Consider the following 72,089-nt stretch of genomic DNA (forward strand, 5'->3'; position numbering starts at 1 on the left):
ACATATCAATACTAACCTGGAATGTAAATGGGCTAAATGCCCCAGCTAAAAGACAGACTGGCAAACTGAATAGAGCCCAGATCCATTGTTGTGCTGTCCTTAACAGACCCATCTAATATGCAATGACATAGGGAGACTCAAAATAAAGATATGAAGAAAAATCTACCAAGAAATTTTTAAAAAGCAGAGATTGTAATTCTAGTTTATGACAAAATGGATTTTAAACCAACAAGGATCAAGAAAGACAGAGAAGGGTATTACATAATGGTAAAGCGTTCAGTTCAACAAGTTCTAACTCTCCTAAATATATATGCACCCAACACAGGAGCACCTAGTTTCATAAAGCAAGTTCGTAAACATCTTCGAAGAGAAATAGACTCCCACAAAATTGTAGTGGGAGACTTTAACACTCCACTGACTATACTAGACAGATCATCAAGCAGACAATTAACAGATATTCAGGACCTGAAGTGAGCAATAAATCAAAAGGACCTGACAGACATCTACACAACTTTCAACACAAAAACAACAGAATACATATTATTTTCATTGCCACATGGCACAAATTCTAAAACCAATCAGATAATCAGAAGTAAAACACTCCTCAGAAAATGCAGAATAATTCAAATTATAACAATCTCTTGGACAAGAATGCAATCAAATTAGAAATCAAGGCAAATAAATTCACTCAAAGCCATACAATTAAATGGAAATTAAATAACCTGCTCCTAGATAACTTATAGATAAATAATAAAATTAAGGCAGAGATGAAGATTATTATTATTATTACTATTTGAGATGGAATTTTTCTCTTGTTGCCCAGGCTGGAGTGCAATGGTGCGATCTCGGCTCACTGAAACCTCCGCCTCCCAGGTTCAAGCAATTCTCCTGTCTTACCCTTCCGGGTAGCTGGGATTACAAGCATGCGCCACCATGCCCGGCTAATTTTGTATTTTTAGTAGAGACGAGGTTTTTCCATGTCGGTCAGGCTGGTCTCGAATTCCCAACCTCAGGTGATCCGCCCACCTCGGCCTCCCAAAATGCTGGGATTACAGGCGTGAGACCACGCCCAGGCAAAGATTTTTTTTTTGTCAGTAAAACAAAATTTATTTATTTATTTATTATTTCAATAGTTTCGGGGAACAGGTGGTTTTGGTTACATGGATACGTTCTTTGGTGGTAGTTTCTGAGATTTTATTACACCCATCACCCAAGTAGTGTACACTGTACCCAATGTGTGATCTTTTATCCCTCACTCCTCTCTCAACCTTTCCCTTGAGTCCCCAAAGTCCATTATACTTTTCTTATGCCATTGTGTCCTCCTACTTATAAGTGAGAACATACAGTATTTCATTTTCCAATCCTGAGTTACTTCACTTGGAATAATGGTCTCCAACTCTGTCCAAGTTGCTGTGAATGCCATTATTTCATTCCTTTTTATGATTGAGTAGTATTCCGTGGTGTGTGTATACCATATTTTATTTATCTACTCATTGGCTGGTCAGCATTTAATCTGGTTCAATATTTTTGCAATTGAGAATTGTGCTGCTATAAACATGTATGTGCAAGTGTCTTTTTTCATAAAATGATTTCTAATCTTTTAGGTAGACACCCAGTAGTTTTACCGATTTACATTCCCCCCAGCAGTCTTAAAATATTCTCATTTCACCACATCCACACAAACATCTATTATTTTTTAATTATGGCCATTCTTGCAGAAGACATGGTAGATCATGGTAAGGTGTATCTCACTGTAGTTTTGATTTACATTTCCCAGATAATTAGTGATGGTGAGTATTTTTTTCAAATGTTTGTTGGTCATTTGTACATCTTCTTTTCAGAATTGTTTATTTATGAACTTTGCCCATTTTTTGATGGGATTATTTGTTTTTAGTGCTGATTTGTTTGAGTTCCTTGTAGATTCTGGGTATTAGTCCTTTGTTGGATGTAGAGCATGCAAATATTTTCTCCCATTCTATGGGTTGTCTGTTACTCTGATGATTATTTTTTCTCTTTATTTCTTCCTTAAAAAATGAGATACGTGTGCTGATTATTTCTTTTGCTGTGCAGAAACATTTAATTTAATTAAGTACCATCTATTTATTTGTGGTTTTTGTCACATTTGTTTTTGAGTTGTTGGTCATGAACTCTGCCTAATCCAATGTATAGAAGAGTTTCTTCAATGTTATATTCTTGAGTTTTTATGGTTTCAGTTCTTAGATTTAAGTATTTAATCTATCTTGAGTTGAGTTTTGTATAAAGTTACAGATGAAGATCCAGTTTCATTCTTCTACACGTGGCTTGCCAATTATTGCAGCACCATTTGCCGAATAGAGTGTCCTTTCCCCACTTTATGTTTTTGTTTGCTTTGTCAAAGATCAGTTGGCTGTAAGTATTTGGCTTTATTTCTGGGTTCTCTATCCTGTTTTGTTGGTATACGTGCCTATTTTTATACCAGTATGTGCTGTTTTTATAACTGCAGTCTCGTAGTATAGTTAGAAGTCAGGCAATGTGATGCTTCCAGATTTGCTCTTTCTGCTTAGTCTTACTTTGGTTATGAGGGCTCTTTTTGGTTTCATATGAATTTTAGGATTTTTTTTTCTAGTTCTGTGAAGAATGATGATAGTACTTTTATGGGAATTGAATTGAATCTATAGGAAGAAATCAGTAAGTTTTTTGAAACTATTGACAACAAAGACGCAACATTTCAGAATCTTTGGGACACAGGTAAGGTAACGTTAATAGGAAAATTTATAACACTGTATGCCCAGATCAAAAAGTTAGAAAGGTCTCAAGTTAACAAGCTAACATCGCAACTGAAAGAACTAGAGAACCAAGATAAAACAAATCCAAAAGGTAGCAGAAGACAATAAATAATCAAAATTAGAGAAAAACAGAACAAGATAGAGACAAGAAAATCCATTCGGGGGGGTGGAGCAAGATGGCCGAATAGGAACAGCTCCAGTCTCCAACTCCCAGCATGAGTGACACAGAAGATCGGTGATTTCTGCATTTTCAACTGAGGTACTGGGTTCATCTCACTAGGGAGTACGGGACAATCGGTGCTGGTCAGCTGCTGCGGCCCGACCAGCGAGAGCTGAAGCAGGGCGAGGCATCACCTCACCTGGGAAGCACAAGGGGGAAGGGAATCCCTTTTCCTAGCCAGGGGAACTCAGACACACAAAACCTGGAAAATCAGGTAACTCTCACCCCAATACTGCGCTTAAAGCAAACGGGCACACCAGGAGATTATATCCCACAACTGGCTGGGAGGGTCCCACGCCCACAGAGCCTCCCTCATTGCTAGCACAGCAGTCTACGATCTAACCACAAGGCAGCAGTGAGGCTGGGGGAGTGGCGCCCACCATTGCTGAGGCTTAAGTAGCTAAACAAAGCCGCTGGGAAGCTGGAACTGGGTGGAGCTCACAGCAGCTCAAGGAAACCTGCCTGTCTCTGTAGATTCCACCTCTGGGGACAAGGCACAGCTAAACAACAAAAGAAGCAGAAAACTCTGCAGACGCAAATGACTCTGTCTGACAGTTTGAAGCGAGCAGTGTATCTCCCAACACGGAGGTTGAGATCTGAGAATGGACAGACTGCCTGCTCAAGTGGGTCTCTGACCCCTGAGTAGCCTAACTGGGATACATCCCCTACTAGGGGCAGTCTGATACCCCACACCTCACAGGGTGGAGTACACCCCTGAGAGGAAGCTTCCAAAGAAAGAATGAGACAGGTACACTCGCTGTTCAGCAATATTCTATCTTCTGCAGCCTCTGCTGCTGATACCCAGGCAAATAGGGTCTGGAGTGGACCTCAAGCAATCTCCAACAAACCTACAGCTGAGGGCCCTGACTGTTAGAAGGAAAACTATCAAACAGGAAGGACACCTACACCAAAACCCCATCAATACGTCACCACCATCAAAGACCAGGGGCAGATAAAACCACAAAGATGGGGAAAAAGCAGGGCAGAAAAGCTGGAAATTCAAAAACTAAGAGCGCATCTCCCCCGGCAAAGGAGCGCAGCTCATCGCCAGCATCGGATCAAAGCTGGATGGAGAATGACTTTGTCGAGAGAAGAAGGCTTCAGTCCATCAAACTTCCTTGTGAGCTAAAGGAGGAATTACTGCAGACCTAGCAATACAAAGAAATCCAAAATCGAAAAAACAGTGGAAGAATTGATAGCCAGAGTAATTAATGGTGAGAAGGTCATAAACTACAAGCTTCAGTAACCACCTGACAACTGGAAGAAAGAGTATCATCAGCCATTGAGATCAAAATGAACGTAAAATGAAGGGAGAATAGACACCAAAAGAAAAAAGAAGAAAAGAAAATGAACAAAGCCTGCAAGTAGCGCATGGGATTATGTAAAAAGACCACCTCTACTGCCTGTTTGGGGTGCCTGAAAGTGAGGGGGGAAAATGGAACCAAGTTGGAAAAACACTTCAGGATATCATCCAGGAGAACTTCCCAACCTAGTAGGGCAGGCCAACATTCAAATTCAGGAAATAATACAGAGAACACTACAAAGATACTGCTCTCGAGAAGAGCAACTCCAAGACACATAATTGCCAGGATTCACCCAAAGGAAATGAAGGAAAAAACTTAAGGGCAAGCCAGAGAGAAAGTCGGGCTACATCACAAAGGGGAAGCCCATCAGATCAACAGCAGATCTCCTCGGATACAGCAAACCCCAAGGCCAGAAGAGAGTGGGGGCTAATAGTCAAATATCTCCTTAAAGAAAAGAATTTTCTAACTCCAGAATTCTACACCCAGTCTAACTAAGCTCATAAGTGAAGGAGAAATAAAATCCTTTACAGATAAGCAAATGCTTGAGATTTTGTCACCACTTTCAGGCCTGGCCTTACAAGACACCCTGAAGGAAGTACTCAAACATGGAAAGGAACAACTACAGTACCAGCCATTGCAAAAACATGCCAAAATGTAAAGACCATCGAGGCTAGGAAGAAACTACACTAACTAATAAGAAATAACCAGTTAATACTCATAATTTGGCAGGATCAAGTTCCTGGCTTACATCACACATTAACTTTAAATGTAAAATGGAAATGTTAAATGTCTAAATTAAAAGACATGATCAAGTAAACTGGATAAAGAGTCAAGACCCACAGTCTGCTGCATTCAGGAGACCCATCTCTGGCCACGCAGAGACATACATAGGCTCAAAATAAAGGGATGGAGAAAGATTTACTGCCAAATGGAGAAACAAAAAAGCAGGGTTGCAATAATTAGTCTCTGATAAAACACTTTAAACCATCAAAGATCAAAAGAGATAAAGGCAGCCATTACATACTGTAAAGGGATCAATTCAATAAGAGCTTAATTCATCTCTAAATATATATGCACCCAATACAGGAGCACCTAGATTCATAAAGCAAGTCCTTAGAGACTTCATAAAGAGACTTAGACTCCCATACAATAATAATGGAGACTTCCACTGTCAACACTCCACTGTCAACATTAGACAGACTAATGGAGACAGAAAGCACAAGTATATCCAGAATTATACTCATCTCTGCAAGCAGACCTAATAGACATCTATAGAACTCTCCACCCCAAATCAAATGAATATATGACTTTCCCCAGCACCACACTGACTTACTCCAAAATCTGACTAAGCATAATTGGGAAGGAAGCACTCCTCAGCAAAATGTGCAAGAACAGAAATCTCAAACAAACTGTCTCTCAGACCACAGTGCAATCAAACTAGGAACTCAGGACAAACAACCCTCAATCCAAACAGCTCAAGTACATGGAACTGAACAACCTTGCCCTGAATGACTTAATGGGTACATAAATAAAATGAAGGCAGAGAAATAAAGATGTTCTTTGAAACCAATGAGAACAAAGATACAAATATACCAGAATCCTGGGACACATTTAAAGCAGTGTGCAGAGGGAAAACTGAGCACCATACAGCCCACAAGAGAAAGCAGGAGGATCTTAAAATTGACACTCTAACATCAAGCAATTAAAAGAACTTAGAGAAGCAAGAGTAAACACATTCAAAAGCTAGCAGAAGGCAGAGAAATAACTAAGACTGTGAGCAGAACTGAAGGAGATAGAGACACAAAAACCCTCCAAAAAATCATCAATGAATCCAGGGAGTTGGTTTTTTGGAAAAGATCAACAAAATTGACAGACTGCTAGGCAAGACTAATAAAGAAGAAAAGAGAGAAGAATCAAACATCTACTAAAATGATAAAGGATATCACCACTGATCCCACAGAAATACAATCTACCATCAGGAATACTATAAACACTTCTATGCAAATAAACTAGAAAATCTTAGAAGAAATGGATAATTTCCTGGACACTTTACACTTTCCAAGACTAAACCAGGAAGAAGCTGAACTCTGAATAGACCAATAGCAGCCTCTGAAATTCGAGGTACAATTAATAGCCTACCAATGGTAGTAAAAGTCCAGGACCAGATGGATCTATTAGGCCAGTTCTTACCAGAGCAAGGAGGAGCTGGTACCATCTCTTCCTGAAACTGATTCAATCAATAGGAAAAAGAGGGAATCCCTCCTCACTCATTTTAAGGAGGCCAACATCATCCTGATACCAAAGCCTGGCAGAGACACAACAAAAAGAGTAACTCTTAGACCAATATCCCTAATTAACATCGATGCAAAATCCTCACAAAATACTGGCAAACCAGGATTCAGTATACATCAAAAAGCTTATCCACCATGATCAAGAGGGCTTCCACCCCTGGGATGCAAGGCTGGTCTAACATACGCAAAACAATAAACATAATCCAGCATATAAACAGAACCAAAGACAAGAACCATATGATTATCCTTAATATCAGATGCAGAAAAAGGCTTTTGACAAATTCAATAGCCCTTCATGCTAAAAACGCCTGTTGAATTCAGTATTGATGGAACTGCAGCCCCAAAACACAAGAGCTATTTATGACAAACCCCATGTTCCAATATCATATTGAATGGGTAAAACTGAAAAAATTCCCTTTGAAAACTGGTGCATTAAGATAGGATGCTCCCTCTCACCACCCCATTCAAATATAGTGTTGGAAGTTCCACTAGGCAATCTGTAAGCAAGAGAAAGAAATCATGCTGGGCATTCAGTTAGGAAAAGAAGAAGTCAAATTGTCCTCTTTTCAGATGACATGATTGTATATTTGAAACTCCCATTTATTCCAGCCCAAAATCTCAAGTTTGATAAGAAACTTCAGCAAAGCCCCAGGATACAAAATTAACAAAAATCAAGGCTGACTTTATACACCAGCAATAGACAAACAGAGAGCCAAATCAGGGAATGAATCGCATTCATAATTGTTTCCAAAGAGAATAAAATGCCTAGGAATACAACTTGTATGAATGGAAGCACCTCTTCTAAGGAGAACTACAAACCACTGCCTAAAGTAGTTTAAAAAGAGGACACAAAACAAATGAAGAATATACCATGCTCAAGTGGATAGGAAGAATCCGAGCATCGCGAAAATGCCATACCGCCTAAGGTAATTTATAGATTCAATGCCATCCCCATCAAGCTACCAATGAGTTTCTTCACAGAATTGGAAAACTGCTTTAAAGTTCAAGGAATCCAAAGAGCCCGCATTGTCAAGACAATCCTAAGTCAAAAGAACAAAGCTGGACGATCACGCTTCACCTGACTCTAAAACTACACTCACAAGGCTACAGTAACTAATCAGCATGGTACTGGCGTACCAAACAGAGATATAGACTCAATGAAACAGAACAGAGTCCTCGTGAAATAATACCACATCTAAGCAGCTACCCATTCCTGGATAAACCTGAGAGAAATAAGAAATGGGGAAAGGATTCCCATTTCAATAAATGGTGCTGGGAAAATCGCCCAGCCAAGCGCGGTGCCGTCGGACCCTCTACCCCAGGCTTAAAACAATCATGATGAGACTTAAATGTTAGGACTCCAAAATCCATGAAAACCCAGAAGAAAACCAGGGAATACCTTATCCAGGACATAGGCATGGGCAAAGACTTCCATGTCTAAAACACCAAAAGCAATGGCGGCGTGCCAGAACTCCATTAAATGGGATCCACTAAACTAAAGAGCTTCTGCAATGCCAAAAGAAACTACCATCAGAGCTGAACAGGCAACCTACAGAATGGGAGAAAAATTTTGCAATCTACCTATCTGACAAAAGGCTAATATCCAGAACTCCAAAAGAACCTAAACAAATTTACAAGAAAAAAAACAAACAACCCCATAAAAAGTGGGCAAAGGAGAAATAGATAATTCTCGAAAAAGAAGACATTCATACAGCCAGCAGACCACATGAAAACATGCTCATCATCACTGGCCATCAGAGAAAATGCAAATCAAACGGCGAATATGTCCATCCCACACCAGCTAGAATAGCCATCATTAAAAGTCAGGAAACAACAGGCGCTGAGAGGATGTGAGAAATAGGAATTTAATTTTACACTAAGCAGTGGGATTGTAAACTAGTTCCAGCCACATGGAAAACAGGCGACGATTCCTCAAGGATTCAGGAACTAGATGTACCATATGACCCAGCCATCCCATTACTGCATATACCCAAAGGATTATAAATCATGCTGCTATAAAGACACATGCACAATGCATGTTTATCGCAGTATCTACAATAGCAAAGACTTGGAATCAACCTTAGCGCGTCCATCAGTGATAGACTGGATTAAGAAAATGTGTACATATACAATCTGGCGGCCATGCCGCTAAGCAAAGAAGGATGAGCTTCCATCTTAGGACATGGATGCAGCTGGAAACCACTATTCTAGCAAACTATCAAGCAAGAACAGGAAAACCAAACACCGTGAGATATTCTCAATGGCAGGGTGGGAATCCAACAGATCACTTGGACTGTGGAAGGTGGACATCACACACCGGGGCCTACTTCATGGGGAGGGGAGGGAGGGAGGGATTGCATTGGAGTTATACCTGATGCAAACATGAGTTGATGGGTGTGCTGATTGAGCTGATGCCGGGTGCAAAGAAGCACCAAATACGGCGCTACATGTAACAAACCCGCACATTATTATGCACATGTACCCTAGAACTTTACAATAATAAATAAATAAATAAATAAATAAATAAATAACTGCTAAATTCTAGTAAAACAAAAACAAAAAAAAAAAGAAAATCCATTCCAAAAATTAAATCCAGGAACTGGTTATTTATTTATTTATTTATTTATTTATTTATTTATCTTTGAAAAAAATATAGTAAAATAGATAGACCTCTAGCTAGACTAATAAGCAAGAAAAGAGAACATTAAAGTAATCACAATCAGAAATGACAAGGAGGATATTACTACTGACTACATGGAAATACCAACAGATGTCAGAGAATATTATGAATACCTTAATGCATATAAACTAGAAAATCTAGAAAAATAGATAAATTCCTGGGCACATTCACCCTCTCTAGACTGTATCAGGAAGGAACTGAATCCCTGAAAAGACTAATAACAAGCTATGAAATTGAATCAGAAATAAATAACCTACCACCATCAACAAAAAAAGCCTCAGGACAGATAAATTTACAGCTGAATTCTACCAGATGTCCAAAGAAGAGCTGGAACCATTCCTGCTGAATCTATTCAAAAAAACTGAGAAGAAAGGACTCCTCTCTAACTCATTCTCAGAGTCTCTTAATACCGGAATCAATCAAATGGAAAAAAAAAATTGAAGAGAGGCTATTTGAAAATATACAATAAAAAGAGACAAAAAAAAAAGAAAAACAATAAAGCACATTTACAAGATCTATATAAATAGCCTCAAAAGGGCAAATTTAAGATTTATTAGTTTTAAAGAGGAGGTAGAGAAAAAGATTGGGGTAGAAAGTTTATTCACAGGGATAATAACAGAGTACTTCCCAAAGCTAGAGAAACATAACATTCATGTACAAGAAGGTTATAGAACACCAAGCGGTTTTGACCCAAAGACGTTTATTTTAAGGTATAAAATTAAACTTTCAAATGTCAAGGATAAAGAAAGTTTCCTAAAAGCAGAAAGAGAATTGAAATATATATATACCACGGAGCTCCAATATGACTGGCAGCAGACGTTTCAGTGGAAACCTTACAGGCCAGAAGAGAAAGGCGTGACATATTTAAAGTGCTGACAGAAACAAGATTTCACCGTAGAATAGCATACCTAGGGAAAATATCCTTTTACTCATATAAGACACTAAAGATATTCCCAGACAAACAGAAGCTGAGGAATTTCATCAACACCAAACACGTCCTACAATAAATGCTAAGGGAATTCTTCAATCTGAAAGAAAAGGATGTTAATGAGCAACAATAAATCATCTGAAGGTTTAAAACTCACTGTTAATAGTAAGCATAGAGAAAAACACAGAACATTATAACACTGTAATTGCAGTATGTCAACTCCTGTTATCTTTAGTTGAAAGAAAAATGATGAAGCAATCAAAAATAACTATGACAACTTTTCAAGACACAAAAATTATAATACGACATAAAAAGAAACAACAAAAAGTTGAAAAGCAGGGGATGAAGTTGAAGTGTAGAGTTTTTATTAGTTTTATTTTGCATGATTATTTATGTGTTTTGCAATTGGTCCTAAGTTGTCATGAATTTAAAATAACGGGTCTTAAAATGGTATCTGTAAGCCTCATGGTAACCTCAAGTGAAAAAACATACAATGAATACACACACACAAAAAGCAAGAACTTAAACCATACAACCAGAGAGAATTACTTTCACTGAAAGGAACACAGGATGAAAGGAAAGAAGGAAGAGAAGGCCACAAAATAGCCAGAAAACAGATAACAAAATAGCAAGAGTAAGTCCCTACTTCTCAATAATAGCATGGAATCTAAATGTACTAAACTTTCCAATGAAAAGTCATAGACTGGCTGAATGAATAAAAAAATGAGATCCAATTGGACATGAGATTTGGGCAGGGACACAAATCCAAACCATATCAGACATATACTCATTAATGGGATTCCTGGGTTGATCAGTAGTTTCTATTTTTAGTTCTTCAAGAAATCTCCAAACTGCTTTCCATAGGGGTGAACTAACTTACATTCCCACCACCAACATATAAAAGTGTTCCCTTTTTTTCTGTAGATTCACCACAATCTGTTATTTTTTGACTGTGAAGCCAAAAATCGTAAAGCTCAATTTTAAAATTGGCAACGTATTTGAATACATATTTTGCCCAAGAAGATACTGGAAAGACACTCAATGCCATTAGAGAAATGCAAATTGAAAACACAATGGGATACCACTTGAAATCCACTAGGATGACTAAAGTTTTTTTTTTTTTAAATCTCAAATATTGTTGAGAATGTAGAGAAATTAATCCCTCATACATTGCTATTGGGAATGTAAAATGATAAAGTTCCCATAAAAAATACTTTTAATCCATACACCATGGAATACTATGCAGCCATAAAAAAGGATGAGTTTGCGTCCTTTGTAGGGACATGGATGCAGCTGGAAACCATCATTCTTAGCAAACTATCACAAGAACAGAAAACCAAACACCACATGTTCTCACTCATAGGTGGGAACTGAACAATGAGATCACTTGGACTCGGGAAGGGGAACATCACACATCGGGGCCTATCATGGGGAGGGGGGAGGGGGGAGGGATTGCATTGGGAGTTATACCTGATGTAAATGACGGGTTGATGGGTGCTGACGAGTTGATGGGTGCAGCACACCAACATGGCACAAGTATACATATGTAACAAACCTGCACGTTATGCACATGTACCCTAGAACTTAAAGTATAATAATAATAATTTTAAAAAAATACTTTTATAGTTTCTAAAAACGTTAGAAATAGAGTTACTGTCAGGCCTCTGAGCCAAAGTTAAGCCATCATATCCCCTGTGGCCTGCAGGCGCACATCCAGATGGCCTATTCCTGCCTTAACTGGTGACATTATCTTGTGAAATTCCTTTTCCTGGCTCATCCTAGCTCAAAAGCTCCCCTATTGAGCACCTTGTGACCTCCAGCCTTGTCTGCCAGAGAACAACCCCCTTCGACTGTAATTTTCCTATACCTACCCAAATCCTATAAAACAGCCCCACCCCTTCGCTGACTCTCTTTTCGGACTCAGCCTGCCTGCACCCAGGTGAAATAAACAGCCTTGTTGCTCACACAAAGTCTGTTTGCTGATCTTTTCATATGGACGTGCATGAAATTTGGTTCCGTGATGGATCGGGGACCTCCCTTAGGAGATCAATCCCCTGTCCTTCTGCTCTTTGCTCCATGAGAAAGATCCACCTACATTCTCAGGTCCTCAGACCCACTAGCCCAAGGAACATCTCACAAATTTTAAATCCGGTAAGTGGCCTCTTTTTACTCTCTTCTCCAACCTCTCTCACTATCCCTCAACCTCTTTCTCCTTTCAATCTTGGCGCCACACTTTAATCTCTCCCTTCTCATAATTTCAATTCCTTTCATTTTCTGGTAGAGACAAAGGAGAAACATTTTATCCGTGGACCCAGAACTCCAGTACCGGTCACGGACTCGGGAAGGCAGCCTTCCCTTGGTACTTAATCATTGCGGGGATGCCTCTCTGATTATTCACCCACGTGCCATTGGTGTCTGATCTCTGCAGGGACACCTGCCTTGGTCATTCACCCACGTTAACTTGGTGGCAAGTCAACTGAGGGGACACCTGCTTTGGCTGTTCACCCATGTTGCAGCCCAGGGCTGCTCCCCACCCCTCTTCTCCATGTCTCTACCCTTCTCTTTAAACTTGCCTCCTTCACTATAGGCAAACTTCCACCCTCCATTCCTCTCTCTTCTCCCTTAGCCTGTGTTCTCAAGAACTTAAAATTTCTTCAACTCTCGCCTTACCTAAAATCTAAGTGTCTTATTTTCTTCTGCAACACCACTTGACCCCAATATAAACTCGACAGTGGTTCCAAATAGCCAGAAAATGGCACTTTTGATTTTTCCATCCTAGAAGATCTAGATAATTCTTGTCCTAAAATAGGCAAACGTTCTGAGGTGACTGATGTCCAGAAATTCTTTTACACATTGTTCCCTCCCTAGTCTCTGTTCCCAATGCGACTCATCCCAAATCCTCCTTCTTTCCCTCCCACCTGTCCCCTCTGTTCCAACCCCAAGCATCGCTGAGTCTAACCTTAATTTTCTACAGACCTGTCTGATCTCTCCCCTTCTCCCCAGGCTGCTGCTTGCCAGGCCCCAATTCTTCCTCAGCCTCTGCTCCCCCACCCTATAATCTTTCTATCACCTCCTCTCCTCACACCGGGTCTGGTTTACAGTTTCGTTCCCTGACTAGCCCTCCCACACCTGCCCAACAATTTCCTCTTAAAGAGGTGGCTGGAGCTAAAAGTATAGTTAAGGTCAATGCTACTTTTTTCTTTATCCTACCTCTCCCAAATCAGTTAGCATTTAGGCTCTTTTTCATCAAATATAAAAACCCAGCCCAATTCATTGCCTGCTTAGCAGGAACCCTTAGATGCTTTACCGCCCTAGACCAAGAGGGGCCAGAAGGCTACCTTATTCTTAATATGCATTTTATCACCCAGTCAGCTCGTGACATTAGAAAAAGCTCCAAAAATTAGATTCGGGCCCTCAAACCCCACAACAGGACTTAATTAACCATGCCTTCAAAGTGTACAGTTATAGAGTAGAGGCAGCCAAGTAGCAATGTATTTCTGAGTTGCAATTCCTTGCCTCCACTGTGAGACAAACCCCAGCCACATCTCCAGCACACAAGAACTTCCAAACACCTGAACCGCAGCTGCCAGGGGTTCCTCCAGGACTTCCTCCCCAGGATCTTGCTTCAAGTGCCAGAAATCTGGCCACTAGGCCAAGGAATGCCCGCAGCCCAGGATTCCTCTTAAGCCATGTCCCATCTGTGCAGGACCCCACTGGAAACTGGACTGTCCAACTGGCTCAAGGCTCTGACTGACTCCTTCCCAGATCTTCTTGGCTTAGCAGCTGAAGACTGACACTGCCTGATCGCCTTGGAAGCCTCCTAGACTATCACAGATGCTTTAGGTAACTCTTAACAGTGGAGGGTAAGTCCGTTCCTTTCTTAATTAATACAGAGGCTATCAATTCCACATTACCTTATTTTCAAAGGCCTTTTTCCTTTGCCTCCATAACTGTTGTGGGTATTGATGGCCAGGCTTCTAAACCTCTTAAAACTCCTCAACTCTGGTGCCAACTTAGACAACATTCTTTTATGCACTCCTTTTTAGTTATCCCCACCTGCCCAGTTCCCTTATTAGGCCAAGACATTTTAACTAAATTATCTGCTTCCCTCACTATTCCTAGGCTATAGCTACACCTCATTGCTGCCTTTTCCCCCAGTTCAAAGCCTCCTTCACTTCCTCCCCTTGTATCTCCCCACCTTAAACCACAAGTATAGGACACCTCTACTCCCTCCTTAGCGACCGATCATGTACCCCTTACCATTTCATTAAAACCTAATCACCCTTACCCTGCTCAATGCCAATATCCCATCCCACAGCACGCTTTAAAAGGATTAAAGCCTGTTATCACTCACCTGTTACAACATGGCCTTTTAAAGCCTATAAACTGTCCTTATAATTGCCCCATTTTACCTGTCCTAAAACCAGACAAGCCTTGCAAGTTAGTTCAGGATCTGTGCCTTATCAACCAAATTGTTTTGCCCATCCACCCCGTGGTGCCAAACTCATATGCTCTCCTATCCTCAATACCTCCCTCCACAACCCATTATTCTGTTCTAGATCTCAAACACGCTTTCTTTACTATTCTTTTGCAACCTTCATCCCAGTCTCTCTTCACTTTCACTTGGACTGACCCTGACACCCAACAGGCTCAGCAAATTACCTGGGCTGTACTGCCACAAGGCTTCACAGACAGCCCCCATTACTTCAGTCAAGCCCAAATTTCTTCCTCATCTGTTACCTATCTTGGCATAATTCTCATAAAAACACATGTGCTCTCCCTGCTGATCGTGTCCGTCTAATCTCCAAAACCCCAATCCCTTCTACAAAGCAACAACTCCTTTCCTTCCTAGGCATAGTTAGTAGGGTCAGAATTCTTACACAAGGACCACATCCTGTAGCCTTTCTGTCCAAACAACTTGACCTTACTGTTTTAGCCTAGCCCTCATGTCTGCGTGCAGCAGCTGCCACTGTCTTAATGCTTTTAGAGGCCATAAAAATCACAAACTATGCTCAACGCACTCTCTACAGTTCTCGTAACTTCCAAAATCTATTTTCTTTCTCCCACCTGATGCATATACTTTCTGCTCCTTGGCTCCTTCAGCTATACTCACTCTTTGTTAAGTCTCCCACAATTACCATTGTTCCTGGCCCGGACTTCAATCCGGCCTCCCACACTATTCCTGATACCACACCTGAACCCCATGACTGTATCTCTCTGATCCACCTGACATTCACTCCATTTCCCCATATTCTTTCATGTTCCTTAACCTGAACACACTTAGTTTATTGACGGCAGTTCCACCAGGCCTAATTGCCACTCACCAGCAAAGGCAGACTATTCTATGATATCTTCCACACCTATCATTGAGGCTACCACTCTGCCACCCTCCACTACCTCTCAGCAAGCCGAACTAGTTGCCTTAACTCAGGCCCTCACTCTTGCAAAAGTCAATATTCATACTGACTCTAAATATTCCTTCCATATTCTGCACCACTAAGCTGTTATATAGGCTGAAAGAGATTTCCTCACTATGCAAAGGTCCTCCATCATTAATGCCTCTTTAATAAAAATGCTTCTCAAAGCCACTTTACTTCCAAAGGAAGCTGGGGTCATTCACTGCAAAGACCATCAAAAGGCATCAGATCCCATCTCTCAAGACAACACTTATGCTGATAAGGTAGCTAAAAAAGCAGCTAGTATTCCAACCTCTGTCCCTCATGGCAGTTTTTCTCCTTCTCATCTGGCCACTCCCGCCTACTCCCCTACTGAAACTTCCACCTACCAATCTCTTCCCACACAAGGCAAATGGTTCTTAGACCAAGGAAAATATCTCCTTCCAGCCTCATAGGCCCATTCTATTCTGTCGTCATTTCATAACCTCATCCATGTAAGTTACAAGCCACTAGCCCGTCTCTTAGAACCTCTCATTTCCTTTCCATCATGGAAATGTATCCCCAAGGAAATCACTTCTCAGTGTTCCATCTGCTATTCTGCTACCCCTCAGGGATTGTTCAGGCCCCCTCCCTTTCCTACACATAAAGCTCGAGGATTTGCCCCCTGCCCAGGACTGGCAAATTGACTTTACTCACATGCTCCAAGTCAGAAAACTAAAATACCTTTTAGTCTAGGTAGACACTTTCACTTCTGAGAAGGTCACCGCCATCATTTCTTCCCTTCTGTCAGACATAGTTCCTCAGTTTGGCCTTCCCACCTTTATACAGTCTGATAACGGACCAGCCTTTACTAGTCAAATCACCCAAGCAGTTTCTCAGGCTCTTAGTATTCAGTAAAACCTTCATATCCCTTACGGCCCTCAATCTTCAAGAAAAGTAGAATAGACTAATAGTCTTTTAAAAACACGCCTCACCAAGTTCAGCCACCAATTTAAAAAGGACTGGACGATACTTTTACCACTTTCCTTCTCAGAATTCAGGCCTGTCTGCAGAATGCTACAGGGTACAGCCCATTTAAGCTCCTACATAGATGCTCCTTTTTATTAAGCACCAGTCTCATTCCAGACACCAGACCAACTTGGACTGTGCCCCCAAAAACGTCGTCCCTACTATCTTCTGTCTAGTCATACTCCTATTCACTGTTGTCAACTACTCATAAATGCTCTGCTCTTGTTTATACTGCCGGTTTACACTGTTTCTCCAAGCCATCAGAGCTGATATCTCCCGGTGCTATCCCCAAACCTCCACTCTTAACTCCCTCTTAAAGTAAATAATCTTTGCTGGCAAGACTATGCTGAACCTCCTTAGGCACTCTCTAATTGGATGTCCTAGGTCCTCCTAATTCTTCGTACTTTAATACCTGTTTTTCTCCTTCTCTTACTCAGACCTTGTGTCTTCTGTTTAGTTTTTCAATTCATACAAAACCGCATCCAGGCCATCACCAATCATTCTATAAGACAAACGCTCCTTCTAAAAACTCCACAATATCGCCTCTTACCACAAAATCTTCCATCAGCTTAATCTCTCCCACTCTAGGTTTCCACACTCTCTCTAATCCCGCTGGAAGCAGCCCTGAGAAACATCGCCCATTATCTCTCCATATCACCCCCCTAAAAATTTTCACCACCCCAACACATCAAAACTATTTTCTTTTATTTTTCTTATTAATATAAGAAGACAGTTACCATTTAACTCAACAACTGCACTGCTAGGTATAAATCCAAGAGAATTAAAAACACATGTTCATGTGTGTAATGTTTTCATCACAAAAAAATAAGCATGTAAGGTAATAAATTTGTTAATTAGCCTGATTGAAATATTCCACATTGTAAACATTTATCAAAACTTCACATTGTACTCAATAAAGTTGTTATTTGCCACTCAAAAATAAAATTTAAAATAAACAAATCAACCAAAAAATTTATTCATGAATGTTAATAGAAGCATATTCACAATAATAAAAAGTGAAAACAGCTGAAATGTTCACAAATTGATGAATCCATAAACAAAATATCGTATATCTCTACAATGAAATGTTACATGGCCATAAAAAGAAATGAAGCACTGATACATGCTGCAACACAAACGAACATTGAAAACATTACTCTAAGTGAAATAATTTAGTCACAAAACATCACATATTATATAATTCAGTTATGCAAAATGTCTGTAATAATCAAATGTAGAGATACAAAATTAGTCAAATCTATAGATGCTACTGGGACAGATGCATAGATGAGTGTGATTACTAAAGGGCACAGAATTTTTTTAAGTTAATGAAAATGACCATAGTGATAGTTACACATGTCTATGAATACTGTAAAATCATTAAAATGAGCACTTTAAGTGGATGATTATGTGTCATGTGAACTACATTTCAATAAAGTTGTTTAAAAAGATGGGTACAAGATAAACATAGTAGTAATGTAAATAAGCTATAAACAGTATAATGAAAGATGATGCAATCACTAATTTTCATGAATTTTTTTATTATACTTTAAGTTCTAGTGTACATGTGCACAATGTGCAGGTTTGTTACATATGTATACAGGTGCCATGTTGGTGTACTGCACCCGTTAACTCGTCATCTACATTAGGTATATCTCCTAATATTATCCATCCCCCCTCCCCCTCCCCACGATAGGCCCTGGTGTGTCATGTTCCCCTTCCTGTGTCCAAGTGTTCTCATTGTTCAATTCCCACCTATGAGTGAGAACATACGGTGTTTGGTTTGCTGTCCTTGTGATAGTTTGCCGAAAATGATGGTTTCCAGCTTCATCCAAGTCCCTGCAAAGGACATGAACTCATCCTTTTTTATGGCTGCAGAGTATTCCATGGTGTATATGTGCCACATTTTTTTAATCCAGTCTGTCATTGATGGAAATTTGAGTTGGTTCCAAGTCTTTGCTACTGTGAATAGTGCCGCAATAAACATACATGTGCATGTGTCTTTATAGCAGCATGATTTATAATCCTTTGGGTATATACCCAGTAGTGGGATTGCTGGGTAAAATGGTATTTCTAGTTCTAGATCCTTGAGGAATTGCCACACTGTCTTCCACAATGGTTGAACTAGTTTACAATCCCACCAACAGTGTAAAAGTGTTCCTATTTCTCCACATCCTCTCCAGCACCTGTTGTTTCCTGACTTTTTAATGATTGCCATTCTAACTGGTATGAGATGGTATCTCATCGTGGTTTTGATTTGCATTTCTCTGATAGTCAATGATGATGAGCATTTTTTCATGTGTATTATGACATATTATTAAGTGAAAAAGCAATTCATAAATTTATACCCAGTTTAATGTCAATTTGTATAAACAGAGAAAGAAAGGGGGAAGAATTGAAATAAATAAAGTAGATTACCTCAGGATAAGAGTGTACAGTTTTCATCCCATTTCTATGTGTTTATAAAATTACTACTATGATCATATGTTTTGCTTATAATCAGAATAAAAATTATGAAAAAGAAATTGAATTATTTGAATAAATAAAAAAGAAGAGGATAAGAAAACAAAATGATTCCCTGGGGCCTCAGAGAAGGCAGATAGGAGCAGAGACAGGTATAGAAGGGACCCCAGGAGACAAGCAAGTCCCCTTGGTTCTTTAACCAAATGACACCATTAACGCTAGACATTAGGGAAATAAAACTGGACAAGCAATTTGAAAGGAATAATGCAGGAGACGTTGAAAGATCAAGGGTGGAGAAGAAAGAGAAGGCACTGAAAAATCTAGAAATGTCAAGTGCCATATGAAAATAGTATTGCTCAGTTGTAAATATAAAATGGTGATTAAACTAGTGAGCAATGTTCAAAAGCTGGCTCCACCACTTGTAGTTTTAAGGAGTGTACTTCAATTCTCTCATCTGCTGTTTCTCATTTAAAAAATTAGAAATGTAATAACTGCTTCACAGAGTAAGTTGGAGGATTACATGAGTTGGTCTACAGAAAATCTCAATCTGGAAGACAGTTTGCTTTTAATTATTATGTATCTGATATCATTTTTCAGTGATCTTTAAAAGGGGTTCATGAGGTAAATATTAGAAATTATTTTCATATTTATTGTATCCCATCTTTTAAAATAGCAGCTTTATTAAGATAATAATTCACATACCATAAAATTCAGAACTTCAAAGTGTACAATTCAGTGGCTTCTAGTATACTTGTAGAGTTTTGGCTATCATCAATATCTAATTTTAAACATTTTAATCACAGCAAAAAAACCTCTCTGTATCAATTTTTAAGAATTCCCCCCTCATTCTCCCCAATCCTAAGCAACCTCTAATATACCTTTCATAGCTGTGAATTTATTTATTGTGGATATTTTATATAAATGAGATCATATAATGTTTGTCCTTTTATGTCTGGCTTATTTCTCTAAGCATAATGTTTTCAAGGTTCATCCATGTCTTTGCATGTATCAGTACTTCATTCCTTTTAATTGCTGAATATTATTCAGTTGCATGAATTATACCACTTTTTGTTTCCTGGCATCAGCTGATGGACACTTTGTTCTTGTTTATTTGCTATTAGGAATAATGTTGCTATGAAGAGTCACAAGTTTTTGTGTGAACATGTTTTCAATTCTCTTGAATATATACCTAGGAGTGGAATTACCATGTCACAGAGTTAACTCTATGTTTAACATTTTGAAGAACTGCCAAACTATTTTCCACAATGACCTTATCGTTTTACAGGACTACCAGCAATATATCAGGGTTGCAATCTCAACACACCTTTGCTAACATTTGCTTTGTTATTGTCTAGACTTTATTTATATTATAGCCCTCCTAGTAGGCGCAAAGTGGTATCTCATTGTGGTTTTTATTTGCATTACCCTAAAGACTTGAGAAGCATTTCAAATGCTTGTAAACTATTCATATCTCCTTGGGAAAAAAATCTATTCAATTCATTGGCTGATTTTTTAAATTGGGCTTTTGTTTCTTATTGTTAATTTGAACTAGTTCCTTATATATTTTGGTTACAAAATTTTTATCAGATGCATCATCTGCACGTATTTTTTGTCATTATTTGATAGTGGCCAGAGAAACAAAAAAGGTTTTAATTTTAAGGTACAATTTATCTGATTTCATTGTGTTGCTTTCTTCCAAGAGTTTAATCTAAAAACCACTGCCTAACCCAAGCTCAAAAACATTTACTCAATTGTTTTCTTTAAAATTCTATCACTTGGATTGTTACATTTGGATCGATAATCCATTTGAGCTAACTTTTGTGGATATTATGAAGAAAGTACTCACATACATTATCTGCATGTGGATATCCAGTTTTTCAAGCACTGTTGTTGAAAAGAATATTTTTACTCATTGAATTGTCTTAGCACCGTTGTCAAAAGTGAATTAACTCTACACGTAAAGGATTATTTTTTGACTCTAAATTTTATTCTGTCTTGACTTCTCCTGCTTTGTAGTAGGGTTGAAAATCAGGAAGTGAGATTCCTCCAGCTTCGTTCTTCTCAAAATCATTTTGACTTTGCAATTTTTTTTTGCATTTTCATGAGAAGTTTAGGATTGATATGCCCATTTCTGAAAAAGTAAAATGTAGGTGGGGTATTGATAGAATATTTTGTTGAATCTGAAGTTCAGTTTGGGACTATAGCTGCATTGCATTCCAATCCAGGATATTGTTTTGGCACTTCTTTTATTAAGTTGATTCCTAAATATTTTATGTTTTTGATACAATTATACATGTAACAGTTTTCTCAATTTCCTTTTCATATTGTTCATTGATAACATATAGAAACATAATTTTTTAATTTTTAATTTTTATTTTTTGTGGGTACATGGTGGGTGTATATATTTGTAATGTACATGAGATATTTTGATACAAGCATGCATTGTGAAATAAGCACATCATAGAGAATGGGGTATTCATCCCCTCAAGCATTTATCTTTTCTGTTATAAGGAATTCAATCACATTTTTTAAGTTACTTTTAAATGTACAATTAACTTATTTTTGACTATAGTCACCCTGTTGTGCTATGAAATATTAGGTTCTATTCATTCTTTCTATTGTTTTGTACCCATTAATTATCCTGACTACCCTCCCAACCCCCCACTACCTTTAGCAGTCTCTGGTAACCATCCTTCTACTCTATTTCCATCAGTTCAATTGATTTGATTTTTAGATCTCACAAATAAATGAGAACATGTGATGTTTGTCTTTCTGTGCCTGGCTTATTTTATTTAACATAGTGATCTCCAGTTCTTTCCATGTTGTTATAAATGACAGAATCTCATTTATTTATTTGCCTCCAGCTCTTGGCTATGGGGAATAGTGCTGCGACAAACATGGAAATGTAGATATCTCATCAATATACTGATTTCCTTTCTTTTGGGTATATATCCAGGACTCGGATTGCTGGATCATACAGTAGTTTATTTTTTATTTTTTGAGAAACCTCCAAACTGTTCTCCATAGTGGTTGTAATAATTTACATTCCCAACAACAGTGTATGAGGATTCCCTTTTCTCCACAATCTCTCCAGCATTTATTGTTCTGTCTTTTGGATATAAGCCATTTCAATTGAGGAGAGATGATAACTCATTGTAGTTTTAATTTGCATTTCTCTGATAATAATGATAGTGAGCACCTTTTCATATGCCTGTTTGCCATTTGTATATTTTCTTTTTTTTAATTTATTTATTATTGCCATATACTTTTACGCTAGGTACATGTGCATAATCGCAGGTTTGCTACATATGTATACTTGTGCTAAGGTTGGTGCTGCACCTATCAACTCGCCATTTACATCATTGTGGGTATATAATCTCCTAACAGTAATCCCCTCCCTCCCTCTCCCCATGATAGGCCCTCCCAGTGTATGATGTTCCCTTCCTGAGTCCAAGTGATTCATTGGTGTTCAGTTCCCACCTAAGGAGGAGAACATGCGGTGTTTAAGGTTTCTAGTTCTTGTGATAGTTTGTTAAGAATGATGGTTTTAGCTGCATCCATGTCCCTACAAAGGACAATAAACTCATCCTTTTTTATGGCTGTATTAGTATTCCATGGTGTATATAAAGCACATTTTCTTAATCCAATCTGTCACTGATGGACATTTGGGTTGATTCCAAGTCTTGCTATTGTGAATAGTGCTGCAATAAACATACGTGCATGAAACTACCATCAGAGGAACAGGAAACCTACAGAATGGGAGAGAAAAATTTTGCAATCACTCATTCATTGGGCATACTATCCAGAACTCTACAAAGAACTCAAACAACTTACAAGAAAAACAACAAACAACCCCATCACAAAAGTGCAAAGGATATGAAATAGACATTTCTCAAAAAGAAGACACCATACAGCCAAGCAATAGACATACATGAAAAAAATGCTCATCATCACTGGCCATCAGAGAAATGCAAATCAAAACTGACAATGAGATACCATCTCACACCAGTTAGAATGGCAATCATTAAAAGTCAGGGAACAATAGGTGCTGAGGAGGATGTGGAGAAATAGGAACACTTTTACACTGTTGGTGGATTGTAAACTAGTTCAACCATTATGGAAAACAGTATGGCGATTCCTCAAGGATCTAGAACTAGATGTACCATATGACCCAGCCATCCCATTACTGGGTATATACCCAAAGGATTATAAATTATGCTTCTATAAAGACACATGCACACGTATGTTTATTGCAGCACTATTCACATTTGTATATTTTCTTTTGAGAAACATCTATTCAAATACTTTGCCCAGTTTTTGATCTGATTATTAGATTTTTTCCTATAGAGTTGTTTGTGCTCCTTATATATTCTAGTTATTAATCTTTTTTCAGAAGAGTAGTTTGAAAACATTTTCTTCCATTCTGTGGTAAGCCACTTCACTTTGTTGATTGTATACTTTGCTGTGCAGAAGCTTTGTAACTCGATGTGATCCCATTTCTTTATTTTTGTTCTGATTGCTTGAGCTTGTGAGGTATTGCCTAATAAATTTTCCCACACCAGTATCTTGGATATTTTCCCTATTTTTTTTTTTTTTTGCAACAGTAGTAGTAGTTTCATATATTGAGGGCTTAGGCTTAAGTCTTTAATCCATTTTGATTTCATTTTTGTATACGGTAAGAGATAGGGATCTAATTTCATTCTTCTGCATATGGATATCCAGTTTTCCCAGAACCATTTATGTAAGAGACTCTTGCCTAGCGTGTATTCTTGGCACCTTTGTCAAAAATGACTTTGCTGTAAGTGTGTGGATTAGCTTCTGTGTTCTCTATTCTGTTCCATTGTTCTATGAGTCTGTTTTTTCATTGCCAGTACCATGCTGTTTCGGTTACTGTAGATCCGTAGTATAATTTGAAGTCAGGTAATGTGATTCTTTCAGTTTTGTTCTTTTTGCTTAAGACAGCTTTGGCTATTCTGGGCCTTTTGTGGTCCCATATAAATTCTAGGACATTTTTTATTTCTGTAAAGAATATTACTGGCATTTTGAAAGAGATTATATTGAATCTGTATATTGTTTTGGACATTTTAACACTATTGATTCTTCCAATCCACTAACATGGATTTTTTTTTTTTTTTGTCCTCTTCAATTTCTTCCATCAGTGTTTTATAGTTTTCATTGTAGAGATCTTTCTCTTTTTCAGTTAATTCCTAGGAATTTAAATTTATGTGTGGATATTTTAAATGGGATGACATTTTAATTTCTTTTTCAGATAGTTTACTGTTGGTGTATAAAAATACTACTTATTATATATTCTGCAAACAAGGATATTTGACTTTTTTTTTTTTCATTTGGATTCCCTTTATTTCATTCTTTTGTCTGATTGCTCCAGCGAGGACCTCTAGTTTTAGGCTGAAGGACAGTGGTGAACGTGGGCATCCTTGTCACATATCAGCTATTAGAGGAAAGTCTTTCAGTTTTTCCCCTTTCAGTATGATACTGGTTTTGGACCTGTGGTTTATAGCTTTTATTATGTTGAGGTATGTTCCTTCTATCCCCAGTTACTTCAGGGTTTTCATCATGAAGTCATGTTGAATTTTACCAAATGCCTTTTTATCATCAATTGAAATGATCATATGTTTTTTATCCTTCAATCTGTTTATATAACGTATCATATTGATTAATTTGCGTATGTTGAGTCATTCTTGCATCCCAGGGATTAATCTCACTGGTCATAATCAATAATCTTTCTAATGTATTGTTGAATTCATTTTGCTAATATTTGGTTGAGAATTTTTGCATCAATATTCGTCGCAGATATTGGTCTGTGTTTTATTTTTGATGTGTGCTTGTCTGGTTTTGGTATTAGGGTAATACTGGCCTTGGAGAATGTCTTTGGAAATAATTTCTCCTTCATATTTTAGAATAGTTTCAGTAGAATTTGTATTAGTTCTTATTTAAATGTTTGGTAGAATTCACCAGTGAAGCTGTCAGGCCCTGGGCTTTTCTTTACTGGAACAATCTCTATTAAGGCTTCAATCTCATTACTAGTTATTGTTCTGTTGAAGTTTTGGATTTCTTCATGGTTTTATCTTGATAGGTTGTATGTGTATAGTAATTTGTCCATTTCTTCTAGATTTTCCAATTTATTGGCATATAGTTGCTCACAGTAACCACTAATGGGCCTTTGAACATCTGCTGTGTCATGTGTAATGTTTCTTTTCATATTTCTGATTTTATTTATTTGTGTCTCTCTTCTTATTTACTCTGGTTGAAAATTTATAAATTTTGTTTAACTTTTCAGAAAATCAACTTTTCGTTTCATTGATCTTTTATATTGTTTTCTTCATTTCAATGTCTTTGATTTCTGCCCCGATCTTTATTATTCCTTTCCTTCTATTACTTTTGGGCTTGTTTGCTCTTGCTTTTCTATTTCATTAGATGCATTGTTAAGTTATTTATTAGAAGCATTTTCTATTTTTTGATGTAGGCAAATAGCTATAAACTTTCCTCTTAGTGCTGCCTTTGCTGTATCCCATAAGTTTTGGTGCATTTTCAATCTGCTATTATTTGTTTCAAAATTATTTTCAATTTCTTTCTTGATTTCTTCATTGACCCACTAGTCATTCCATATCATTTAATTTCCATGTGTTTGTATAATTTCTAAATTCCTTCTTTTTATTAATTTATATTTTTATTTCATTTTGGTGATGCTTTAAATAAACAGAGAAGAAATTCAGGAGTCTATCAGATAAATTTAATAAAGAAAATAATTTATAAGAATCAATATATTTTATAAATAATATAAAATAAGATACTTTATATTATTTCAATTTTTTTTAATGTTTTAAGACTTGTTTCAGACCTAACATGGTCTTATCCTTGAGAATAATCCACGTGCTGAGAAAAAAAAAAATGTGTATTCTGCAGCCATTGAATGAAATATTCTGCAAATATCTATTAGATCCATTTGGTCTACAGTGCAGATTAATTCTGATGTTTTTTTGTTGAATTTTTGCTGTAGAATCTGCCCAATTTTTAATGGAAGGTTTGAAGCCTCCAGCTATTTTTGTATTGGAGCCTATCAATGCCTTCAGTTTTAATAATGATTGCTTTATATATCTGGGTACTCCAGAGTTGGGTTCATATATATGTAAAACTATTATATCTTCTTGCTGAATTGACCTCTTAATCATTATATAGTGATCTGCTTTGTCTCTTCATGTAGTTTGTGTCTTGAAATCTATTTTGTCTGATAAAAGTATAGTAATTCCTGTTCTTTCTGATTTCCATCGGCAAGAAGTATTTTTTGCATCCCTTTATTTTAAGTCTATGTTTGTCTTTATAGGTGAAGCGTGTCTCCTGTAGGCAACAGGTCCATGGGCCTTTTTTTTTTTTCTTCTTACTCCATTTAGCCACTCTATTTCTTGTGATTGGTGACTTTAGTCCATTTAAATTCAATATTATTATTGGTAAGTAAGGGCTTACTGCTGCCATTTTGTTTTTTTGTTTTTGTGTGTGTGTGTGTGGTATTCTCTTTTTTGCTTCTTTCCTTCTTGTCTTCTTTTAGTTAAGGTGGCTTTTCCAAGTGACATTATTTAGCCTTTTATTTTTTTGTATACCCATTGTATGTTTTTTGGTTTGTGGTTACCATGAGGCTTATAAATACTATCTTTTAACCCATTGTTTTAACCTGATGACAACTTAACACTCATTGCATAAACAAACAAACCAACAAACAAGCAAAAAAAAAAAAAAAATCAAATCAAATAAAATCTCCATGCCTCAACTTTGTGCCCCAGCTTTCTACATTTTTGGTTTTTATTTATCTTTTATAGCACTATGCCCTGAAAAGTTGTTGTAGTTATTATTTTTGATTGGTTCATCATTCAATCTTTTCACTTAGGATAAGGGTAGTTCATACACTAAATATTATAAGTTATACACAAAATACTATAAGTTCATACACTTATAATGTTTTGTGATTTTCTGTGTACTTAATACTAGCAGGGAGTTTTGTACTTTCAGATGATTTCTTACTGGTCTTTAATGGCCTTCTCTTTCTGATCAAAGTACTTCCTTTAGTATTTCTTGTAGAAAAGGTCTATTGTTGATAAAATCCCTAAACTTTTATTTGTCTTGGAAAGTATTTCTCCTTCATGTTTGAAGGATATTTTCACGAGATGCAGTATTTTAGAGTAAAAGTTTCGTTTTTTTTTTTTTCCTTCAGCATTTTAAACATTTCATGCCATTGTCTCGTGGCCTATATGGTTTCCACTGAAAAGATTGCTGCCAAATGTATGAAAGCTCCATTGTATGTTATTTGTTTCTTTTCTCTTGCTGCTTTTAGGAATCTTTCTCTGTTCTTGATCTTTGGGACTTTGGGTATTAAATTCCTTAAGCTAGGCTTCTTTGGGGTACGTCTGCTTGATGTTCTAAACACATCTTATACTTCGATATTGATATCTTTCTTTAGGTTTGGGACAGTCTCTGCTATTATCCCTTTGAATAAACTTTCTCTCCTTATATCTTTCTCCACCTCTTCTATGAGGCCAATAATTCTTAGATTTGCCCTTTTGAGGCTGTTTTCCAGGTTCTGTAGGCATGCTTCATTCCTTTTCACTCTTTGTCTCTTTTTAACTGTGTGTTTTCAAATAACCTGTTTTCAAGTTCATTAATTATTTCTTCTATTTAATCCTTTTTGCCATTAAAGGACTTTGATGCATTCTTCAGTATGTCAAATGCAATTTATATCTTGAGAATTTCTGCTTGATTCTTTTAAATTATTTCCATCACTTTGTTAAATTTGCCTGATAGAATTCTGAATTTCTTCTCTGTGTTACCTTGATTTGTTTTTTCAGTTTCCTTAACACAGCTATTTTGAATTATCTGTCTGAAAAGTCAGATATCTCCGTTTCTCCAAGATTAGTCCCTGATGCTTTATTTAGTTCATTTGGTGAGGTCATGTTTTCTTGGATGTTGTAGATTATAGTAAATGTTCTTTGGTGTCTGCACATTGAAGAGTTAGGTATTTATTTTAGTTTTCACTGTCTGTGATTTTTTTGTTGTTGTTGTTACCTTCCTTCTTTGGAAGGTTTTCTAGATATTTGAAAGGACTTGGATATTTCTATCTAAGCTGTATCTGCTTTAGGGGGCACCCCAAGCCCAGTAACACTGTGTTTCTTGAAAACTCATAAAGGTACCACTTTGATGATCTTGAACATGACCACCATAATTCTCTGGATAACCAGGCAGAGACTCTTGTTCTTTTCCCTTACTTTCTCCCAAACAAACGGATCCTCTCTCTGTTCTGAGTCACTTAAATATGTGGGAGAAGTCACACAAGCACCCTGGTGGCCACCTCCACTATGACTGCACTGGGTTAGAATGAAGCTAGCACAGCACCTGCATCTTGCTCAAGGCCTACTGTAACCATTTGCTGGCTACTGTCTATGTTTGCTGAAAACTCTGGGGCTCTACAATTAGCTGCTGGTAAAACAACTGAAGCCTGTATCTTTCCCTTCAGGGCAATGAGTTCTCCCAGTCCCTGGATGAGTCCAAAGGTGACTTCCAGTCATCATGGACTAGAGTAAAAGACCTTAGAACTCTAGAACTCTACCTGGTGTTCTAATTTACTGAAGCCAATCTGGTCCTCAAACCATAAGATGCAGTCCTTCTCATTCTTCCCTCCCCTTTCCAAATGCAGAAGAGCCTTACCCCATAGTCTCTATCATCACATGCCACATGGAGTACTACTAGACTATCACCGTTTTTCCCTTAAGGCCCACTGGCTCTTATGTCAGTTTTTCATGAATGCTGCCTGGCCTGGGACTCACCCATCAGGGAAGTGGGCTCACCTCTGGCCCATGGCAGATCTAAAAATGCCATCTCAGAGTTAAGTCCTGGAATCGGGGACCCCAAGGGTCTGCCTGGTGCTATATCCCCCAGTGTTCATGCTGGTACCCAAGGTGTAAGGCAAGGTCCCCTTTACTTTTCCCTCTGCTTTACTCAAATAGAAGAAGTTCCACCCCATAGCCACCACAGTTGGTAATGTGTTATGTCTCATCTGAATCCATTTCATCTCAAAGGATCATCCAAGGCCCTTGATGTAGTACCTGGATATTACTGTTGGTTATTCAGAGCCCATGGGCTCTTCAGTCAGTAGTTGATGAAGGCTGCCAGGAGTGGGTCCTTCCTTCCAAGGCAATGGGTTCCCTTCTGGCTTGGGGTGTGTCTAGAAATGCCATCCAGGAGCTAGGGCCTGGAACAGGGGCCTCATGACTCTGACCAATATCCTATCCTGCTGTGCCAGAGCTGATATCCAACATACAAGACAGAGTCATCCCCACTCTTTCCTCTCCTATCCTCAGGTGGAAATATGGAGTCTCTTTTGGAGCTACAAGCTGTGTAGCCTAGGGTTAGGGTAGGGGTGATGGCAGCATTTCCTTAGACACCCCAGCTCAGTAGGTCCTGTACCCCCCCTACACACACTCTACTTTCTCTGGGCCCATTTCAGCACTAGGGCTTGCCTAAGAGTTGCAGTCCTTATGACCTATACTACCTTTCAAGTGTACTTGGAGTCCCAGAGCAATTTAGTCCTAGGTGGTGAGGTATGTGGGAACTCAAGTTTTGAACTCAGGATGTGTGGCAATTTCCCTCTGGCTAGGGCTGGTTTGAATACACCCCCATGGGTGTGTATCAGTTAAGTTTGTTCCAGTATTTCTTTCTGCTCTAACAGGATGGCAGTGACATCAATGCCTCATAACTGCAGTGCTCTCCCTCCTCTGGTGCCCAGAGATGTTTTCCACTTCATGCTGCCACTACTATGGGTGTGGTGGAGGGGTGTCATTGGCAATTCAGAACTGTTTTTTTTTTTTTTTTTTTTTTTTTGTATTTCTTCACTGCCTCTTTTAGCAATATGAAGCATTTCCTCTTTTAGCAATATGAAGTTAAAACCAGGTACTGTGAGTGCTCACCTGGTTTTTGGTTCTCATAAAGCTTATGATATATAGTAAAAGGTTATTGATTTCCCATCAAAGAAATGCAAATCAAAACCACAATGAGATACCATCTCACACTAGTTAGAATGGCAATCATTAAAAAATCAGGAAACAACAGGTGCTGGAGAGGACGTGGAGAAATAGGACCACTTTTACACTGTTGGTGGGACTGTAAACTAGTTCAACCATTGTGGAAAACAGTGTGGCGATTCCTCAAGGATCTAGAACTAGAAATACCATTTGACCCAGCCATCCCATTACTGGGTATATACCTAAAGGATTATAAATCATGCTGCTATAAAGACACATGCACATGTATGTTTATTGAGGCACTATTCATAATAGCAAAGATTTGGAATCTACCCAAATGTCCACCTGAGATAGACTGGATTAAGAAAATGTGGCACATATATACCATGGAATACTATGCAGCCATAGAAAAGATGAGTTCGTATCCTTTGTGGGGACATGAATGCAGCTGGAAACCATCATTCTTGGCAAACTACTGCAAGAACAGAAAACCAAACACCGCATGTTCTCACTCATAGGTCGGAATTGAACAATGCAATCACTTGGACATAGGAATGGGAACATCACACACCGGGGCCTATTGTGGGGGTGGGGGGAAGGGAGAGGGATAGCATTAGGAGATATACCTAATGTAAATGATGAGTTAATGGGTGCAGCACACCGACATGGCACATGTATACATATGTAACAAACCTGCACATTGTGCACATGTACCCTAGAACTTAAAGTATAATAATAATTTTTTTAAAAAAGTTTTTTTTTTTTTTTTCCTGTGTAAATAGTTTTTAGGTTGTTGCCCTTGCCAGGGGGATGATTGGTGGAGGCTTCTATTCTGTCATCTTGCTCCGCCTCCTGGATCATTTCTTCTTAAGCCCATTTTATAGATTACATTTAACAGAAGTAAGTCAAACTCACTCAGAGAGGCAAAATTATAACCCATGTATATTGGGCCCTGAACAGTGCTTTTTCTTCAAGTCAAGTCAGGATTTTAGCTTGCAGCATCACAATATCATCCAGACAAAAATCAAAGTTATACTGGCTCTTTGTGTTGTATGTATAAAATTATGTATTTTACTCTGCAACTTGACTTTTTTAATGATGGAACAGTCCAATTGAACACTGGTGCAGCACCCAAACAAAATTCCTATAGAAAAATTATAGCAACTACACCACAGCTCAGTTATACAAATAGCAGGGAAGATATACCTCTGTATGGTCTAAATCCATGCAAATCTTTTACTTCCTTTCTGTCCAGAAATCATGCGAAAAACTGTGACATAAACAGCAAAAGTTGGAAGTTGGTGAGGTTTCTTTGCCCTTTTGCTCACTCCTGGACCAGTTATCTCTCTTACACAGGTCCTCTATGCCTTCCTACTTACTGGCCTCATCTTACCTACACACACTTATATAGCCTTTTTTTCATGGTGTAATCTCACTTGTTTAAAAGCATGACCTTAATCTGGGCTCCAATACATTCACTGATGGCATTGGGTGATCAAAACATTTGCAAATACCAACTTTGCTACTAGAGGCATGCTAAAAACATTTTAGACATTTTATTTATTTATTTATTTATTTATTTATTTATTTATTTATTCATTCATTCATTTAGAGGCAGGGTCTCACTTTATTTCCCATGCTGGAGTGCAGTGACATGATCTCTAATCACCGCAGCCTCAGCCCCCAGGCCCAGGTGATCCTTTCACCTCAGCCTCCTGGGTAGTTGGGACTACAGGTGCACACCACCATGACCAATGAATTTTTTTTTTGTATTGTTTTTGAAGAGACGGAGTTTCACCATGTTGCCAATGCTGGTCTTGAACTCCGAGATGCAAACAATTGGCCTACCTCGGCTTCCCAAATTGTTGAGATTACAGGCATGAACTACCATGCCCAGTGACATTTTTTATTTAAATTAATTCTTACAACAACCTGAGAGGAAGGGATTATTAACTCCAGTTTGCATATGAAACACCAGGCTAATGGAGGTAAATTTACTTTCCACCTCTAGGAAGTGATGGAGCTAGAATTTCAAGAGCAAAGTTTCAGACAATATTACAGCACTTTTCCTACTAATCTATACTTCATCTTGAATATGAAAGTAGGATTGGACTTTCAAACTTTCATGTTAATCTTGTTGAGTGATACAGTGGTGGGGAGTTGTGTTACAACAGAAAATAATATTTCAATTAAAGGGATAAAGTCCTGATTGATTTTAATCAGCAACCAGGCTCTAAGAAGTATTATGGAGAATCAGAAAGGAGTAGAACCTGTGGAAAGATCCTTAGCCTATGAAGAACCAACTCATGATAGCTTATACTTCCCTTACTGCCCTTCAGGTCTTTCCCCTCAAATCCTGTCCCAGGTTTCTGAACATGTGTCCTGGCACAGGTGAAGGGGACCAGGCGTCATCTTTTAAGCTAAGCTGGCAACAAAGCAGAGCATTTGGATGCAGCTTTCAGTATATAAAAATTCTATTGGTTGATTACCAAGGAGTAAATGTGTATTAGTCTGTTCCAATATTGCTATAAAAAAATGGAGACTGGGTGATCTATAAAGAAAATATTTAATTTGCTCACAATTCCATAGGCTTTACAGAAAGCATGATGTTACTATCTGCTTGGCTTCTGGGGATGCCTCAGGAAGCTTATAGTCATGAAGGAAGGCAAAAGGAGAGTAAAATATCTCACATGGCAGGAACAGGAGCAAGCTAGAGCAAGGGTGGAGGTACCACACACTTTTAAATGACCAGTTCTAACGAGAACTCACTCAGTATTATGATGACAGTACCAAAGGGGATGGTGATAAACCATTCATGAGAAATCTGTCCCCATGAGCTAATCACTGCTGACCAAGGTCCATCCTCAACATTAAGGATTAAAATTGAACATGAGATTTGAGTGGGGACACACATGCAAACCTTATCAAGTTGGAAAAGACATTCTTCACCTTTATTTCTCTCCTTACTCTCACCATGTTCTACCTCCTACTCACTCTTCATCCTAATCCCATTTCATTTTTCCATTCCATCCCTCATCTCTGCTCCTTCCTTTATTCTATACACAATGATGAGAAGGTTCAATGATGGAGATAGAATCAGAAATAAGGTGAGGATATTTGATGCTTATAGGTCTTAGGTAAAAGTTTATATTTAATGGTTTGTGATTTTTTAAGGATACATGTCAAAATGTCATTTGAATATAAACATCAGAGAGTAACTCCGTCAAACATTTTGTTTTACAGATCTAGACCTTTTCTTTTTAAGAACTCTGGGCTGTAGATTTCTTTGGGCTTAAGGGGCCCTAGACATATCATTCATTCAATCAACAAACATTTAGGAAAAGTCTACTATGTTATTGGAATTGTGCTAAGTAGTATGGCTAAAGAGCTAAACACCAACACTTATTTTCAGAGAGCTCTCAATCCAATGAGGAAGACAGAAAATAAACAAACAAATCCACATATAAACAACTACAAATTGCATAAATGCTTCAAAAGAACAAATACATTTTTAGAAAAAATAACAATGATGTAAGAGATGGTAGTGGTTGTGGGAAGCTGAAAGCAGAGGTTAAAATTTTGACACCCATCCACAGTCTAAAGACTTTATCACAGACAGGCTCTCACACAATTTTTCTCTACACTTAGCAATGGTCACGAGGTTCTCCAGCTCATCTGGGTTGTACACTGTATTGACTAGTGTCCAATGGGACCCATTTACTCTGCTTAGTTTGCCTGCCCTCTTCTTCTTAAGCCTCACTACCAATATCCTATGTCCAGGGAATACTCTACTTCATCTCAAATTCTAACAACTCAAACCTATCTACCCTTCCAGCTCCCCATCCATCCCACTGAAAGCCACCTCCACAACTCAATAAAACCTCACATTCATCGATTAAATCCGTGTGTGACCAATATTTATGGGATGCCGGGAAAGAGCTCCAGATACAGAAAGCTGTTCCACTGGCCCTCTGCCTTTGCAAAAAGGGAGAGGGTCCACTGAGCTGGTCAACACTCAAGTCATCTGTGGAGAGTAAAGCTGAAAGAGCTTTGTAACACTGGGGTTGCAGGCTCCCACCTCTAGACACTATCACAAGGCTGGAGCCCAGAGCTCTTGCCCCGGCCTCTTCACCTGCCCATATGCATGTTCCTCCTCCTGCTAGGGTTTTAAGCAGATGGATGGGATGACCCAAAACGCAAGCCACACCCCTGTTGAATGCTCTGAGAGGGGAATCAGGAAACTCTCATTTCATTTCTGTCACTGTAGGATACAGAATTAAGAAAACTGTATTGAGTACACCTATTATTTGCCAGACACTGATGACTGCCCTTTCTATTGGTGCTTTACCATTGAATGGTCACAACAACACTTTGAGTAAAGTATTGTTTTTCTTGACTTACAAATGAGAAAATTGATGCCCAGAGAAAGGAAAGGTCTTGGCCTTGAACATTCAGGAATTCTTTGGCAGAGTAGAGTATTTTCAATATAACATCCTTCCTCTCTTTTGTAAAAAAGTGGAAATTGGCTTAAATTGCAGCAAAAGAAATTGTTAGATTTAAATAAACACTTCATGAGAGTGAGAGCTCTTGGACTCTTCCAAGTGAGAGTGTTGTACTACCTTCTCCTTCAATGACTGAACAACGTAACCAAAGTCTCCATCCCCCTTTAATAGCCTCTTCAATCCTGGTTTTGCAGTGGTTGGTAACAGTTAAAATAGTAATATTTTTCTTGATTTTAAAGGAGTATGTAGCAAGGACAAAATATCTTGAGATCCCTTTCCCCAAAATCATGTTTGCTTGCAGCAAGCACAGGGCAGATATTAAGCTGAGAATTTGAACAAGCTGTCCTTGGAATATGCTTAGAAGGAGGGCAATGAGTTGCCTGCATTTCCATCATAGACTGGATTTAGTCATGTGAGATAGGAGAGAGGTGGGGGATGTGACAGAGAGCAAGGGCATAGATAAAAATGACGAAGCAGTTTTTATAGCTTACACATAAGTATAATGTGATAACTCAATATGGTAATATAGTATCTGACTGCATTTCTATACTACAGACAAAAGGAGAGAGGTGATAGGCTTGTATTACCTGGTCCAGACCTTATCGGCAAGTTCAGTTCCATTTCTGAGTTTCATATGTTAAAAGAAATACAGATAAATTAGAACATTTTTTAGGAAGCTGCAGGGAGAAGAGACAGGAACTCAGTTCTCTTGAAAAATGTGTGAAAGAAAGATTTTTCATTCTGGAGCCCCGAAGATGTAGGGTTTGTTACAGGAAAGATGAAGTAGACAAGTAGATGTATTATTCGCTGCCCCTAAGTCAGAGCTAGGAGCCATGGATAGAAGAAACACACAGAGGTGTATTTCAACCCAAAACAGGGAAGAAGTTTCTGACCATTAGATTTGCCTATACATAGAATGGATTCAAAAAATAGTGAGTTTACAGTTACTAGAAGTGAACACTCAGAGCTAAAAAGCCATTAGGCAGGTATGCTTAAAAGGAGACTCCAGGGATCACATCATGTTAAAAAGCTTCTGCACAACAAAGCAAATAGACAACCAATAGAGTTAGAGAAATTATTTACAAACTACCCCTCTGACAAGGGATTAATAGCTATAATACATAAGAGTTAAAAGAACTCTATAGGAAAAAATCTAATAATTCAATCAAAAAAATGGGCAAAGGATTGAATAGATATTTCTAAAAAGAAAACATATTAATGGAAAACAGACATATGGAAAGGTGTTCAATATAATTGATAATCTGATAAGTAAAAACCAAAACAAAGAGATATTATCTCACCCCAATAAAATAGCTTATATTCAAAAGACAGGCAATAACAAATGCATGTGATGACATCGAGAAAAGGAAATCCTAGTTGGTGGGCATGTAAATTAGTACAATCACTATGGAGAACAGTTTAAAGGTTCTTCAAAAAGTTAAAGTGGGCAGGGCAAAGATGGCTGACTGGAAGACGTGGAAACCAGAGGCTTCCATTGAAAAGAACCAAACAGCATGCGAATCCAGCACCGGCAACCAAGGTATCCAGGTTCTGTCATCAGGACTGACTGGGTGGCTGGCTTGACCCATGGAGAGGAAAGAAGAACAGTGTGGTGCAGCAGCGCACATAAGAGCCACATGGGGTAGGGGAGCCCCCATCCCCTAGCCAAAGGAGGCTTTCTGAGGCATCTCGACAACCCAGACTAGTGGGTTTCCCCGCAGCATGACACACTCCTTCTACCAAGGGAAAGCCAAAGTGTTTCATTAAACGGGCCCTGCTCTTCATGCCACCCAACTGGGTAAGACCCTCCAACAGGGATTGTGATACACCCTATACACAAGTGTTCCTACTGGCATCATGTTGGTGCCCCTCGAGGTCAGAGTTCCCAGAAAAAAAAAAAAAAAAAAAAAAAACAGACACTCATCTTTGCTGTTCTCCAGCCTCCTGAAGTGACATCTCCAGGTGTGGGAGCGAACCAAATGAATAGAGCCTGAAGTGAACCCCCAGCAAACTGCAGCAGTCATACAGAAGAGGGACCTGACCACTGAAAGATAAACAAAGTGAAAGCAACAACAACAACAAAAAGTATCCAGCAAAACCTCATCCAAGGGTCAGCAGCCTCAAAGATTGAAAGTAGACAAAGTCATGAAGATCAGAAAATTTCAGCAGAAAAGTGCTGAAAACTGAAAAGGCCAGAGTGCCTCTTCTCTTGTAAATGATCGCACCACCTCTCCTGCAAGGGTGCAAAACTGGACAGAGAATAAAATGCATGAACTGACAGAAGTAGGCTTCAGAAGGTGGGTAAAAACAAACTCCATTGAGCTAAAGGAATATGTTCTAACCCAATTCAAAGAAGGTAAGAACCTTGATAAAATGTTACAGGAGCTGCTAAGCAGAATAACCAGTTTAGAGAGAAACATAAACTACCTGCTGGAGCTAAAAAACACAGCACAAAAATGTTGTAAAACATACAGAAGTATCAATAGCCAAATGATCAAGCAGAATAAAGAATATCAGAATTTGAAGACCATCTTACTGAAATAAGGCATGCAGACAAGATTAGAGAAAAAAGAATAAGAACGAATGAACAAAACCTCCAAGAAATATGGGAACCAAACCTATGATTGATTGGGGTACCTGAAGGAGATGGGGAGAATGGAACCAAGTTGGAAAACACTTTTCAGGATATTATCCAGGTGAATTTTCCCCAACCTAGCAAACAGGCTGACATGCAAATTCAGGAAATATAGAGACCACTAAGATACTCCATCAGAAGATCAGCCCCAAGATACAAAATCATCAGACTCTCTAAGGTCAAAATGAAGGGAAAAAAGTTAACAAAAAATGAACAAAACAGATAGACCACTAGCTAGACTAATAAAAAAGAATAGAGAGAAGAATAAAGCCAGAGAGAAAGGCCAGGTCACCTACAAAGGGAAGACCATCATGCTAACAGCAGATCTCTCAGCAAAAACCCTACAAGGCAGAAGAGAGTGGGAGCCAATATTCAACATTTTTTTAAAGCATTTTTGACCCAGAAATACATATTCAGCCAAACTAAGCTTTATAAGCAAAGGAGAAAAAAAAAATCCTTTCCAGACAAGCAAATGCTGAGGAATTTTGTCACCACCAGGTCTGTCTTGCAAGAGCTACTGAAGGAAGTACTAAATATGGAAAGGAAAAACCAGTAGCAGCCACTGCAAAAACACACCAAAATATAAAGACCAAATACACCATAAAGAAACTGCATCAACTACTGTGCAAAATAATTAGATAGCATCATGATGACAGGATTAAATTCACATATAACAATATTAACCTTAAATGTAAATGGAGTAAATACCCCAATTAAAAGACACAGACTGGCAAATTGGATAGAGTCAAGACTCATTGGTGTGCTGTATTCAAAAGACCCATCTCACGTGCAAAGACACACATAGGCTGAAAATAAAGGGATGGAGCAAAGTTTACCAAACAATAGGAAAGTGAAAAAAAAAAAAGAAAAAAAAAAGGAAAACACAACAACGACACACAGGGATATCAATCCTAGTCTCTGACAAAACAGACTTTAAACCAACACAGATTAAAAAAAGACAAAGAGAGGCATTACGCAATGGTAAAGGGATAAATACAGGAGCACCCAGATTAATAAAACAAGTTCTTAGAGACCTACAAAGAGATGTAGACTCTCACACAATAATAGTGGGAGACTTTAACACCCCACTGTCAACATTAGACAGATAAACGAGACAGAAATATACCAAGAATACTCAGGATTTGAACTTAGCTCTAGATCAAGTGGACTTAATGAACATCTACAGACTCTCCACTCTCCCAAATAAACAGAATATACATTCTTCTCAGTGCCACATGGCACTTATTCTAAAATCGACCACACAATTAAAAGTAAAACACTACTCAGCAAATGCAAAAGAACAGAAATCGTAACAAACAGTTTCTCGGACCACAATGCAATCAAATTAGAACTCAGTATTAGGAAACAGACTCAAAACCACACAACTATATGGAAATTGAACAACCTGCTCCTGAATGACTCCTGGGTAAATAAGAAAATTAAGGTAGAAATCAAGAAGTTCCTTGAAACCAATGAGAATAAAGACACAACATACCAGAATCTCTGAGACACAGCTAAAGTATTGTTTAGAGAGAAATTTATTGCACTAAAAGTCCATATCAGAGGACTAAAAAGATCTAAAATTGAGACCCTAACATCAAAATTAAAAGAGCTAGAGAAGCAAGAGCAAACAAATCCAAAAGCTAGCAGAAGACAAGAAATAACTAAGATCAGAGAACTGAAGGAGATAGAGACATGAAAAAATCCACCAAAATTTCAAAGAATCCAGGAGCTAGTTTTTTGAAAACAACTAACAAAATAGATAAAGCACTAGCTAGACTAATAAAGAAGAAGAGAGAGAAGAATCAAATAGGCACAATAAAAATGATAAAGGGGATATCACTACTGACCAAATAGAAATACATACTACCATCAGAGAGTACTATAAACACCTCTATGCAAATAAAAATAAAACAAAAACAAAAACAAAAAAACCACCTAGAAAAAAATTATAATAAATTTGTCAATTCCTGGACACATACACCCTCCCAAGATTAAACCAGGAAGAAGCCAAATGCCTGAAGTGATCAATATCAAGTTCTGAAATTGAGGCAGTAATTAATAACCTACCAATCAAAAAAAAAAAAAAAAAAATCCCCGGACCAGATGGATTCACGGCCAAATTCTACCAGAGGTAAAAAGAGGAGCTGGTACCATTCCTTCTGAAACTATTCCAAACAATTGAAAAGGAGGGACTTCTCCGTAACTCATTTTATGAAGCCAGCATCATCCTGATACCAAAACGCGGCAGAGACACAACAAAAAAGGAAAACTTCAGGCCAGTATCCCTGATGAACATCAATGCAAAAATCCTCAATAAAATACTGGCAAACGAAATCCAGCAGCACATCAAAAAGCTTATCCACCATGACCATGTTGGCTTCATCCCTGGGATGAAAGGCTGGTTCAACACAAAACAGTAAATGTAATCCATCACATAAACAGAACCAATGACAAAAGCCCCATGGTTATCTGAATAGATGCAGAAAAAACCTTCAATAAAATTTAGCATTCCTTCATGTTAAAAACTCTCAATAAACTAGGTATTGATGGAATGTATCTCAACATAATAAAAGCTATTTATGACAACCCCATAGCCAATATCATACTGAATGAGCAAAAGCTGGAAGCATTCCTTTTGATAACCAGCACAAGACAAGGATGCCCTCTCTCACCTTTCCTATTCAACATAATATTGGAAGTTCTGGCCAGGGCAATCTGGCAAGAGAAAGAAATAAAGGGTATTTCAATAGAAAGAGAGAAAGTCAAATTGTCTCTGTTTGAAAGACATGATTCTATATTTAGGAAACGTCACAGTCTCAGCCCCAAAACTCCTTAAGCTGATAAGCAACTTCAGCAAAGTCTCGGGATACGAAATAAACGTAAAAAAATCACAAGCGTTTCTATACACCAACAATCAACAAGCAGAGAACCAAATCATGAATGAACTCCCATTTACAATTGCTTCAAAGAGAATAAAATACTTAGGAATATAGCTAACAAGGGATGTGAAGGACCTCTTCATGGAGAACTACAAATCACTGATCAAGGAAATAAGAGAGGACACAAACAAATGGAAAAACATTCCATCCTCATGGATAGGTGCGATAGTTAATACTGAGTGTCCACTTGATTGGATTGAAAAATACAAAGATCCTGGGTGTGTCTGTGAGGGTGTTGTCAAAATAGATTAACATTTGAATCAGTGGGATGGGTGAGGCAGATCCACCCTTGTTCTGGTGGGCACAATCTAATCAGCTCCCAGCAAATGTAAAGCAGGTAGAAAAACGTGAAAAGAGGAACGTGTAAGTTAATACAGTGTGTGTATATATATATATCTTATATATATATATATACACACTGTATGTGTGTGTGTGTGTGTGTGTGTGTGTGTGTATATATCTTATTAGTCCTGTCCTTCTAAGAGAATCCTAATACAATAGGAAAAACAAATATTGTAAAAATGGCCATACTGTCCAAAGTCATTTATAGATTCAATATGAATCCTATCAAACTACCATTGACATTCTTCACAAAATTAGAAAAAAAATACTTCAAATTTCAAATGAAACAAAAAAAGAGCCTGTATAGTCAAGACAATCCTAAGCAAAAAGGACAAAGCTGGAGGCATCACACTACCTGACTTCAAACTATACTACAAGGCCAGAATAACCAAAACAGCGTGGTACTGGTACCAAAACAGATATATAGACCAATGGAACAGAACAAATGCCTTAGAAGTAACACCCTACATCTACAACCATCTGGTCCTCGACAAACCTGACAAAAACAAGCAATGGAAAAAAGCTTCCCTATTTAATAAATAGTGTTGAGAAAACTGTCTAACCTTATGCAGAAAACTGAAATTGGACCCCTTTCTTACACCTTATACAAAAATTAATTCAAGACAGATTAAAGACTTAAAAGTAAAACCTAAAATCATTAAAACCCTAGCAGAAAACCTCAGCAATATCATTCAGGACATAGGCATAGGCAAATATTTCATGAAGAAAGCACCAAAAGCAATTGCAGCGACAGCTACAATTGACAAATGGGATCTAATTAAGCTAAAGAACTTCTGCAGAGCAGAAGAAACTATCATCAGAGTGAACAGGCAAGCTATATAATGAGAGCAAAATTTTGCAATCTACCCATCTGATAAATGTCTAATATCCAGAATCTACAAGGAACTTAAGCAAATTTACAAGAAATAAATAAACAACCCCATCAAAAAGTGAGCAAAGGGTATGAACAGACACTTCTCGAAAGAAGACATTTATGTGGCCAACAAACATATGAAAAAAAGATCGGCTGGGCATGGTGGCTCATGCCTGTAATCCCAGCACTTTTGGAGGCCAAGGCAGGCAGACCACCTGAGGTCAGGAGTTTGGTAAAAGCCTGGCTAACATGGTGAAGCTCTATCTCTACTAAAGATACAAAAATTAGCTGGGTGTGGTGGTGCACGCCTGTAGTTGCAGCTACTCGGGAGGCTGAGGCAGGGGAATTCCTGGAACCCAGGAGGTGGAGGTTGTATTGAGCTGAAATTGCACCACTGCGCTCCAGCCTGGACAACAGAGAAAGACTCTGTCTCAAAAAAAAAAAAAAAAGGAAAAAAGAGAAAAAGATCAATATCATTGATCATAAAAGTAATGCAAATCAAGAAATGCAAATCAAAACTGCAATGAGATACCATCTCATGCCAATCAGAATGACGATTATTAAAAAGTCATGAGACAATAAATGCTGGTGAGGCTGTGGAGAAATAAGATCGCTTTTACATTGTTGAGGGGAATGTAAATTAGTTCAACCATTGTGGAAGACAGTGTGGTGATTCTTCAAGTATCTAGAACCAGAAATACGATTTGACCCAGCATTCCCATTACTGGGTGTATGCCTAAAGGATTATAAATCATTCTACCGTAAAGACATATGCACGTGTGTGTTTATTGCAGCACTATTTACAATAGCAAATACATGGAACCAACCCAAATGCCCATCAATGATAGACTGGATAAAGAAAATGTGGTACATATACAGTATGGAATACAACACAGCCATAAAAAGGAATGAGATCACGTGCTTTGCAGGGACATGGATGAAACCGGAAGCCATCATCCTCAGCAAAGTAACACGGGAGTATAAAATCAAACACCACATGTTTTACTCATAAATGGGATTTGAACAATGATAACGCATGGACACAGGGAGGGAAACAACACCTAGCTGAACCTGTCAGGGGGTGGGGGTGAGGTAAAAGAGAGCATTAGGAAAAATAGTGAATGCATGTGGGTCTTAAAACCTAGATGATGGGTTGATAGATTTAGCAAACCACCGTGGCACACGTATACCTATGTAACCTGCCTGCATGTTCTGTGCATGTATCCTGGAACTTAAAGCAAAATGTAAAAAATATAAATAAATAAATAATTTTAAAAACCCAAAAACCCTAAAAACTGAGGTATCATATGATCCAGCAATCCCGCTGCTGGGTATATACCCAAATGAAAATAAATCAGTATGTTGAACAAATATCTGCATTCCTATGGTTGTTGCAGCATTGTTTACAATAGCTTAAATTTGGAAGCAACCTAAAATGTCCATCAACAGATGAATAAATAAAGAAAATGTGATACTTATAGACAATGGAGTTGCATCTGTCATAAAATGAATGGGATCCAGTCTTTTGCAACAACATGATGAAGGTGGAGATCATTATGTTAAGTGAAATAAAGCAGACACAGAAAGATGAACATCATATGTGATCACTTATTTGTGGGATCATAGAAAGTAGAAGGATGGTTACTAGAGGCTGGAAAGAGTAGATGGGGGTTAGGGGGAAGTTTGGGATGGTTAATGGATTAAAAAAATAGAAAGAATGAATAAGACCTACTATTTGATAGCACAATAAGGGGTCTACAGTCAATAATAATTATACATTTTAAAATAACTTAAGGAATGTAATTAGATTGTTTGTAACTCAAAGGATAAATGCTTGTGGAAATAACCACCCAATTCTCCATGTTGTGCCTATTGCACATTTTACAGTGCATGCCCGTATCAAAATATCTCATGTACTTTATAAATGTCTACATCTACTCTTTACCAACAAAATTTTAAAAAAATAATTTTTAAAAAGGTGACTCCAGGCAACAAAGAGTTGGATGAGAGGAGGCTGGGGCTTCCTTCCAGCCCTGAGATAAATTTAATCATCCTTCAGTATCCCTGGTGGACTGCTTCCAGGATGCTAGCAGATACAAAAATCCTCAGATGTTCAGACTCTTAGAAAAAAAATGGCATAATATTTGCATATAACTAATGCACATCCTCCCATATACTTTAAATCATCTCTGATTACTTATAATACCTAGTACAATGTAAACATTATATAAATATTTGTTAATTGCATTTTTATTTTTATTTATTATTTTTAATTGTCATGTTGTTATTTTTACTTGTTTTGTCCCCAAATATTTTCTATTGAATCCAGTTGGTTGAATCCAAAGATGTGGAACCTAAGGATATAGAGGGTCAGCTGTTTATGATTCTGTGAGAAAATCAGCTTGAAGTAAGTAGACCTTAACCCAAAAGACAGAACTACATTATGACTCATGTCATTACACTTTTTGTCTTCTTTTCTTCTCTTAGGAATAGGTAGCCTATTTTTTACCAGTGTATACCACACAAAAATGGATAAGAAACCTCTGATTTTTTAAAATTTCTTCAGATTCCCCTTGAAATAATTATTTATAGCATAAAGAACCATTCTGGAGAATCTTAGCTGTAAGGAAAAATGTCTCAGGAGATGCCAAAGTAGTAGGTTCAAAGGGAAGGGTTTTATAAATGCAGCTACAGGTTACTACCATTAAGAGAGGTGCTTTATGGTTGGAGGTTTCCTCTGTAATCCAGGAGAGAGAGTTGTTGTCTATGAGCCAACCCTCATAGCTCTTCAGTCACTGGCATGAGACTTGGGGGATTGGTTGTATCTGGTCTTTCATTAAGCTTCATGAACAAAAGGGCTTTTTACATTTTTGTACAGGCTGCTTTTAGTGGCTCTGAAAAAAAGACTTGGAAGTGGATCTTGATGGTAAGTGGAAGGTACAGTGCCAAATACTCCTACAAACCAGAGGTAAGATTTCTACCACTGTCTTCCCTTCTTCTAGTCCATGGTCTCTGGCCCTGGCTAAGCACGAAGCAAGTGGGAGTTTTTTGTAAATAAAGTCAACCTTAAGTGAAAAAGCAAGAGGACTTGGCCAGCTTCTTCCCTCAAGGCAATGGGTGCTCAGTGAAGAAGTTGGAGAATCTCCATGACAACCCAGACCTGGCAGTAGGGGTACATGCAAGACTACCGCCTGGACCCAACAATGGAGAATGAGAAGGAGGAGAATAGAAAACTCCTGGAAGATTAGGAGAAGAATTGCTCAAATGGAAAAGAGTTTGCCCTGAGTAGCAAGCTACAAGCAGGACTCAGTGCCCATATCTTGAATCTAATACCTGAGTCACACAAAAGACATCAATACCACCTATTACATACAGACCATAAACATTGTATTGTGTGAATAAGGCTCTTTCCAAGGAACACAGAGCATGTCCCTTCAATTAACTCTTGTATTTCCATGGGACTCCCAACAAAAGATTCAGTAGCGACTGAGGGTTTAAAACTGATTTTTCTGTCTTCAGGGAAGAAGTGCGATCAAGGCAAGAATGATCTGACTCTAACTATTTCCCTCCTCATTCCCCTTGCTGGTAACTAGCAGAGAAAGATTCTACTCCATAGGTCACTTGAAGTGACCTATAGGTTCTCTGAGCAAATCTTTTCTAACAGGACCACAGTTTTCAGGAATATTAGCCAATTCTTCAAATCTGACAGTTGGAAGAATCCACACTTGCCATAATAAATATTTCTGCAACATAAATAAAACATTTTGTTTTGAGGTTTGCCATCAATCACTGGCCTAATATGACCATGAAAAATTACCATAGAGAGATTTGGAAACTAAGTCAGAGATGAAGTAAATTCTTAAGATATCTCTAGTGCAAGCCTTCTTATATGAACAAATAATTCCTATGCTTATTCATTATGTCACTGTCTCAAGCTTCTTAGCTTGCTTTTCCAACATGGCCCCTGCTCAACTTCCTTGCTTTAACTGTCATTTCTCTTATCTCCCTGAAATATGGACTGCAATGCCACTGAACTAATCACAGATCTCGTGGCTTACTTTAGTCTTTCATATCTTTGAATAAGCCACTCCTTTTCCATAGCAAGTCTTGTCCACCTTCTCTGGATGATGATCTCTTACTCATACTTTGTGACCTGTTTCAATTTTTCTCTCCCCCATGAAACTGTCCTGGAGCACCGACATTGTTTGTTTGTTTCCCTTTTCTATTATTATGGCACTGTTTTGCCTTATGCCTGGATTTAGGGCCGTTTGTAGCAACTGTTGAAAACAAAGCTCACAAGCCCATATGGGGATTGAACATCTGGCATTGTTCTTAGCTGCACTAAATTCTACCCACTGACTTCTCTCACCGTTGAGTTAGAGAAGTGCTCCAGTTGATGTTTTTGATTTATTTTTACATTGGCTCTTCTTCCATTAAGAGTGGTCTAACAGGTCCCTTGCAGGATAAATGTATGGGTAATAAATGTGTTTGGGATCAACAAAAGTAAAATGGCATAGTAGAAAGTATATAACCTCCAGAGTCAAACAGATCTCAGGTTAGAGCCCCATTTTCCCTCTCACTAACTATATGGCTATTTTGTAGCCTGTCTAAATTTTCTCATCTTTAAAATGTAGGTTAACATCAAAAAGAATAAAATAATTAGCAATAAACCTAACCAAGGAGGTAAAAGACTTATGCACTGAAAAGTGCAAAGCATTGCTGAACCAATTTTAAAAGCTATAAATAAATGGAAAGACACTCATGTTCATAGATTGAAAGACAAAATTGTTTAGAAGTCAATACTATCCAAAGTGATGTATAGATTTAGTACAATGCATATCAAAATGTAAATGACCTTTTTTTTTAGAAATAAAAAAAATCCATTCCCAAATTCCTACAGAATCTCAAGGACCTCAAATAGCCAAAACAATATCAAAAAGGAAGAGCAAAGATGGAGGTCTCAGAATTCCTGATTTCAAAACTTACTATAAAACTGCAATAATCAAAAAGTATGATGTAAGCACAAAGTAGGATGATTAGACTGATGGAATAAAATAGAGAGCCCTGCAACAAACCATTGCATATATGATCACTGTTGATAATGCTACAAAGACCATTAAAAGTGAGAACAACTATCTTTTCAACAAATGATTTTGTGAAAACTGAGTGTCCATATGCAAAAGAATAAAGTTATACCCCTACCTTACACCATATACAAAAATTAAATCAAAATCGATCAAAGACCTAAACATGAAAACTCAAACTCTAAAACTATTAACATAGGAGAAAATCTTCATGACATTGGATTTGACAATGCTCTCTTGAATATGACACCAAAAGCATAGGCAACAAAAGAAAAACTAAACAAATTGGACTATATAAAAATTTTAAACTTCTGTACATCAAATGACATAATTGACAGAGTAAAAAGTCAATCCATGGAATGGAAGAAAATATTTGCAAATCATATATATATATATATATATATATATATATATATATATATGTAGTTAATATCTACAATATACAAAGAACTGTCATAACTCAACAACAACATAACAACCCAACTAAAAATGGGCAGGACTTAAATAGACATTTCTTCAAAGAAGATATACAAATGGCAATAATGAAGTGAAAACATGCTAAACATCACTAATCATTAGGAAAATGCAAAGCAAAATCACAATGAGATACCACTTTAAACCCATTAGAATGGTCACTATAAACATGTGTGTGTGTGTTTAAGAAAACAGAAAATAACAAGTGTTGGCAAAGCTGTGAAGAAATTGAAACCCTGTGCATTGTGATTGGGAATGTAAAATGGTACAGATGCTATGCAAAACAGCATGGCAGTTCCTCAAAAAAATAAAAATAGTATTACCATATGATCCAGCAATTCCACTTCTGGGTATATACCTAAAATAATCAGAAACATGATGGTAAAGAGAATTTTTTTTACTTTTTAAAAATGCTTATAAATTCAGGGGGGTACATATGCAGGTTTGTTACATGGATATATTGCATAGTGGTGAAGTCTGGGATTTTAGTGTACCTGTCACCCAACTAGTGAACATTGTACCTAGTAGGTACCTTTTCAACCTTCATCTCCTTCCAAACATCTCCTCTTGTAGAGTCCCCCGAGTCTATTATACTTCTCTGTATGTTTATGTGTATTCATTGTTTAGCTCCCACTTGTTTAGTTCCCACAAGTGAGAACATGTGGCATTTGATTTTCTAAGTTATTTCACTTAGGATAATGGCCTCCAGCTTCATCCATGTTGCTGCAAAAGACATGATTTTATTTTTATGGCTGCATAATATATTCCATGTTTTATATATACCACATTTTCTTTATCCATTTGCTCTCTGATGGACTCTTATGTTGATTCTACAATTTTGCTATTGTGAATAGCACTGTGATAAACATATGAATGCAAATGACTATTTGATATAACAACTTATTTTCCTTTGGGTAGGTACTAGGTAGTGGGATTTGGGATGAAATGGTAGTTCTATTTTTAGTTTTTGAAGAGATATTTCTATACCCATTTTCATAGTGTCATTATTTACAGCTGCCAAAAGTTCAAACCCAACAGTCCATCAGTGGATAAATGGATAAACAAAATGCAGTATGTGCATACAATGAATATTATTCAGAATATAAACAATGAGGAAACACTGTTATTTGCAACAGTACAAAAGAACATTGAGGACATTATGCTAAGTAAAACAAGTCAGTCAAAAAAGGACAAATATTGGCACGATTCTACTTATTTGAGGTACCTAGAGTAGTCAAACTCATAGAGACAGAAAGTGGGATTCTGGTTGCCAGGAGCTTGGGGGAAGGGAGAAAGGAAAGTTATGGTTTAATGGGTACAGAGTTTCAGTTTTGTAAGATGAAAATACTTCTGAAGATAGATAGTGCTGATATTTGCACAACAATGTGAATGTACTTAATGCCTCTGAACTACCCACTTAAAATGGTTAATATGATCAATTTTATGTGGTGTGGTTTTAACACAATAAAAAAGTGGTTAAGATTTTATATTATGCATATTACACCACAGTTAACAAAAATAAATAGAAAATGGAGCTATCATCTTGTAGGACTTTGAGGTGTCAGTGTTATGACATTTTCAAAACACCTAGCAGAATATTTAGCTCATGATGGGTGCTCAACCATTGTTAGTTGCTATCATCTTTTTCTCTACCTTGCCTCCCCCACTTCTCTCTTTGTATTTTATTAAATGACTTAGGCTGTGCTAAACCTCTTACTTCTCAACAGACTCCTTTCCCCTTCCTTCCTTTCTGTCTCCCTTTTTTCATTTATTTATTTACTATGGGGGAACATCAAGGACTTCTGGGAAAGATGTCTCAACTCTTTTGCCATGTGGTAAAACCACATTATTTACTTCTAAATGCTCCCACAAGTGCACATTCACATATTATGTACGTCGATCAGTATTAGTGGATCTACAAAGCTACTACACACAATTGTGCAGATTATTCACTGCACAATGATGTCTAGCTGAGAAGAATTAAGTCAATATACTCTGGTGTATGATTGTATTTAAACAGTGCCTGTTTCTAATTCACAACAAGTTGTCATAAGGATAATTACACATGCCAGCACTGTGCATGTGTAATTAATGCATTATGGAGGCTTGAGGTTAGACTTGGATACTCAATGTCCAGATAAATGAGAAAGTACCACCTGAATGACAAATCTGAATATTTCCTAAATGGATAAAGTGGAAAGCCTGAGCTAAGAAGCAAATAAGCCATCATGGGACATCATGTGTGTTGATCTGATTTGCTTTGATAATGAGTGTCAGGCAGGGGAGAGGAGCTCAGAGAGCAGTTTCTTCTGTGTCTACTAATTCATGTCATTTAGAGATAAGCTCCTTTTCTCAAGAAAGATGAGGGGGCCACTGTTGCCTACCTCAGGGCATGGATAAAGAGGTTGGAATGGGATTAGAATGGTCATACTGGAGTTCTGACCCTGAGAAAATGACTGCTTTCAGAACTTCTTTGGACCAGAAGACCCTGCCATTCTATGAATTCAGAAATTAAAATCATAGATCCTTGCGGAAGTAGGAAAAAAAACTTGATGTAGACTTCAGGGATGATGGCAGAAAATGACTCTTAGATATTGGCTAGAAAGTGATCTTTGTCACTAAGGGCTCTAGACCATGTCTAAGAGGAAGCTTGGTTGGAGAGGCCAGCACAGAACTAGGGGCAAATAATTTACTTGGGGAATGAAGAATGGAGAGCTTATTAGGACGCATTATGGCAACTTGGCTAGTGACAACTTTTGTAGCTCGAAGTTTCTCTAAGATGAGATAGAATATGTTTTGTTTTATCTAGAAAACCTATGTCAAGCAAGTCATCCAGATTTTGAGATTTAAGTTTGAAAATCTATAGAGGGATTCCTATAATTTGTGCTTTTGCTTTTCCTTTTTCCATTTTCTTAGTTACCTAGGTGAGCTCTTTAAAAAATAGGCATGGCCACATCTGGACAAAATTAGCTGGTCTGAGGGTGAAGTGCCTAGCAGGGGTGGAGTGAGTATCATGCCTCAAAGATACAGTGGGTATCTTAACATTTTCCAGTTGAAAACCAGGGTAAGATGTAGGATGTTGGATAAATAAGGCATGTGAATGTGTCCCTAGGCAAGAGTTCTTAACCTTAGATCTCCTATTACCTGACAATGTATGCAAAATTCTGCTTACATTTTATATGTAGATTTTTGAGGTGGAGATAGGAAGAAAGTCCACAGCTACCCTCAGATTCAAAGGGAAAAGCACCAGTCATTCCCAGAATAGTAGAAGATACCTTCCTAAAAATCTAGAGACCTGGGTACATTGGATAAAAACACTAGATGAACTTTCTGGATATTTGGATTTTAGACTAAACTCTGCTGCCAGTTTGCTATGTGAGGCCTCCCATTCCTCAGGTTACATATCTGTAAAATAAAGAAGCTGAATTACATGGTCTGTCAGGGCGTTTGGAACTCTAAAGATCTGAGTTTGTGAGAATGAATTGCCTTGATTTGCCATACCCTTGAGATGACTCTCTAAATCTAATTTATATAAATGAAGTCTGGTAAGACATTGTTCAGGTTTGTCTCAGTAGCTGAATTTATGGCTTTGCTTTAATACGTCTTAATCCAGTAAAGTCCCATGAAACAGAAGAAGAAGTTGCTAGAACTGACTTTTTCAACACAGCCTGAGTCTACATGGGGTGACCTGATGGCCTTTAAATCAAACTGACTAGTCAGTTTGGTGGGACTTTTTTTTTCTCTATTGACTGGTTGAAACACTCGGTGTGACATAGGCAGACAGTGAGTCTCCAGTCAGTTTGTTCTTCCACTTTTGGAAGATATTTCAACTCACTTAAGTTTTCAGAGATGAGCGACAAGCCCTTATCAGTACACATTTGGGTCAATATTATAGTTCAGAAGTCCCTGTAGGACAAAGATTGGGCTGAGAGGTAGCAGATAAAATGGAAGTAACTTTATTTTCAATCTGCTTCACACTGTCTCAGACTGTGGCAAAAAGTGGGAATGGCATAGCAATAAGGAATACAGCATTTGGCTGGCTCACCTTCTGGTTTGCTTCTCTCCACTGGGAACAAAGGGCAAGTAGCTCTGTAGTTAGGTCATGTCCTGTTTTTTTCTCACTTCCTCACTAAATAGTAAAAGTCCCTCCCCACTACCACTGACACTACTCAGCTTCTGATGGGAGATTTTATTATACAGTGAGGGAAGAGAGTTGATGGACATTCTTCTGATTCTGAAAGAGATAATCCAGGCTATTGCTTACTTGTTATTTAAAAGTTCTTCAGTCCACCTATCCCATTTCCTATCCAAAAGATTTTGTATAGAGTTGTGATTGCCCAGGTATTTAGGCAAATGGCTTGGCTTTCAACTGGAATCTCAGAAGTGGCTCAATGGGTACTCAGTGAATCCCAAACTCTTGAGGATAGAAAGGGTTTGGGGTTCATTTAACTGTATTTCCAAATTTTTCAGACCTTAATTTTACTTGGTATTCTATCTACTGAGACTAAGAGAAGACCTGCATATTTAGTAGATGAGTGGGTTCAACCGAAAAACATTTTTTCTTTGTCTGTGTGCATCACCTCTTCCTCTCTATCTCTCTCTATCTCTCTCCCTTTCTCTCTCTCTCTCTCTCTCTCACACACACACACACACACACACGCACGCATGAACACATGCATCTTTGCTTCTCTCTATTGACTATTGATAACCCCCAGCTTAGAACCACCCACAAATTTGAGGGATGTTTGATGCTTCTTCCTTTTCTTTTTGAGTGACTTTCTCATCCTCTCTGTCAGCTTCATTGCTTTGGCATGCTGGGAGATACCAAGCAATGGCACCTCTCTGTTCTCTTTAAACTTTTGTCATTTAACTTGTTCTTATAGCTGCTATGAAAATCAGGTCCACAACTCACATACATGATTATTCTACATGTATTGATTAAATGCCTGCTATATTCCAGAAGTTGTTCCAAAGTGCTGAGATAGAGTAGACAGTAATAACAATAACTAGCACTTATATAGCATTTACTATATGCAGACACTATTTTGGCTTCTTTGCATAAAATTCTTGTATTTTCTTTTCATAACACCATCCTTATACCCATTTTACAGATGAGCAAACTGAGAAACAGAAAAGTTTAAGTTAATTAACTTACTCAAGATAATAGGATTGTAAGTGATGGAGTAAAGATTCAAATCTAGAGTCCAGTACCAGAACCGGTACTCTTAATCACTGTGCTACCTTGTCATCAAGAAGCACACATTTTATTTGTGGAGACAGAGTAAACATGTTAATAAGTCAAAACACAACATTTGTGGTGGTATTTAGGGCCACACAAAATAAAACACAGTAAAGGGGAGAAGAGTGACAAGAGTCATTTGATATTTCTAATAGCATGATAGAGGAAAGCCTCTCTGAGAAGATGGCATTTCAGGAGATCAGAATTAAGTGAGGAAGCTAGTCAGGTATTCTAGGTAGAATGAGCAACAAGTATAAATGCCCTGAGACAGGAATTAATATAAGATTTTAGAATTTTTAGGAAGGCCTGTGTAAGTGAGATGTGATGAACAGGAGTGTGGTAGGAGAGAGAATCCAAGGGGTAAGCATCGACTGCATCAAGAAGGGTCTTGCCAGCCATGATAAAGAGTTGAGTTTTTATTCTAAGCACAGTGGAATTTGTGTTTTTAAATGGAGGGGATACAAAATCTGATTTAAATTTTATGAAAGATTCCTCTGGCTTCTATGATAACAGATTGTAGGAGGATAACAGTGGAAGCAGAGAGACCAGGAAAGAGGCTACTAGTGCAGCGATACAGACAAGAGATGTCAAATTGACTTAGAGTGGTGGTGATGGTGGCGAGAAGTGGTCAGATTTGGGATATATTTTGAAGGGTAGAGATGATAGGTCTTGCTGATGGATTGGATATGGAGAGGGAGGGGTTAAGTTGGTTTGCTGTCAGAAGCCATTAATATCATAACTGTCTTGAGTTTTCTCTCTCTGTCTCTCTCTCTCTCTCTCTGCCTATCTTTCTCTTCTCTCTCCTCTTACATCAGAAAATAAATTTCATACTCAGGATACATGTGATCATTCATGCCATAAAATGGTAGTATTCTAGAATTATAATTAAATAAAATAATGCATACATTCTTTTACTCATGCAAAAATTATTTGTTAAGTTCTTATGTGTTAATTCTAGTTCTAGGCACTCAGGATTCAAGGAAAAAGAAAATAATGGCAGTTTCAGACCTAAAGGAGCTCACTGTTTGGTCATGCTAAGGGATAAATGCTTTTACACATCATGTAATTTAATCCTTACCAACGACCCTCCCCTGCCCCAACACACACACACACACATGTGCGCGTTAGGAAAAGTACATTCATCATCTCTATTTTTCTTAACAGTCTTTCATAGTTGGTATTATTGTTTCCATCTTACAGATGAGATTTTGACTTGCCAAATGATGCACATGTAGTAAAAGATAGCTTGCATTTGAATATTAAACCTCGATAAGTAGCATAGGGTGGCTAATAGCTTTGGCCGTACAGTTAGCCAGAAATGGGTTTAAATCCTAGTTCAACCATTTGATCATGTACAAGTTCCTTTACCTAAGCATCAGTCTCCTCAAATTATAAAATGGGGCAGATATAAAAAATGACTTTCCTCACTCTTGCAGTCTTGCTCTGAATGTTAAATGAGGTAATGTGTGAAGCACTGTAGCTCTCAACATCCCTGTTCCCATTGCCCAGGTTTCTTCCGCTAACAATCAGTCCAGCTCCATTCTAAAGTCTACCCGGGCATGTTTGACTGTGTTTTCTCTCCTTTGTTAAAGTCTTCCTCCTTCCCTAATTTAAACACATTATTTTACATTTCAGGAACTGGCTGTTTTTTTTTTTGTTGTTGTTGTTTTGTTTTTGTTTTTGTTTTTCCAAATGCCCAACACTTATTGAATGTTGATTTAGAATAAACTGCCATTTGGAGATCCTGTAATTATAGTTGTCTTTGCAGCTTTTTTCATGATCAGGGAGGAATCTAGACTTCATTTGCCCTGTCTTCAAACTTCATGTAATTGCTTTGTTTCCTTAAAGGCTGTCTCAAGTTCCTTCACCTTAATGGCAACAATTCAGAGATCCAGCCATAATATATTTCCATCTCAAATTGATTTCTCACTGCCAGCCATTCTAGCTCCCTAAAATCCTAAAATCTCATATTTGGAGGAAACCTTACAGGTTATCTAGGGTAACCCTCTAATCTGGGCAATCAGCATTTTTTGTTCCTCAGATCTTTCTTGCCTCTTTTTAGAATAATATTTGTAAATATATAAAATAAAATGCTAGGATTAAAAAGTACCAATTATACTGAAATACAAAAAACATGACATAGGAATATATGAGTTTTCTTATTAACAAAATAAAAAATAAGATTTTGTGGCAGATCCAAAAGCTATCATAATTTCAAAGTAACAAAGGAACATACATAATATGTAAAGAATCTGCAGCAAATGTAATATAACATAAAAATTATCTGTGATTTATATTAGTGTATTAGTCTGTTCTTACATTGCTAGAAAGAAGTACTTGGGACTGGATAATTTATAAAGAAAAGAGGTTTAATTTACTCACAGTTCCACAGTCTGTACAGGAAGCATGGTGGTGGAGGCCTCAGGAAACTTACAATCATGATGGAAGGCAAAGGAAGCAGGCACATCCTACATGTCTGAAGCAGTAGAAAGAGAGAGTGAAAGGGGAGGTGCTACACACTTTCAAACAACCAAATGAGCACTCTATCACAAGGCAGCATCAGGGAGGTGGTGCTAAACCATTAGTAACTACCCCCATGACCAAACCACCTCCCACTAGGCCCCACCTCCAACACTCAGGATCACAATTCAACATGAGATTTGGGTGGGAACACAGATCCAAACGATATCATTCCACCCCTGGCTTGTACCAAATCTCATGCCCTTATCACAATGCAAAAGACAATAATGCCTTCCTAACAGTCCCAAAAATTCTTAACTCATTCCAGCATTAACTCAGAAGTCCAAGTCCAAAGTCTTATCTGAGTCAAGGCAAGTCCCTTCCACCTATGAGTCTGTAAAATTAAAACCCATTGGTTACTTCTAATATACAATGAGGCATTGGCTATATTGCCAATATATATTACAGGCATTGGCTAAATAATTCCATTCCAAAAGAAAGAAACCAACCAAAACCAAGGGGCTACAGGCCCCATGCACATCTGAAACCCAGCAGAGCAGTCATTAAATCTTAAAGCTATAAAATAATCTTTTTTGACTCCATGTCTCACATTCAGGCCACACTGTTGCAAAGGGTGGGCTCCCAAGGCCTTGGGCAGCTCTGTCCCTGTGACTCTGTGGGGTACAGCCCCCCCAGCTGCTTTCATGGGTTGGTGTTGAGTGCCTGTGACTTTTTCAGGTGCTCGATGCAAGCTGTTGGTGGATCTACCATTCTGGGATGTGGAGCATGGTAGCCCTCTTGGTTCTAAAGCTGCCCTGAATTCCTCCCCCCAAAATGGGTTTTTCTTTTCTGCCACATGGCTGGGCCTCAAGTTTTCCAAACTTTTACACTCTGCTTCCTTTTTAAATGTAAGTTCCAGTTCAAGGTCATTTCTTTGCTCATGAATATAATTATAGGCTGCTAGAAGCAGCCAGGTCACTTCTTGAATGTTTGCTGCTTAAAATTTTCTCCTGCCAAATACCCTGGAGCATTACTCTCAAGTTCAAAGTTCCACAGATCTCTAGGGAAAGGGCACAATGCCTTCAACCTTTTTGCTAATCCATAAGAGAAGTGACCTTTGCTCCAGTTCCCAGTAAGTTCCTCATCTCCCTCTGAGATCACCTCAGACTGGACTTCATTGTCCACATCTCCATCACCATTTTGGTCACAATTCAACAAGTCTCTAGGGAGTTCCAAACTTTCCCCCGTCTTCTAGTCTTCTTCTGAGCCCTACACACTGTTCTAACCTCTAACCATTATTCAGTTCCAAAGTCCCTTCCACATTTTCGGGTAATGTTTAGTAATACCCTACTCCTGGTACCAATTGTCTGTATTAGTTTGTTCTTGCACTGCTATAAAGAACTACTTGAGAATAGGTAATTTATAAAGAAAACAGGTTTAGTTGACTCACATTTCCACAGGTTATACAGGAAGCATGGCTGGAGAGGCCTCAGGTCACTTTCAATCATGGCACATGGGGAAACTGTTATGTATTACATGGCTGAAGCAGGAGGAAGAGAGAACTGAGGGAGGTGCCAAACACTTTTCAACAACCAGACCTCATGAGAACTCACTATCACAAGAACAGAAAGAGGAAAATGATCCAACCACCTCCCACCAGGCCCCTCTTCCAACACTGGGAATCACAATTCAACATGAGATTTGGGCAGGGACACAAATCCAGACCATATTAATTGGTGGCAAAATTACAAGTATTATTACAAGTACAAGTATTAAAATTACAAGTACAACAATATATTATTGTTGTCAGTGTAATTTGTGGGCTATATTTATAATTGAAGAAAATGATAAGTTTTAGAGGTCAGCACAAGTAAAAATTCATTCTTTTTCTATCAAAATTCATGGATTTATTGAATTTTATTTAAGACACTGGGTTAAGACACTCCGTATCTGATATGTAATTATCTCTATGTTCTTCTTGGCATATAGGTGTTAATTTTTGCTTCAATTTTTCCAGTGAAGGGGAAATAATTACCTAATGAATAGTGAGTCTCCCATCACTCTATTGTCAAATAACTCAGTTGGGTTGTTCTCTCAGAGAACTGTAAGCTATCTTCCCATAGATTCCTACCATTGTTAGCCTTTGTTCATTCTATAGTTTCAGAACTGTCAGCTTTCTCCTCTAGAAGACAAACATTCAGCGTCTGGAAGATAATAATTCTGCTCCTCCACTTTTCTGTCTATTCTAACTAGCAACAGTTCTTTCCTCTCTTTTTTTTTCTAGATTGTGAATTTGGAAACTTTGCCTCTTCTGGTTGATCCCTGAATATGCTTCTTAATTTGTAATATTCCTCCAGATAAAGCCAGAAACCCTTAGACAGTACCTCGAGAGTGAAGTGAGAAGCAGTCACTGTCCCTCATATGCTGTATGTGTTAACACAACCCAAATGCATGTTATTTTGGATAAGAGACAGTCAAAACAAACAAACAAAAAAATAAGTCATTGGCCGCTTTCATACCAGCAGCAAGTTTAGGCACTCCTTGGCCTGAATTTGCATAAAGTTGACCACTATCCTTAACCTCACCCTCACATATTAAGAGCTGCATATAAACAGTGATTCCATCATGGTTACAGCTTCTACCCACAAATTTCTTTGGGGAAAGCATTAAATATTTTATCTTTGTGACAGAGTAATTATACTTCCACAATGACCAACAAATCAAATCTTGTTTATATGGTTATGTGATTTTGGAACAGAAGTCAATAACCTATTAAAAATTGTGCAGATTTCAGTGGTATGTGGCTCTTTTTGTCCTTTTCTTTACCTCTCATATGTCTGGCTGCCACCTACTTTACCTAAGAAATCTGCTACTATGAACTAGAGATACCCTCCTGCCAACCTGTCCTGAGAAAAATGACATAGTCTTCACTTCTTCATCAGCTCTAACAAGGCCTACTCCCTTAAAATCTGTAATAGTAATAATGAAGCCTAAAACTGTATTCAGCTCTTACCATATTTCAGGCACAATGTTAGACATTTTATATATATCACCTCATTTAATTATCATAACATTAAAGTGGATAATATTATTTCTCTTTGTAAATGAAGAAACTGAGGCACAGTTCTTTGTGCCTTGAATAAATAAATAATTTATTCAAGATCACATAACCAGAAAGTCTTTGAGTTGGGATTCAAATTTAGCCAATCTAGCTGCAGAGATCTTATTTTTACCACTAATTTTCTCCATGCCTCCTCTATTCCTACCCCCACATTACCTTTTCTTTAATATCTAGGGCAGAAGAGAATCACTTGGAAAATTGGGTAAAGTGCACATTCCCAGGCTGGACCTCAAAAGGCTCTGATTCAGCATGACTGTAATGGGGCACAGAAATACGCATTCCTAATAAGCTTCAGACAATCATGATGCACCTGTAAGAAGCCAACATTACAACCCTTCGACCAAGAAAAACACTGTTGTGCGTTAAACGTAACTGTTGTCTGTCCACCTGAGCTGAGACTTCCTTGCAGATGATCTTTCAATGCAATCCAACAGATATTTGTTGCTTCCCTATGGAATTCCAAGCTAGATTTAAAGACGCCTAGCAATTACCCTACGATCTCCAGCCTCCCCTATCTCTTTGTGCCCTAGGTCAGTTAAATAGTGAGAGGAAGAGGAGTCCAAAGTTGAAATGTGAGAAAAAGAATAGGAATGCCTTCTCCTTTCAGTCTTCCTCCAGAGCCCTCTTCACCTTCCAGAGGAAGAGAAAGGGGTTGGGGAGGGCATTCTAGAATAAGTTTCACTTGCTCAGAAGTGAACAGAAATGAAAACCTGGCCCAAAATAGGCATTTCTCCCTCTTTGATATTCCCAAGGAATCATTTGTTGAATACTATGTGGTAAGCACATTTCTAAATACTTCATGTATATTAAACATAATTAATAATTTAACTCTCACAAAACCCTGGTGTGGGAGAGGGTAAGTACAATTACTTTCCCTGTTTTCAGAAAAAAAGAAATAAGCACAGAGAAGTTTAAAGAGTTTGCCCAAAAATACATGGACATGTCATGTCAGAGCTGGGCTTTGTTTTTGTTTCATTTTGTTTTGTTTTGTTTTTACTTCATAACTTCTCACAATTGTTGAAAGACATGAATCCTAAAAGTTATTAAATATAATGAATCCTTAAAAAGATAATCAACAATAAATCAATCGTAGACATAACCATAGGGAAACCACAGAACACCAAAACAAAGAAAATTTGAACTCCGGGTGGCTAGGTCCAAAGTAGGCTATACAAAACTCCCTTCCAAGCCCAGCTTGTTAAATGACAGAGCTAGAGGTGACTTTAGAGATTAGCTAATCCAAGGGGGTTGAATTATTTCCTCAAGGAAACTTTTCTTTAAATGAAAGCTTCCACAGATAAATCCAAAGGCTGGTTGGGCTGATTAGAGTTCCAAGGGCCTGTGACTGTGCCTGCCATAACCCAAGAGGGGTTTCTGCATTAACATCATTTAATAACCACCAGCCTAGACTTCTCCATTTGGTAGACAAGTAGACTAAATTTCACAAAGGAGCACAGACTTGCTTGAGGTCATAAAACTAATTGGTAGCAGAGTGTGGATTGGAACCTGGGTCTCCTGCTTCTCAATTTACTGCTTTTCCTAATATACCACCCAGCTTCCTTCAGGCTAGAATCCCTCTAGTATCTCTCAGCTTCTAGGTGACAGGGCAGAAAATACCTGAGTAGCCAACAAGGACTGTAGTTGTATATGTTGATTTTGGCTTTTGATTTGCAAATTTTCTTTAGAATAACCAAGTAAACTAGCTGGCACTCAGATGGCCAGGGCATAAACAGACAAAGTTTTGTGAATGAAAATAACAACTGTATTCATTTGCCATGGACTGATGCTGGAGGGTCCCTAAACAGTTTGGCATGGTAAATAGAAAAAAATATGGTTTGGGCAGGAAGGAGGACCTTATATTATTTTTTTTTTTACTTTACTTATATTATTATTATATGTAAAGAATTATTTGGTATATGGCCTTCTCAGTTCTTACTTCAAGTACTCCAGGAGTGCCTAAGGCCAAGAATGACACTAGGTGCTGGGAATTTCTATTACTGCCATAACAAATTGCCACAAACTCAGTGTCTTAAAACAACAAAATTTACTAATCTTACAGTTCTGTAGGTCAGAAGTTTGAGATGAATATCACTAGTTTAAAGTCAAGGTGTTGGCACAGCTGTGTTAGTTTTGAGGGTCTCTAGAAGAGAACACATTTATTTGCCTTTTTCAGCTTCTGGAGGCTTCTCACGACCTTGAATCATAATCCCCTTACTCCAAATTCAAAGTCAGTAACAGTGTTATGCTACCACATTTCTGGTTCTCTTCAAGTGGGAGAGGTTCTCTCCTTTCAAAAACCCATGTGATTACACTGGACTTATTTGGATGGTCCAGGAGGATCTTCTAATCTCAATTTCCTTAGTATAACCACATCTACAAAGTTTCTCTTTTCATATAGTGTCATGTTCACAGATTTTTCGGATTAGGACATGTATTTCTTTGGCAGGCCATTATCATGCTTACCACAAAGCCCTTTTGGAGGTTACACTTCAGCGAAGGAAATAGGCCTGCATATACATAATTTTAGCTAACATGCAGTGCTTCAAAATGATTTACTAATACCCATGGGTGAGAATGAGGCTTACGGAAAGCATTACAAAAGGGGTTGAACTTTAACTGAGTTTTGACATATGAAGAAGAGTTCAAAATGGGAGGTAATGGGGATTAAACATGAAAAAGAGGGCTTGGGGCCAAATTCTGGATGGCATGCCAAAGAGATAGAAAGCTGGGCAGATAAGAGACATAGTCAAAGCCACGTTTCTGCAAGATAATTCTGAAAGTACTAAAAGTCCAAATGGGAGTGGAGAGAAGATGACTTAAGAGATTATAGCAATGATCCAGGTAAAAATGATGAAGACCTGGGACAGAAATAATGAGATCTGGAAGTTGTTTGGATGGGGAAAGCTGAAAAGAAATAAGAATTAAAGATACATAAGTTTCTAGACTGGGTTATGAGGAGCATGATTATGCTATTAGCTGAGATTGGGAACTCATGAGTAGGAGCTGATTGTGGAGGAATATAGTAAGATTGGTTTTGGGTAAATTGAGATGAAGATGTCCATTGGACTGTCTTTAAACATTCAGACTTTCACTTCTTTCTTATTTTCTCTGACTGAATCATAGACATATCACAAATTATGTCAACTTGTCCATAAGGAAGACAGAGTCCATGCCTTATTTGATATGAATCAGTCTTGCAAATATCCACTTGCCCAGTTTGAGTAGCCATTTCTGTTTAGAGAATAATGAAAAATGTGTACCTATCAGGGTAACGGTCAATATACTAGTAATATGTCATCTCAAATCATTTTGGAATGAGACAAATTATAAATAATTGTAATGACAATGATAATTTAAACTTCTATAGTACTTTACATTGTACAAAGCACAATGTACTGCTCATTACTATCCATTCATTGTAGTACTCTTGTGGGCGAAACAAAGTAGGCCTATATTTTTCTGCTATTTTAGAGAATAACTAAACTGAGATTTAGAGAGGTTCAATGATTTTATACTTTCAGAGCTAGGACTGAAACCTAATTCCTCTCATTCCACTTTTACCTGTTTTGTGTCTCAGTTTTTTATATGTAATATATGACTAAAAATAGGGTCTTCTTTATAAAGCTGATATACAGAAAGGATAAATGATATAATGCATGTAAAATGCTTAGTACAGGGCCATTACACAGTAAGTGCTCAATAGAAGTGATTTGTCATCATCACTATCATTATCATCATCATTACATCAAACTATGCAGAAAACATTTTGGAAGACTAGATGCAGAAGTCTGTAAACTCTGGCCTGTAGGTCAAATCTGGCCCACAGCCTGGTTTTGCAAATAAATTTGGAACATAGTTACATCTGTTTTTGTTTGTTTGTTTGTTTTTAACATATTGTCTATGGCTGCTTTTGTGCTACAGTGGCAAAGTTGAATACTTGCAACAGAGACTATATATGACCCTTCTAGTCTAAACTATTCGTTATTTGACGTTACAGGAAAAGTTTGAAAACTCCTGGATTAGAGATGAAGCAAGAATAATTTTATGCTTCTTGTGATCTGAAGACCTTCTGCACACACACACAAACACACACACACATACACACACACACACAGAGATTTTACATAAATTGTAGTTCTATTCTTTTCAAGAAAGCTATATCACGTAAATTCATTTAAATGGGATGGGGTGGGCATATTTGTTTTTACAATGGGTAAGAAAGTGGTTGACATGAATAGGACAGCTGCAGAAGAGGCAGTGAGTTCTGGGAAATAACAGAAAATTATAAATCTGTTTTAAAACAAACTGAGAATGAAGGGTTTAGGAAAGGCTTCAGTACAGGAAAAAGGTATGGTTAGATCAATAGCTACCCTAAAGAATTCCGAGTGCAGCACTGAAGAGAAAAGTCAGAGTTTGGCAGAGTTAAGGGTAGAGGCTTAGAAAAAAAGGCATTTTGGAAACTGATATTAGTAGAGAAGATATTTTTTAGGACAGAACTTGTTGAAGAGCAATAGTGGGTAAGCGCAGGATAGTAAGAGCCAGAAGGCTAATGAGGGTGCAATGACAAGACTGCAGCTAGACTCCATCCTGAAAGGTCCTAACAATCCCAATAACTGTGTCACAGACAGCAGAGTTGGCCTATAGCTGAAAGAGGTGAGGTGTGAAGGGGCAAGTTGTATCTTACTGTAGAAAACTGAAAACAAAAAAATCAAAGAAAGCATTCAGCATATTCATCATCTTTCATGTGTCAGGTGCTGTAATAAGTATTTTTGCATGCATGCTCAGAACATATTCCCTTAATGTTTCTTCATTGACACAGGAAAGAGTTTACCTCTTGTGTTGAAATATACAGATAATGTAATCAGAAAAATTTTAGGGGGAGGGAAGCACAAAATAAGTAAAAATGAAAAGCTCTTGGTTCTTTGTGATAGCAGCTGGATTCAAGCAGCAACAAATGCGGGAAATTTTCAGTTTAGGGGCACCATGACAAGCTTTGTCACATGGTTCTTCTTTCTATGACACTATAACATTTCTTGTGGTGAAGAAACAAGCTGAGGACATGTTCCTGAACCACTTATATACTGACCTGCCTTGTGGGGCTAGGCCCAACTTGGCTAATATTAGCTGTCTTCCCTTACTTCCCGACCTGGTATGGGGCAGTTGCCTTGCTCCATTCTCAGTCCCAGAGAAAAAGAAGTGGCCAATCTACCTCTATTTTGTCTCTATCTCCCACTAATACCACACAGGACATCATCTTCCCTTCAAAACTTTGCCCAGCAGCACGGTGTCATAAAAATTTCCCCAGCCTGCTCAAAGGAAGGCAGCCCTACTTTCTAATTGCATCCAGTGGGCCCAAGTGAGTGGTATAGCCCCATTAATCTAAGTTTTCATAGGCCTTATCCAACCATGTCTTTATATATAAAATTGTATAGACTTCATTGATTCTTTTTTTGTTGGGTTAATAATCATATAAATTATTCCCTGGTGAACAATAAATTTGATATAAAAGCTATTTAATACATAGATGTAATTAGTTCAGAACTAATATGTTTAATCAGCATAGAGGACCTATGGAAAATGAGCTCCTGTAAAGAAAATGAATTAAGAAGGGCACTTCAAGAGTTGAAAAGACTCTCCATAGGCACATGGAAGTTCTGTCTACTCTCCCTTCTCCTACCTTCTCATGAGAGCCTAGTTTTAGATATTAACTGTAAGTTTGGTAGTAAGAAAAGATATTCAGTAAGATTTCTCCTGCAAACCAAGCCAGGGGGTTGGCTCTCCTCCTCATAGGTGACTAGATGCCTATGAGTCAACTCTCGGAAAGAAGATTCTTCTCTCTTTCTTTACAAAAGGGTGTCAATTATGCTGGGCACAAACTACATTAACCCTTAGGAAAGCCTCTGTTAGAACACAAGCACAGCGAAGACCAGGCTTAAAGCATCCTCATAGGTCAAAACCCCTGTTACGTCAGTACTTCCTTGCCATGCTTTTTTAGAATCGGTCAGTATTTTTTTTTTTTTTAACAAAGCATGGTAGCCATGTCTGTGTAAACTGGTCGGTTCACAGAATGGAGACAGATGAGACAGATTTCTGAGCCATTTAGATTTTAAAGTCATAAGGCCCCTATTATTTCCCAAACAAACTCCTACGTGGAAGGTTTAATAGATTGAATTGTTTCCCCACTCCCACCAGAAGATATGCTGAAGTGCTAACCATAGTACAGAAGAATGTGACCTTATTTGGAGATAGGGTCTTTACGGAGGTAATCAAGCTAAAATGAGGTCATGTGGATGGGCTCTAATCCAATATGATTAGTGTCTCTATAAAAAGGGGAAATGTGGACACAGAGAGAGGCACAGAGAGGAAAGACTATGTGAAGAAGCACAGGGAGAATGCCATGGAAAGGTGAAAGATTGGAGTGATGCATCTACAAGCCAAGGACTGTGAAAGATTGCCAGCAAACCAACAAAAGCTAGAAAGAAACAGGAAAGAATTATCCCCTATGTGTTTCAAATGGAGCATGGCCCTGTTGACACCTTGATTTTGGCCTCCTTACCTTTAAAACTGTGAAAAAAAAATTTCTGCTGTTTTAAGCCACTCAGTTTTGGGTACTTTGTTACAGTAGCTCTAGGAAACTAAAATAGCTGGTATATAACATAAAGGACACAAGAGCTTTTCTCCCTGAACAACTGGTGGGGGAGTTATGTGAAGTCCTACCCGTTAGGATCCACCTTTGTCTCTGAAGTACTTCTGCAGAATCATCAGACACCTCATAATAAGCTTGAAAACCACTGATTTACCCTTACCCCACCTTTGGAAAAGTGTGACATGCTTTTGCAGAGTGATAAAATGAAATAAACATTTACTTTAGTCTAAAAAGACTTAAATTCCCCTTCCAATTTTAAGAATTATCTACTGTAACCTAGAGAAAGACCTTTTTTTTCCCTGACTGTCTTTTTTTCTTTATCTCTAGGGCTCCTTTCAGTCCCCAAATTTGATTATGTGAAATACTGGTAGAAAATAAACTCTCCAGGTTCCTCCTAGGAATGCATTCAGTTTAGCTGAATGAATTAGGGGCCCACAATCCCTGAACCAATAACTCTTTCTTATTGTTTTTCCAAATTCTTTCAGAAGCCCTATCTACTCTGGTCTTATCTTGGGGGAACATAAGTCATGGTTCTTCATCAAATTAAAATAGAGAAAGACCACCCGTGAGTCCTTGTTGACTGGCATGAATCTCACATGAACTGTTGCAGCCAGAGTTCTCTCTGTTTTATGGACAAATAATGTGTGAAATGATGTGTTAATAATTTGAGGGACAGGCCGGGTATAGTAGCTCATACTTGTAATCCCAGCACTTTGGGAGATGAAGCAGGTGGATCACGAAGTCAGGAGTTCAAGACCAGCCTAGCCAACATAGTGAAACCCTGTCTCTACTAAAAATACAAAAATTAGCCAGGCACGGTGGTGGGGACCTGTAATCCCAGCTACTCAGGAGGCTTAGAAAGGAGAATCACCTGAACCTGGAGGGCGGAGATTGCAGTGAGCCAAGGTCGCGCAACTGCACTACAGCCTGGGCCATGGAGCAAGACTCCATCTCAAAATAAACAAACAAACAAACAAATAAATAAATAATTTGAGGGACAAATGTGAAAGGAAACTTATGTATACTTCACAGAATTCTGTATGGGTCAAGAGTAGGGACTCATTGAAAAGGAACACATATTTCTGGAATGGAGGGAGACCACCAGCAAAAAGGAGAGACTTTTTTTTTTGTAAAAAAGGAAGTCGTTTCAAGAGGGTACCCTTGTTAGAAATGCTGATGTGAGCTCTGAGAGCTCAGGTAGTTGGGTTCTTCATAGACTGCAACATTGAAAAAAGTGCTAATGATGGCTACAATTATTGAACATGTACACTCCCAGGAGCATAACAGGCACTACCCAGTTTAATTCTCACAATTATTCCCTTGCTCCAGGTGAGAAATCTGAAGTTTGCTGATGATGAGTAACTTGGCTCACCTAACAGAGTTGGACAGTTATTGACCTAGGCAGCTAACCCAGATAATCTGACTCTAAGGCCCATGATTTTAACCACTATGTTATAGGTATCTACACTAAGGAGTATTAAAAAGACATATATCTAAACTGTTTTTCCCTGTTTCATGGTGCTTTCAATAGAACCTGAGCCTGAGTCTTCTTTAAGCCATAAGTATTTTTTTGCCCTCAGATGTTTGGCCTTGTAGAATATTGTCCTAGGGACTACCAATGAGGCAAAAGATTGGAAGTACATGAAGGGCAACATCAGCGTTTCTGGAGCTTCAGTTATAGGAATGAGCATTTCACTGTGCTGTGGGGAACAGAGAAGAATCAGGCACCACCTCCACCTATGAGGAGCTCCCTGTTTAGTAGAGGAGATGCAGTAACACCCAATTGACTTGGGCACAAAGCAGAATGTGACCAGTGTAGTAAGTAGTCCAGCATTGAGTGTAGGATCACACAAAACAAATTCTAAGGGCTAAAAGAAATTGAGTGGGAGGTCAATGAAGCTGGTAGTTTGCATGAGAAAGTGTACTTTATGGGTGGTTAGAATTCAAGAGGTAGAATAGGAGAGATAAAAGGGGGAAGACAAAGCAGATTAGCTGAATGAATTTTGGTCGCAAGATAAAAATAGTAGGTGGTGTGTCTGTGTCTATGCATGTACCCACATGTGTGCATGTATGCATGCATATGTAAGTATTAATACGTTGCAGTGAAAGAACAATGCACTATGCCACATTTGTCATGGACAGAGCTAAGAAGGGTGTATTTGTGTGAGGAGAATAGGGATATCATGAGACCTGTGGAAAGGAAGGTTGCAAATAAAGCAGAATTGTTGAGGATTTTCCCATCCCTAACTTTACCAGATCCCCTTTCCAAATCCAAAGACTCATTCTATGTCTCATTCTAGTGGACCACCTTAATGTTTATATGCCATATGATACACACTACAGGCTTATTGGTTGAGAATTTAAGGCTCAGTATGTGGCCCCTGAATTTTAGTAGCTAATTTTGGAAGACTAAGATTCAAAGGACTGAATCTCTAATGGTGAAATTTTTGACCCACTAGCATGCCTTGGAGATTTCTGGAGGGTGGACTTTCCAGTGTTGTTCAAAGCATGTCACCTGTATATTCTATCTTCAGAATTAAACTACTCTCAATACTAAACCCTGTTTCACTACTTACAATGTTGGGTAGCCTTTCCAAAAAATAATGATGTAATTATTACATAAATCTCAACCTTACCTCTGTCCTGTGGCATCAGGATGTTGAGATGATTCCCATATCCACAACCTGCCCTATCTGCATAGACACCCAGGCTGAGCCATAACAAAGCCAGGACCTTTCAGTCCCCATCTCTATCCTTGGGTATAGCCATTTGACTAAGAGGGTTCAGTCAAACTAAAGGCACTTACAAGAGAGCTACTAGAATAGTAAGGAGGCAGGAAAAATCCCATTTATTGAACACTTTCTCTGTGTCAGGCATGTTTCTAAGCATATCTTTTTATTTATTTATTTATTTATTTATTTATTTATTTATGTTTTGAGCACAAACATATTCTTGACTAATTGGCTAATATATTACTTATTTGCAACCTGAGACAGATCTGCTTCTAGCAAGTGTTCCCCTTTCTTATTCTCTTTACTCAACTTATAATGCATTACTAGTTGATATTGATGGCATTAGTGGATTGGGAAATCAGTTTACTTGGTCAAGACAAGATGTTTAAAAAAAGGCAATAGGTTAGGATAGAAAAGAAAATGGAGGAAAAAAATATCAGAAGGTGTATTGCAAAGGTTAATATTCTTTCAGGAAACTGTGGTTTTTGTTTTATGTATGTATGTCCATATAGTTTGAAAATTACTGTTTTAAAGTAGAAATAAAAGTTGTCAAGAGAAACCAAATAACCAAGCTTCTCAAACAAGAACCTGTCTTTTACCCATAATAATATCAAATTTGTACATTTATTGTGAGGTTTTAACACTTCTTTTCAGGAGAGTTCATACAGTTCTTCTTGCTACTCAGAGACATCATAAATTTTTTATAGATCTTTGCTATTTCATGCAGTAGCCACTAACCATATATGGCTATCAATCACTTGAAATACAGCTGGTCTTAATTGAAATGTGCTGTTGGTACAAAATACATACCAGAATTTGAAGAAATAGTATGACAAAGCATCATAAAATACCTCATTAATACTTTAAAAGTATTGATTCCATGTTGAAACAATAATTTTTGATATGTTGGGTTTAATTTAAATACAATATTACGCCTGTAATCCCATCACTTTCGGAGGCCAAGGCAGGTAGATCACGAGGTCAGGAGATCTAGAGCATCCTGGCTAACACAGTGAAACCCCGTCTCCACTAACACTACAAAAACTTAGCCGGGCGTAGTGGCACACGCCTGCAGTCCCAGCTACTTGGGAGGCTGAGGCAGGAAAATCGCTTGAACCCGGGAGGTGGAGGTTGCAGTGAGCTGAGATTGGGCCACTGCAATCCAGTCTGAGCAACAGAGCCAGACTCCATCTCAAAAAAATAAACGTATATATATGTATATGTGTGTGTGTATATATATGTATATATACTTATATAATTAAAATAAATTTGTATTATTTCTTTTCACTTTTAAAAATGTAGCTAATGGAAAATTTAAGTTACATATGTGACTTGCATTATCTTTCTTTTGGATATTGCTGGCCTACACAACAAATATGTATATAGGCAAATGTGTATAATAATTAGGTGAGTTTGTGCTTATGTTACTCAGATTTCTAATTGGTCCTATACCAAGGCATAATCTATATTTAATTAAAGAGAGAAAGTGCTAATACCTCTCATTCATCCCTCATGCAGAAGTCCTACTATTGTTTGGGGGCTCTAGAAGTCACTTAGGATTTAATCTGGTTCCATCTCAGAGGTTGCAAAGAAAGCCCACCAAATCCATCTTCCAGCCAACCAAGGGAGTCACTCCGCAGTATGGTATCTATAATAGGTGGTATTTCACCATCTTCATGAATGTCTTGGGGAACTTATCATCTTCTGGGGCAATTTGTTATTTAGATTGACCCTGAATCTCCTTCTTGTCCATTATGACATTAATTGTATCCTCTGAAGCCACACAAAGTAGGAGTGATGCCTCTTTCATGTGACTACACTGAACATATTAAATATTAATAATAGGTATTTTTTGACTAAATCTTTTCTTTCCCAGCCTAAGTAGCTATAGTTCTTGCAGCTAATCCTGATGTTATGTTTTCCAGCACCTTTATCACTATTTATTCTACTCTTTTTTTTTTTAATTATTTTTTATTATTATACTTTAAGTTCTAGGGTACATGTGCATAACGTGCAGGTTTGTTACATATGTATACTTGTGCCACGTTGCTGTGCTGCACCCATCAACTCGTCAGCACCCATCAACTCGTCATTTACATCAGGTATAACTCCCAATGCAATCCCTCCCCCCTACCCCCTCCCCATGATAGGCCCCGGTGTGTGATGTTCCCCTTCCCGAGTCCAAGTGATCTCATTGTTCAGTTCTCACCTATGAGTGAGAACATGCGGTGTTTGGTTTTCTGTTCTTGTGATAGTTTGCTAAGAATGATGGTTTTCAGCTGCATCCATGTCCCTACAAAGGACACAAACTCATCCTTTTTTATGGCGGCATAGTATTCCATGGTGTATATGTGCCACATTTTCTTAATCCAGTCTGTCACTGATGGACATTTGGGTTGATTCCAAGTCTTTGCTATTGTGAATAGTGCCGCAATAAACATAAGTGTGCATGTGTCTTTATAGCAGCATGATTTATAATCCTTTGGGTATACACCCAGTAATGGGATGGCTGGGTCATATGGTACATCTAGTTCTAGATCCTTGAGGAATCGCCATACTGTTTTTCCATAATGGTTGAACTAGTTTACAGTCCCACCAACAGTGTAAAAGTGTTCCTATTTCTCCACATCCTCTCCAGCACCTGTTGTTTCCTGACTTTTTAATGATTGCCATTCTAACTGGTGTGAGATGGTATCTCATTGTGGTTTTGATTTGCATTTCTCTGATGGCCAACACCCTTTAAATTATTGATACTCTTAAATTATGACACCTAGAATTATATCCAATGTAAGATTATCACCTTCCTTACTTTGAACATTATGCTTCTATTACTGTATCCTGAAATTGACAAAATTAGATTTCTGGACAACTGCATAATTCCTGTTCTGTCATACTGAACTAAAATCCTAAGTTTTTTTGATATTTATATGGCTGACTATTGGTCATTTCATTCATACTATAATTTTGTTGTTGATTTTTCCGTACCCAAGTATAAAAGTGATTGCATTTCTCTGTGAAACTCCATTTTGTGAGTTTAGGTCTATCGCTTGAGTCTGTTAAAACCTTTTATAGATCCTGCTTGTCATCTGATTAATTTTCTATCTTTTCTGTCTTAACAGCACTTACAGATCAGAGTAATTCCTAGCGTTATTTGTCTCTCTGTCTCTAGGGCCTACCAGATGCCTCTGCTCCTGAAGAGTCTTTCTCCTCTTGCCCTTTTTTGCTAGGAGTCCTGGCTACTGGGACTCCAGTAGTCCTGGCTACTGCTGGGAGTCCTGGCTACTGCTGCCCATGGTCTCTATGTTATTGTTTCTTGGTACTCTGCTATAGGAATCTATTTATTTGATGTTGAGCATCAACAAATCATTAAAGTGTTCCTCCTGTTTATCTCATCCTTACTTCTCATTTTCTATCCTATATTTCTGTGAGCACCTCCATTTTCTTTGCATTCCCATCTCATCAGGTCTTGGATTATCATGAACATCACTGCCAACTGCCCTACATAGCAGTCAGTTGGCTTTGGGGGACCTATCCTATCACTGATGAAGTCTGTGTAGTAGCTGATGACAAGGACCAGCTCTTGTAATCATGCAGAATATTGAACCGAGCCACATGCCTTTCCCTTGGTGTTTTGGTGCCCATTTCAAGAAGGGCTTGCTGACTTTTTGTATCATGACTGGAGGCAGGATTAGCGAGCAAAATATAGGGGGCAATGTCTCATATCATTTTCTCAGTAGACAGTGATGGATTTGGGAGAGGTATCCTGGGACATCTGGATGAGAGGGATGGTTCTTCAGCTGGCTTCAGATCCCACCATTGTCTATCTCCTAATCAGCACTTAGTAACTACAATGCCATTTGCCCCCTGTAGGTGCTGGCTGGCTCCTTCTGAGAGTTAAGATAAAGCTTACAGGGTTGACGCTCATGGAATATTTTTCTCATATGCTTAAAAGTAGATAGACCCTGACTTCAAAATTTATTGAGCAAAACTAGACATATTAGACAATGTACCTTCACACTGATCCAGAATCATTCAGAAAGAACACAGTTAGATGAAAGACCTCTACAAGGAAAACTACAAAACACTGCTGAAAGAGATCGTAGACAACACAAACAAATGGAAACACATCCCATGCTCATGGATGGGTAGAATCAATATTTTGAAAATGACCGTACTGCCAAAAGCAATACACACATTCAACGCAATTCCCATTAAAATATAACCATCATTTTTTACAGAACTAGAAAAAAAAATCCTAAAATTCATATGGAACCAAAAAAGAGCCAGCATAGCCAAAGCAAGACTAAGCAGAAAGAACAAATCTGGAGGCATCACATTACCTGACTTCAAACTATCCTATAAGGCCATAGTCACCCAAATACTGTGACACTGGTATAAAAATAAGCACCTAGACCAATGGAACATAATAGAGAACCCAGAAATTAACTCAAATATTTACAGCCAACTGATCTTTAACTAAGCAAACAAAAACAAAGTGGGAAAAGGACATCTTATTCAACAAATGGTGCTAGGATAATTGGCTAGCCACATGTAGGAGAATGAAACTGGATCCTCATCTCTCACCTTATATAAAAATCAACTCAAGATGGATCAAGGACTTAAATCTAAGACCGGAAAGTATAAAAATTTTAGAAGATCATATCAGAAAAAAACCTACAAAACATTGGCTTAGGCAAAGACTTCATGACCAAAAACCCAAAACCAAATGCAACAAAAACAAGGATAAATAGGTGAGACTTAATTAAACTAAAAAACCTCTACACAGTGAAAGTAACAGTCAGCAGATTAAGGAGACAACCCACAGAGTGGGAGAAATCCTTCACAATCTGTACATTTGACAAAGGACTAATATCCAGAATCTACAAGGAACTCAAAGAAATTAACAAGAAAAAACAAACAACCCCATCAAAAAGTGGGCTAAGGACACAAATAGAA

Source organism: Papio anubis, chromosome X (assembly GCF_008728515.1).
Source record: "Papio anubis isolate 15944 chromosome X, Panubis1.0, whole genome shotgun sequence".
NCBI classification, from domain to species: domain Eukaryota; kingdom Metazoa; phylum Chordata; class Mammalia; order Primates; family Cercopithecidae; genus Papio; species Papio anubis.